General features: G+C 47.0%; 4 protein-coding genes across 4 annotated transcripts; all 4 read left to right on the top strand.

Annotated features, from left to right (window-relative positions):
- Positions 1–31,598: 31,598 nt before the first annotated feature.
- LOC141476026 (uncharacterized) lies at positions 31,599–33,197 on the top strand. The gene is made up of 2 exons (XM_074164630.1): positions 31,599–31,693; positions 31,769–33,197. Exons 1-2 carry the CDS (start codon positions 31,599–31,601, stop codon positions 33,195–33,197), a joined length of 1,524 nt encoding a protein of 507 aa, XP_074020731.1.
- A 3,383-nt stretch (positions 33,198–36,580) lies between these two features.
- Positions 36,581–37,936, top strand: LOC141476025 (uncharacterized). The gene is made up of 2 exons (XM_074164629.1): positions 36,581–36,860; positions 37,026–37,936. The coding sequence occupies exons 1-2, from the start codon at positions 36,581–36,583 to the stop codon at positions 37,934–37,936; spliced, it is 1,191 nt and encodes a 396-aa protein (XP_074020730.1).
- A 537-nt stretch (positions 37,937–38,473) lies between these two features.
- LOC141475847 (uncharacterized) lies at positions 38,474–41,915 on the top strand. Its single transcript, XM_074164390.1, has 2 exons — positions 38,474–38,485; positions 41,232–41,915. The coding sequence occupies exons 1-2, from the start codon at positions 38,474–38,476 to the stop codon at positions 41,913–41,915; spliced, it is 696 nt and encodes a 231-aa protein (XP_074020491.1).
- A 21,660-nt stretch (positions 41,916–63,575) lies between these two features.
- LOC141475846 (uncharacterized) lies at positions 63,576–65,104 on the top strand. The gene is made up of 3 exons (XM_074164389.1): positions 63,576–63,617; positions 63,845–64,242; positions 64,486–65,104. The coding sequence occupies exons 1-3, from the start codon at positions 63,576–63,578 to the stop codon at positions 65,102–65,104; spliced, it is 1,059 nt and encodes a 352-aa protein (XP_074020490.1).
- The last annotated feature ends 5,920 nt before the right edge of the window (positions 65,105–71,024 follow it).

Here is a 71,024-nt window from a genome sequence, read left to right as displayed (position 1 = left end):
AACCTTCCCAGACCTGTCACCTCCCTCCACCACGCTGCCCCAGAGCCACCTGGGCACCACCTCCCTCCCCTGTTTGCTCTGAAGATGCCACCGCTCTAGTTACAACTCCAGCTCTGTGCAGAGGACTGGGGGTGCCTCAATGCCCCTTGCTGCTGCCTCCCAGCTAAGAAGCCTCAGCCCTCCCTTGGTGTCCCTCCAGCTCCAGGGTTCGAAGTCATGGCTGGGATCTCCTGCCCTGCTGCAGGTCTACCTTAAAGAACAAAGATGATTAAGGGAAATGAAGCATCTCTCTGATAAGGAAAGGCTGAGAGACCTGGGGCTGTTCAGCCTGGAGAAGAGCAGACTGAGAGGGGGGATCTCATCGATGCTGAGCAATAGCTAAAGTGTGGGTGGCAAGAGGATGAGGCCAGGATCTCCTCAGTGGTGCCCGGGGACAGGACAAGGGACAATGGGAACAAACTGGAAAACAGGAAATTCCATCTGAACATGAAAAACTTCTTTCCTGTGAGGGCGGCAGAGCCCTGGAACAGGATGCCCAGAGAGGGTTTGGAGTCTCCTTCTCTGGAGAGATTCCAAACCCACCTGGACACGTTCCTGTCCAGCCTCCTCTGGGTAAGCCTGCTTTGGCAGGGGGGTGGACTGGATGATCTCCACAGGTCCCTTCCAACACCTACAATTTTGTGAAACACTGGAGCCCAACCACCACAGAAGGAGGAAAAATAATTTCCCACCCCAGGTGCCCCTACCACAGGGCTCTCAGCCTTTAGTTACCCAACAGGGACTGGATCATTTTATTTCCTATTCATTTTTTAATCACCCTGGTGTTCTTGAAGTCCCAAATCTGGTCTGGAATTCAGACCACTCCCCGGCCTCCCAAGCATCAGCCAACAGCACCGATGCTCATTTCCCATGGATCCATCCTAACATCTCAGGAAGCTCCGAGTTTCTCCTACACCTGTTCAGTGGTGTGTGAAGAGCATTTTTCCTCTTTCATAGGGTTTTGCACCCTCAGGCTTAAGAAAAGTTGGATGATTAGAGGAACTTTGTGCCTGCCTATGAGATATTATCGTAATAAATGACAGATGGCTAATTTAGCTAACAGAAAACTAACTCCTGTAATTTCATTTAAAGCCCTGGATGCCAGTCTGAAGCAGGATGTATTTACTGCATGCATGTGGGAAATTACCAATTTAAATGCACCTCGTGAACAGCCCACACATGAGGCATGCTGCAGGACATGCCTCCAGCATGAAGATTTACTGCCAAGAGCGGGAATCATTTTTAAAGAGTAAACTTATCCCAAACGAGAAATCGGGCCATTGACTATTGCACAAACTAGACTAGAACATTTTTCAAAATATTTCTTAGAGAGTGCAGTATTATAACAAAACCTTTTAAGAGAAGGAAAAGTGGACAAATAGGAAAAACAACCTTACTGGAAGCAACAAGGGAAACAAGAAACAATTCAAAATTCACCATATTCAGATGAATATTCCTATCCTATAATGCAATAATGAACCCAAGAAACATTAACAATGCTTTTACTATCTTAAAAAGACATCAGTATCTTTTTAGTAAAACACTTGATATCTTTAATCCTCTGAAAGCCTCAGAGCATTTCACAAGTGGTTTTTTATCAGAATGAATATCCCATGAGTAGCTTTTATATTAAAATGAATAAAAAATGAGTAATAAATAGTTCCACAAAAATCCACGGGCAAAATTTCCTAATTTTACCACAAAACACTGAGTGTCAGGAACGGCAAGACTCAACTTATTATATGGGAAGTGCAATTTGAGAGGCCTCAATAAGAAACTTTAGTTCATTTCCAAAGACACCATTAGCATAACAATATAGATTCCTTCAGCTGGCTTTTGAGGTTTAGGGGATTTCTCTTTTGTAGGGAAGAATTTCTGTGGTTGGTGAGGATCTGGTTTAATCACCTTGTCTGAGGCTTACCAACGGTAAATTACACACTATTACAATGCCTGGTCAACTATGTCTTCCTTACACATAAGGATAATAATTCTCCAAAGAGAGGCTGCTATGAAATAATCCAGTGTTCTCATGTCAGCTTGTGATAATGAATTATACTATTTCCATAACAGAGTATTAACACACTACATAACCTTTCAAACACAGAAGCATGGAAAGCTTGTAAAATGTTTATTATCAATATATTCCTGAAGAAATTCAAGATTCCATGAATGAACATCACCATTTTCACATACGTTGTTGTAAAACATTGAGTGGATCAGTATGGCCAGAAATTTAATTTTTACACTCAAAAAAAAAATAGCTGCTCTTGATTAATACCTGGCTTCAGATTCGCCTTAGCAATACCAACTCTTCATGTGTTGTCCCAAACCTAGGTTCTTCACCCGGTGTGCAAAAAAAACAATCGACAGTCAAGATACTTGTTTTATTCCAGTTCTGCTCAGAAAAGGGCAATAGTTCACAAAGCTAACACACCTTTTGAGAAATAAGTAGGGTCTTACATACCAAATAACAATAAAGAAGAAACTACAGTAAAGAATTGGTCATTCTTCACTCCTAACTTTACATAAAAAAGCAGAAATTTATTATTCTCTTATCTCTGGGCTCCTGCTGTCCTTGAGATAATTTTGGCATCACTAAGGGCCACCCTGGGGCCATGTCTTTTTCTACCCCCATTCACCAACTACACAAACCCACCTGGTTGCAAAACCTGGGATTTTAGTGACTGTTAGCCCTTTTCTTTCAATAAGAAACACACCTTTGCTCTGATGCACTGTGTCACCGTCTGGATGGGGAGGTCAGGCCTGAGGACACCGGGTGACACACCCTGTGCCAGAAAAAGCCAATATTGAGGAAAATGCTCCACAGACTTGAGACCAGGAACAATTAAAGCTGAGATGTGAGCAGCAGTTTGATGAAGGGAGCAGCTACAGCGTAGAGTTTGCTGCAGAAAGGAGATGTACACACAACGCACCACCAAATCTCTCGAGAAGATCATTGTCCTGAAGCAGAGTGATAGGATCAGCTCTGTGCAGCAGGACAAAGGTACCTGGATTAGGAGGAGCGGAGGGGAATAGATGTGCACACACGCTTAGAGGCCAATAACATGTTGCAATGTCATGTTTAATGAGAAAGAAGCAGATTATACAGAGGCAGGATTATATACTACAGATTACAAATTGCCCACAACCTGTGGTTTGATGCAAGATGATTCATGTAATAGCTGATGTTGCTTTCCTGTTACAGCTCTGGGTTGACGCTCAGCCCTGATCACAGCAAGGTGCACAGAGCACAGGAACAAAGCACAGGCTGGTTGACTCCAGGGTCCTTTTTTAATACATCAGTAGCCACAGAAAGAGCCTACAAAGGGATCCAAAATGGATATCATACCAGATCCCTTCACATCACCACAGTGATACCCACAAAACCCCAAGGAATTAGCAATATAGTCCATAGCATCAAGATAGGAGCACTTAGAAAGACATTAGAAAAAGAAAATCAGGAAGAAAAAGGATGTAATTGGATTTTTCAGAAGATCTGAGCATCTACAGATGCATTTAATGGCAGCCCCAGATGCTCAGCCCTTCCTAAACACTGTGCGGCTCAGCCACATATCTACATCCTGCTTGTCATCTCCTGGACATTCCTCTTTCAGCAGCAGCTCTCATTAGGTTTAGCATGGTCTGCAGCTTCCAACTGGGTACCCCTGTCTCCATCTGGCCCCACCATAGATGTGTGAGCCCCCAGGAACACTGGCAGCACTAAAGCCAGTTCCAACTTCAGGGGCTCCTGCAGATCCCACGACGCTCTGCTGGGGGAAGGTGCTGAGGATGGGGCCAGGGAAGGTCACAACCACCGGCGGAGGGTAGATGACCACTGTGGAGTCGGGACACTGCTGAACACAGGGCTCGTTGCAGCTGTCAGCGATGGGCTGTGGCACAGCCACCCCACACGGGGAGGCGCTGCCATCAGTGCATGGGCTTAGAGAGTGCACCATTTTTCAGGGATTGTTGATCTGAAGTGCAAGGAAATAGCATAAAAATCAGGCACAAATTCTTTTAAGTTTCACAATCAAACATTAAAATAAAAGAGTACCAACAGGCTGGAGGGAAAAGCAGAATTTTCATAGCTCAGTTCCTAGAAGATACCTATAAATCTCATATTGAGCACAACCTCTGGAAATGAGTTTTCATAAGAAATTGGAGTTCATCATCCAGATCTGCTTTTACCAAAGCCAATAGCTGAACAGCCACAAATGTATTAATTTACATCCAGAAAACTTCAGATTGATATCAGACTATTTGCACATGATTCACCCTGACTTAAAACTACAAACAAAGGCTTCGTTACAAAGAAGAATTCAGATAGAACTTACCTACTTCACAAGAGAAGTAAGACAAGAGAAATAGTCCTATGAAATCTGATGTCGAGCCCTTTTATACTCGCCCTTAGACTGCCCACAGCATGAATCACCGACGTGTGTAACACCCTAATCGATTACTAAACACATTTCTTTCAAGACTTAACTTTGTTAATGAGTGTCAATTGTTTTAAATAAATCGCTTTTGGTAATTATTAGTTTGTCCTTCTGCTCCCGATGACCTGTACTTCACTGCCTTCCAGCCTCTGCTATTTCAAAACTTTATATAGAGGGGATACTCTGCCTTGGCATGTTGGGGAAAGACAAAAATGTTTATATGGTTCATCTTGACGTTCTCTATGAATAGACTTGTTCCTGGGCAGGTGATAAACAGCCATTTGCTTGGAAGAAAATGTACTTGACTCAACCCAGGAAAAGTTGCAAAAGTGAGGGATAGCTTGTGTTCTTGGCCTAAGGGTAGCCAAGTTCATGGTTTTGTGGTGAAATTAGACTAAGTCAAAGTCTGTTCAAAGCTCTGGCACACTGCAGAAATCCTGAATTTTATAGAGTTGTATATCCAAATAAGCCATTGCAGGTCTTCCAATTAGACACCAAGCGCATGTTCTTTAAACATACAAGCTTTAACAATAAAAAAAGGCTAAGGCCATGTTTTATATGAAATTAAATGTCCCATAATGTGAGGCTATAAATCATGACCTGATTTGGGTAATGGCAAAAAGGCAATAAATAGGGTGGAGCTTAGGCAAGACCTTGTCAGGCATTTTTTCCAGTGAGTCGCTTCTTCAGTAAATGGACACCTCAAGCTATTATAATAACACGTGTTGCACATATAGAAAGACAAAAGGAAGGTGCATTTTGGAAGCCAAATCACTGATGAATTGCAGCTGCCAGGGCAGGGTTATCATCCACAGTAAAGAGCAGCATGAGGTGGTGGCTTTCTGACACTTGGCAGTAAAGTCAGCAAGAGATGCCAAGGGTGACAAGGGCATGTGCCACACAGACACTCCCACCGGGCCACAGCAGAACAGAAACTTGTCCATTCCTCTTTACACTTAATTTTACTTAAAAATAAAGATATTTACTACTTCTGTAGTAATAGAGAGGATTTGTTTGGCCTGTCTGTTATAGTAAACCTCACCTCAAAGGCTTCTCCCTCTCTCCCAGCAGCAGAATGTTCTTGCAAGGAGAAGCCTTCCTTTGGTGGAGTTAGAGGTTGATGTGTTAACACTGCAGAATAAAGTTTACCCCGTCCAAGGAATCCCAGGATAAATATCTTATATATTATCAGATTGGCAGAAAAATGACATTGAAGGTCAGGACTAGACCTCAGTGCATTATATGCTACTGTGGAGTAAAAATCTCAATCAAGATTTCCACAGCAATGGGAAATGTTTGGAATGCTTTCCTGCTTTAATTGCATACTGACATTTATCTTCATAGTGTCATAATGTTTGAGGATGACACAAGAGATTTGCAATTCCTTTAGAAAATTGGCTGTGCCTTTTCTATAATTGCAGATAACCATGCAAATTGCAACATATGCCTTTATCTCAGCTTAGGCTGGGTAGCAATTTATCCCTACAGTAATTCCTCAAAAACATTGGAATTAAATATCTAATTACTATTTTCAAGTCAGCTAACTGAAGATGCAACTAAATGTTAAGTCTTATTTTAGAAATGTATTCATAATCCTGTCTTGAAAAGTCAAGATCCTCAATCCAATGTGAGAGGAACCCACAGTGATGGGACTTGTTCTCTTCTCTTCTCTGCTGCAGCCTATTTGGGGTTAATGTCACTGCAGGGTCCCTTTATCTGAACATAGAGGTTACAACACCTACAGAAGGCACACCAGTGCTTTCCAAAAGCATTTTCAAAGCACATTGTAAAAGCTAATTAGTGTTCTACACAACTGATGTTGTCATATTTTTTTTAACAAGAGTATTACAACCGCCAGCTCAAGTGCTGCTGGAGAAGACAAGGAAATAAAAGCGATGAGTCAACCAGGGAACCACAGCCAAAACTCGATACCTAAAGAGTGTATCCATAAGGAAGTAATGCAACAAAACAGGGTACATGTCAGCTCAATTTACCAGTTAAAACAAGCTTAAGAACCAAATTCCAGCACCTTAAACATGAAAGATACTAAACACAATGATCATCGTCTTTGTATCCATCAGGAGACAGGATGAACACCTGAGCTGCAGCCATCAACACCTTCAAGCACTCAAAGTGCTGACAGGACACGTCTATTCTGTACTTAACTGAAATGTTAAGATTCTTCAAAAGACTTTAATAGTCCTCTATCTGTAAGGATATGTGTGTGAATATATATATATATATGCAGGAAAGATGTATAAAACCTTAAAGAACCAAGCTAGAGCTCAGCACAAGAGTAGGGAGCTCTCTGAAGACATCCATTTGATTACACTGTTTCAAAAGAACCAAATCCATCCCCGAGACCAGTGAAACACCCCAGCAAATAGATTTATGAAAGTTAAAACTCAAAAAAATTGCTGTGGTTTGGTGTGCACACCACAGCAGGTGAGGCAGGAACCTTAGAAATAATTACATCAATTACCTGGTGGCTTTGGCTAATAAGGACTTGGTGCCCAAAACAGTGTCCTTCTCCACCAAGCTGACTAGGAAAGTGTATAAAAGTAATTTGAGGCTCAGAGAAGAAATACGCATTTTTTTCAACTACCAAGGGTTATTGCCCAGCAGTTGAGGGTCTTCATGCTGTGTTATGAGCTCTGCAATGGGAAGGTGAAGAGCAATGACCTGCTACACATCCATATTGCAGAGGTAAACAGAGATGGAATTGCTCCCACTACTGAGAATTACCTCTAAGATAACCTTAGCTAATTGAGCACTGCTTTATCTGCATGCCTACTGGGAAAAATATTTTCCCCTGAAGACAACGGCATTGGCTAATGCTTCACAACCATTATCAATATGTAGCACTGGCCTTGCTGCCTGTACCCATCATTTTGTCCCAAAACAAGGGGTTGCAACACGAGTCGGTGTTCAGGGTTATAACTATACTCCCCTTTACAATATACACGCTTGTATTATATTTACTAGGTATGTAAAATGAGGGAGCTCAACCACTCAAATCAGCTGGCCTCTTTCTAAAGAGATGTTCTGAGCTGGGAAAAGGGAAAAAACAACAAGAACATTGAACTTTATTGAACCATTGAACTTCGCATCATGCCCACCTTAGAGCCTACTCTCATACCACACCTCAGCTTTGCTTTACTGATAAATTGAGATGGTCCTTCCAGGTACCATGCTTCTGCAGACCTGTGTTTATCCACACATAAAACAAGAATAGCACTGACAGAGGCTATTAAATGGCATCCTTGTAACAGGACCTCTTAAAACTCCTTACAAATGCTCATTAATATTTCACATGAGCAAAGCTCTTCAAGCTGGACTCCATTATAATGAATGCCAGCACATCCCCAATTTAAAGGATGTGTCTCAAGATGTCAAAGGCTACTAATTACATCATGTGTAGGGAGCAGTTTACATCCTGATGGACATGCACAAGGACAGGCAGCATCTCCACAGGCACAGCTGAGGTCTAGGTGCAAACCAGCAGTTTTTGGGATGGTCCCAGAGTAAGATAATGGAGGTCATTAGAAAAGCACTCCCCCCTTTGCTGTCACTAGGATGCCATAATCTAGTCCAGCCTGGTAATTCCTTGTTTTTCACCCAAGGAAGCCAGCCAGATGTCACAAGCACAATTAACTAATCAAGTCTGATCAAATCAGGGTGCCCATAGGACCACAGCTGCCTGTATAAAGCACTGCCCCCATAACCAGCTTCTATATCCTTGGCAAAGACATGATTCCTTGCAAGTTCAGCTGTGCCAGTCTCCAAGAAGATTTCCATTTGTCCCAGGACAAGCCCTGGACACAGCCCTGAATTTTACACCCCACCAAAAGGCGATATGGCCTTGACTGCACATCTTCCCCTGATCTTGTTCCCAGCCATAAAAAACCCCCAACCAAATACAAAGCCTAATAAAATCAGGGAGTGACTCTTAGTAAGTCTGAAGAGCACTAGATCCGCCATACAATGAGTGACCAGCTTTGGGTACATCTCTCCCAGCCTTGCAAACCCAGATTCCTAGCTGAATTTAAATGACAAAAGGGAAAAATGAGTAAGGATTATCATTTCTCACTCCTCCCTGCTGCTTCTTCATTGTCCATCTGCTAAAAGCAGCTTTAAGAGGAGAGGGATAGATTTCTTTATGTAACTAATTAGGTCAATGGAATAAAAGGTAGCTTTTACTCTTCCCATAAGGATTTAAAATGGAAAGAACCCACAGGGTGTGAGGAGCATTTCGTAGCATTTAGGGATAACAATATACTCATAGTCACATGGGAGTAAAGTAAGTACAGCCAATGAAAAAGTTGCGTATGAACTAATCCTCTCCTGTATTAACTGGGATTTGATACACAGTGGCTCAGGTTTTCCATGCAGTCTAGAAGACCATATAAAACCACACATTTCCAAGCGTTCAATCCATTTCTTACCCTCTGCTGGGAGCTCGGTAAGTTATTTGCTTATTTCTATTTCTAACTAGCAAAATAACCTTTCGTTGGTGTTTTGAACTTGAATCTAGATCCTGCAGAAATTCTCTGACACTGCGAATTAAGGGTGGTGTTTCTTTTAAAAGATCTTTCTTGGGTATTATTTTTTCTGACATGCAGAGACAGACACAGGTTTTTAAAGCTGAGCCTGAGATTTACAGAACCTCATCCAATTTGGAGTGTGAAATTTCCACTTTGATCTGGCCATTTCCATACCCTTATCTTTAATTTGCTTTGAAAAAACCTGAATTCTAGATTTCTCCTATATTAATAGCCACTTATTTTAGTAGTTCAAGTAACTATCTCTATTGGCAGCTGACCTTTAGCATCCTAATCAGACTGATGTAGATGACTTCTGTAATACAGAGGTTAATTTTCATCTAGAATAACTGAAGGGAAGTTTGGTTTCTGTGTATTTGAGACTTTTATACACATTTTTATACACATCGGGGCGGGGGGGGGGGGTGTTCTTTCTTTATAAGAACTGATATTACCTTCCCACTTTCAAAACATGGCAAGAAAACCCTGATCCAGTCCAACCTGGCATTTCTCCTGTGTCTGCAGTTAATTGTCAGCTGAAATCTTTGTAGCCCAACATGATTTGTTTACAGTAGCTGGGACCTGACCCTTGAGAGCTTGTTCTTAGAGTAGCCCAGTACACCTGCAAGAGTAACTGCCACCAAATTGCAAAGTACAGAAGCCCAAGTGCCATTTGCTAACGCTGAGCAAAGCTGATTTGCAGTCAGATTTTGAATTTTAATTAGGAAATCCAAGGTCTCAGCACTCCTCCCTGCTCAATCACATCTTCGGAATGGACACCTCATGTTATGGCAGAGGCAGCTCTGACATCCCACAGCTCAGCAGTGCCTCTTCCCAACACCTGGGATGGACCCTGTACCCTCCTGCCTTCAAGGAGCATCATTTCCATGCCAGAGTGGGCCATCCCTGGCTCCACAGGGTGCTCCACGGGCTAATTCTGGGGTCCAGATGTGAGCAGACACCTCCTGGGATTCTCAGAGCCCTTTAGTCCCCAGCTTCTCCTGGAGAAAACTCAGGAGCGAAAGAGCAAGAGACAGGAGAGCACAGAGCAGCCAGTAAAGCAACTGCACAGGTGTATCCTGAGATGCAGAGTGTTACATTTGACTTTTTCTATTCATATGGGACACTGGCAGCTTGAGCCAGACTTTCAAAAGTCCCTCTCTCCCTAATGAGCATCAGGCTTTTAAAAATAGAGACCTGCCACATCACCCTGCCAATTACAAAGATAGTAATCCTCTGTTCTGCAATTCAAATTAGCATAAAGAAGGGCAATACTTTCTTTTGCTTTACCTAGTGCCAGCAAAAAGTAATTCCAGTTTCAACTGAAGCGTCTGGAAAGCAAATAAATGATAGCCCTCACCACAAAAAGATGAGAACCTCAGCACTAATCCCAGATATGCCATTGCCTCACTCACTGAAGCACACAGGTCACTTCGCAGCTACACCTGGAACTCCCCCTTTTTCCCCGGGATAATAGCTACCTGCCTCACACGGCATCCGAGGCTCTCAAAGAGCTCATTAGTTAAATGCAACGCTGCACAGTTTCTGCGAGGGAGAGGAGGGCTGCGAGTCAGAGCAACAAGCTCCAGCAGCAGAAAGGCAACTTGTCCCATCCAAGCAGTGATCTGCAGGGAATTACCCATCTTTCCTCCCCGTCTTGTTTTTTAGGTTCCTCTCCATCCCAGCGCAATGGCTTATTACGGGTACCAGTACAAGCAGCAGTGCTATGTTCCAGGTGGGGTGAAGCACAACGCACCGGTCTTCACGCAGTGCCACAACCCCAGTGTGGTGAAATGCACATCATGCACACCATGTGATCCCAAAGGCGCCAAGCTGTGCACCGTAAGGAAGACCATCCAGACAAGCCCCAAGTGCTCCATGCCATGTCCATCAGGGTGTGTCGAGACACACCTTGTGGAAGGCCCGTCTTCCTTCTGTTGTCCCAGGTCTCCTGATCCATGCACCATGGTGTTCCCTCAGCCCCACCTGCAGGGCGGGGAACATCTCTGCGTGCCACACTGTGGACAGCCAGGCCTTATGAGAGGCCCTCAGATCTGCGCTCCAGCTCAGGTGTCCCAACAGAGCTCATATCCTTATTCATACCAGTGGTCCAAAAGCTACCAGTACAACTGTGGGCCACAATAAGCTCCATAGAGGTGCCCACAAAACAACCAGGTGATGAAGAGCAAGATGCACACCCACAGCCAAGTTCACAGGAAGCACAACTCTTTTCCTGCTGCAATCACTGGGGCTTGTGGACAACTCACAACTCTTCAGCCCTTATTTAATCCTCTCCATGTTATATTCTGCATTAGATTTAGAGGTCTCTCAGCTTCATTCCTACAGTCTCCTGTCATCTATAGCAGGCTCAGATCTCAACTGCATGAAGACAGTTTTTCCATGACTTCCAGTGTAAAGGATATGTGAGTTCTACCATTGGCATTATCACTCACATGGATGACATTGCACCAAAGCTGCCTCAGCTAGACCAGTGCCAACAAAAACTAGATTCTTCCATGCTAATACCACTAAGAATACACATTTCTTTCTGCTTTCAATTTTGTTCCAGAGGAGATTTTGTAAAGAAACCAGTTTTAAATTCTGTGCTTTGTTCTATATGCAACCAACAGAAATGACAAGTAAATGTAAAATGATGGAAAACAGGACTTGACTTTCAAGTCAAGGGGGTCCACTGTGTGAAGCAAGTCACTCTGGAAGCTCTTATTACTTAAATATCCACCTCTGATGTACCAGCTGGAAGCCAGAGTGTACTTGCAATATAGTCTGCATTATTTTATTTAGTATATAACCAACATCTCGCATAATAAAGCTTCTACTGCATCAAACTACCCACTTTTTATTTTGTTTTAGTTTTTTTGTCCCCTCCATCCCTATTCACACTTGAGTCAGAGCTGAAAATCCCTAATTGTGCAGCAGCCATGGGAAAATAACCAATGCTTCCTCCTGGGCTGGTAACAAATACTCAGCTCCCCACAGTGGATCTCAAAACAACTTGCAGAAGAGCTGAGCCAGCTGTAAATGTGACTAACACGGTGAATCAGTGAGCTGCCAGCAAACACTGGAATTCTCAGGGCAGAGCTCTAACCCCTAGACCACACTGCTGCATGTGGTAGGACATTAAGCTATTCCCAATTTGAGGTGTTATGACCCCATCCACCAATAAATCCCAATTAAATTTACCCCAAATCATTCCCATTTGTAGGCTGGATGCCAGCAATCCCTTGTGCTCCCTCATGTGGCCAATGGATTCAGGGAGCATGAGGGAGCTCCAGCAAAATGAACCCCAGAAAGGCACAGGAGCCAAGGGCTCAGCACAAAACTCCCAGGCTAGAAAGGACCCACAGTGCCACAAACACCCAGCTATTCAGAGTAACACACCAGTATCAGACCAAGGCATAGCAGAAATTGTTAAATTTGCAGTGATTTTTTTTTTCTATCAACCATGATGTGCATTGAAATTGATAGTCCCAAATATGTCACCAGTGACAAGGTTAGACAGGTTACAGGACTCCAAAGTCAGTTTGATTTGCAGAGTAACGCACCATTTAAAAGAACAAAAGATTTGAAGCTAAAAAAAAAGTAGACTGTTTTGAAGCCAAAAAAAAAAAAAAAAAAAAAAAAATCAGAGACAGCAGTTCTGAAGTGGCACAACTTCTCTGGAGTCAGCAGAGGTGAGGATGACTTACTCCTGCTCCAGATCTGCCTACTCGGAGAGGAGTAATAAAGCTGTGTTCCCCACCAAGTAGCCAAAGGGCTCGTCTCTCATGTGGTCGCATTCAAAGGAGGGCAAAGCTGTTTGGCGATACCCAGCCAGGGGAGTGCACTCCCATTCCCTCTCCCGGCTGCTCCACCACAGCCGGTGACTGCGGCACAGCAGAAGACAGAGGTTACAGCAGCAACATGAACAAAGGAGCCTTTCTGCATCTCCCTTCATGGTTTTTCACCCACCCCTTTGTGCTACACCCAGGCTTGGAGAGGTCCTACATAGTCAGAGGTTTCAGCACTGCATATTCCTCTGCAGAACTTCCCTATTTAAGAGCTCATTGCCTCAGTTCGTCATGTTCCCTGCATCACCTGCCCGCAACCACTTCCCATTTGCCCAGCTCTGCTGAGCTCCACCACTTCTGGCCGATAGTATTGCAATGAAAATGCATGTGATTTATATTTAAATGTGTCTGTGCAATACAGCTGTCTGCTCTTTCAACAAGCTGGGTGGCAACTGCCACATTTCTATTCTTCCTAATTAAAAACAAAAAGGGGGAGAAATGAGAAAGGCATTTAAAGTGTCTCTGCCATTCAGAAACCTCTATCACACTTTCAGCACTGTCTGCAGTGGCAGACAGATGCATCCACATGGTTAAATTCAAAATGCCATGCACTCAAGTCAGTCCTGCCCAGGGAGACAGGGAACATTAGGGCAGAGCAACATGGTGGTGCTGGTCTGCACCAGCCACCCAACCCTGCCCTTGAATGTTTGTTGGCTGAAAGCAAACAGCACCTCAGTCAAAATTTGCCCTTGACTATGATACATTAGGTCCTCTATATCCAAAGACTTCAGAATTAAAATATTTCAAAATGAGAGTGCTTTCCTCAGCAGCTCATAACCAGTAGTTCTAACTCAACAGGATCACAAAGAAAAATTCAAATGAGAACTCCAATAAAAATATTGTCAAAGTAATTAAGAACAAGATTCTTTTTGGTTTCAGGTAGGAGAACTTAGGAACATATTAGAAACCTTTGTCCCATTCCAGATTTGAGTCTCACTCAGTGCGGTTGTCCCCAGCCACTGTCCCACAGGGGGAGGGAGCCACCTGACAACTCTGAGGCTTCACAGAGAACACATCAAGTTCTCACCAAGAGTCAGCAAGACCTCAACCATTCACAGGCTGAAGCTGACTTCACAGGGTGAATTTTGTTTTCTCCTGGTCAGCTTTGGCTTACAACATTCCTACAGCTCAAAACCAGACAGGAAGAGCAAGAGAAGAGCAACAAAGGGAAGAACAGAAGTGGGATTTAGTGGTGTCATCTCTACCAAGTAAGAGCTGAAGCCACCAGGAGCATTTCATAGCTAGGGATTTGCTCTTTACTCCCTATTTCTGGTGCAATTCAAAAGCATAGTAGTTGGTGGGTTTACCCCATACAATAAAAAACTTCCTGCCTCCAACATCACCAGTAAAGCATCCAAAACCCCTCCTAGCACACAGAAGCCAATAATCCACGGGAGAGCAGACCCACAGGCTTCTCTTCCAGCCCTGGTGGGGTGTAAAGCGCTTTCCACGCACCACTCAAACCACCCATTGCATCAGAAGAGACCAGAGGAGACACCCTCCAGGAAGGCAATTTTCTATGTGTCCCCCAGAGCTGCATTCTCTGACCCCCAGCCCAGCTCCAGCTCCACAGCTGCAGCCCATCTACTCTCATCACTGACCTGGCAAAGTCAACCAGCACCTGCTGCTCACACCCTTTCATTTACTACCATTTCATATGTGGCATTCAGAGTTTATTACTACTTTTAAAACTTTTTTTTTATATTATACTTGGAACCAACTTTGTGTTAGCTGACCTTACAAAGCACAGTATCTGTGTTTATGTCAATTCATTATTCATTATTTTAAAGGCCTATCTTGTTGCAGACACTCATTTACACTGGAGAACCTCACAGCTGCCACCTGGTGTATGCCCATCTGTACTTCAGCCACTTACACTGGAAATAAGGCTCAGGATCTCCAACCACCCAGAGAGCATCCCAATTATCCCACACACATCCACAATCACACCCTGGTGAATGCAGCTGGACACCACCAGCTTACACAGCTCCTGGTTTTTACAGGTTCTTCAGCAGCAATTAAGCCATCAACAATTAGCCAAGCTGCATTGGCTTCTGAAGCACAGGTTGGTGAGAGGGAAGAGCAAGCCAAAGGTCAAGATGTTGATCTCCAAAGTTATAGAGAGGTGCTTTGGTGCCATAGAGGATTTAAAAAGCTGGTAGAAACCTCTTAGACTTTCTTTTTGCCATCTGTAGCCCATTTATCAGACAGGGTCCTACAAACCAAGGCTTTAACTCCTTGAGAAACTACAGAAACAGCCAATAGAAAAACAAAAAAAAAAAAAAAAAAAAAACCAAAACAAACACACAAGAGCTAGAGCAGCCCCAAGACTATTCCAGCCAGAGGCAGCAGCAATGAAGCACAGTCTCCCATAGAAGCACACCAGCTAAAAGCATTTAAAAGCATTTTTTGCTCCAGTCCTTGATATGGGAACAAAGTACCTGTGGTGGTCTTGGCAGAGCTGGCCAGACTCATAGGGTCTTCTTCATTTGTAAGTGTTTTTCCTTGGAGGATACATCTCCTCAATAAGAGAGGCAGCACTGGTTAGATTTCAGTAGAGAAGCAGCTTACAGACAAATAAACTGATATAAATACAGAGACCTTTCTGGAAGAGGAATTAAAGCAGAGTTTTCTCCTCTGTTCAGCCAGCCCAATTGCCAGCTCTCTCTCAATCCATTACAGAGAAGAACTGAGAAGCAGAAAAAGAGCTTTTTGCTGCATTCAGAGCTGCTTTTCCTGTTCTGAAGCTTCAAATACCTCTGCCAGCTTCATAACACTAACTCAAATTCAGCACCTTACTAGTAACTAACCCCTACACCAGTAGCTCCCTCAAAAGACCTCTAGCATCAGAAAAAAGCAAAGATTTAAGGGTGGAGAGTTATATTTGGTGGGTTTTGGGTCATTAGCTAACAAGTGTGGGGCAGCTGAGGGCAATCTGTCTCCAAGCAGACATAAAGGGGGCAAGTAGTAGGGCAACAACTAGGTTCTCTATGTCAGTTTATGGGTGAGGAGTGTTAGGGCAATGGTTTTTTTTGTTGTTGTTGGATTGATTTCTTGAAGGACTTCTTTTTTCATGGGCGGATTCTGCAGGTAGGTCTTCCTTGTAGTTGTTGAAGTGATAATTTTGGTCTGGCTTTAGTAGCTTACTGAGCACATTAGATAGTATTGAAATAAGTCTTGTCTAACTGTTGATGTACTGGGTTTGGGGAGAGTTCTGTTGCTACCTTCTCTCTAGTATAGAAACCAGTTTACAAACCAGTTTATAACGCCCAGTGCTGCAGAAGTTGTTTGCAAATCTAACGCCACATCTTCATATGGGGCTCTCCTCTATTTTTGAAAAATCAGATTATTGTAGAAGCTAGGTTAGCTGTAAGCTTTGGGTTTTTTCCTGGTGTGATGTGTAGGCTAAAAAAGGTGGATGTTTTTGAACGGGGCTATTGTGTCTATAGCTGTAGACCTTATTGTGGCTTTTTGGTACTTAAAGGGGGCTTGTAAGAAAGATGGGGACATGCTTTTTAGCAGGGCGTGTAGCGATTGGATGAGGAGTACTGATTTTAATCTGAAAGAGGGAAGATTTAGGCTACATATAAGGAAAATATTTGGTATGCTGAGGGTGTGAAACACTGGCCTAAGTTGCCTAGAGGGGTGGGGAGGTGCCCCATCCCTCGAAGCATTCCAGGTCAGGTTGGATGGGGCTCTGAGCAACATGGTCTGGTTGAAGATGTCCCTGCTCGTGGCAAGGGAGTTGGATTAGATGGCCTTTAAAGGTCCCTTCCAACCCAAACCATTCTATAGTTTTGATAGGCTTGGGAGAAATAGTAAAAGCTGGCTGAGAACAGCTTTTAGGGAAAGTCTTTTCATGTATTCATGTAATTATTTTAAATTTCTAATGACTCTAGCAGGTCTGGGAACCTCTTAATTCCATGGGATTGGACAGGTCCTGCTTTTTGAGGAAAGTCACATAAAGTCTTTCTCAAAGCAAAAAGAATGAGCTACATGGTCCTAGAGCACCATCCTGTGGCAGTGCAGGTGCTGAGCAGGAGGAATGTGTTCCCTCCTGACTCATTGCTCTTGGTAGAGCTGCAGGTAATTAGCTGCTATTGTAATTAGCTGATGCATAACCAGAGCTCAGTTGATCCCCAGCCCAGATACTGCTGTGGCTGCAAACCAGTGAGGGGTGAGACAGGCATGTGAGCTATTTGCACACCTCTTGTGGAAGGTCTGGTGTCCTCCAGGGGACTCTGTAGAGCTCAGCCCTGACTTGTATCAGTAAAAGAGGCAATGTTTCACCTGTAGTTTTTTTCTTAGTTTTGAAGGGAGAATCTGAGGTGTTGCATAAGGGCGTTTTGGCAGTTAAAGGATGGATGTGGGTGTGGGAAGGCAAAGCCATGCAGGAATGGCTGAAATTGCTGTTGAAATTGCAAGTTTCTGCACTGATGACAAACGTCTGGCTGTGAAGTCAGTGATAAAGTGACGCAACACCAGTGGTGGAGATGTAGAAAAGCAGGTATGTGATGTTAGGGACTCTTATGTGGTGGTACTGGCTTGCCCATGACTAAGTGATGTGGTGGAGAAAAGGGCTGGCATTAAAAGGAAAGAAGTGGTAAAGCTGGTAAATGTTAATATCAAATTACTGTGAGAAACAAAGGGTTTCAGCTGAGGCCAAATTCTAAATCTTCCTCAGCTGTGGAGGTCACAGACCTCACAAGATCCAAATGTGCCAATTCTTTCCCACTCCTGAGGGACCTACTATTTGACTTGAGCTTCTTTGAATTTATACATGGCTGTCCAAACCATCAGGTTGTGTATGTGCCTGTCTTATTATTGCCTGGCTTATATCCCATGAGGACATTACCAGCTCTAAAAGGAGAAAATCCGGTTCCATTGCTGCTCTCAGTTGTGTATCTCGAGTCTTTTCACTGCAGGAAGAAACAAGGTTTATCGCAGTCTGAAGAGACTGCATTTCTCTCTCTGCACCCCAATTCCCTTTAGCTTTCTCTGGGTGGTGCTAATAGGATGAGGCTGAGAAGAGTGAAGAGGGTTGACCTGTGTTGCCATATAGCTGTGCCCTATGTATAATTATAGGAGGAAAATCCTGGGGGGGACTGTCCCCCTGAAATGTGAACCACAAGAAAACCTTCTTCAGGTGTCCCTACCCATGTAAGACACGTCAGAAACATGGCACAGGCCATGGTTTGGTTGTCCTCTACTGATGTCCTCACGTAAGTAACTAAGAATCAACCGTTGGTGAAGGGGAATTTCTCCATAATCCTTAAAAATCATGATTCCCTGGAGCCATGAGCCTTCTCCCACTCCAAAGTTGTCGACTTAAAATTGGTATTGGTTCTGATGGACCCTGTGTCCCAATTCAGGGTAGCTGCATGGTCAGTAAATGTTCAAATGGTACCATGAGCGGGGGACGTTGGAAGGGGTCCCCTGTGCTGGTGACATTCCTTACTCCAACTGTCCTCACCTTACTGCCAGACCAGCTAGTCTTGATTTAGCCTAAAAGCTCTCTTGTAAATCCTGTGGGGAGTTCCCAGGCAAAGAAATTAGCTGTCAGATATGACCACTGATGATAATGAATGGAACAATTAAGACTTTCCATTTGATGACTGTAATTTTAATGGGCTGGTGCAAACCAGCTGAATAACATGGGAAGGAAGCTGCATCAGTGTCACAGGTAAAAACTGGGCAGATGACCCACTAAACAGCTGGGTGGATCATAAAAATAGGAAGCTATGCAGTTAAACTTGCCAGGTGATGAGCAGCTCCAGCTGTGTTCCCAAGGAGCTTGTTCTGCTCGTAGCCCTTGTCACCATGGATCCACGCTGGACACTAAAATGAGGTTGGCCATGACGCATTTTGAGTGGTGCTGGTGCCTAGGTGACAAATGACATGTTCTTCAAGCAAGCTCTCTTGGCATCTCAGCAATGCTCCTCCTGCTCCCTGTTGGAGAGGACAGAAGGAGAAAAATGCCCACTGCTGAAGAGGTTCTACTGCAGAATGAGGTGCTGAGGCTGTGGTCATCACCTCATCACCACCCCAGTCTCCTCTGTAACCCAGTCCCATGGGGTGCTGTGCATGGGCTCTGTGGAACTCCTGCATCTGAAGATAAAAGCTTTGGTGCAAAGTAGGATAAAATAAAGACTTGCTCCAATATTTAATGCTGGCGATGGTGAAACACGACAAAAACACATGGGCTTCTTGCCTCGCTTTACAGTGGATGGTGTTCCCTTTTGGAAGATCTTGAAATGCTGAGTTAATGAGGGGATGATCTGCCTGTTTGGGCTTACCAGGAGACAGCAGAATTACCTTCTACAAGGAGATCCTGCTGTGTAAATAAGCTGTGAACAAATGAAAGGCCTGGTTTTTCTCACACTGCTGCAACCTTGGAATAGCTTCATTAACGTCAAAGGACTTTAAAATATTGCTTGCACCCAATGCCAGTGGGTTGGACAGTGGCCAGATGCTTCCCATGAATGTCCTGTCACATGTCCTGTTTCCAAAAATGTGGATGTCTCTGAGCCACAGCCCTGAGCCGGATGAATTAGTCATCTCCAGCCTCAATGTCCCCTAATTGCCTGGCAAACCACATTTTTCCTTATCAGGGCAGGAAGTGTCTGGTTGGGGAAGTGATGTCTCTGGGTTCAGCCGCCCCACAGGACTCTGGGGTGGGTGCAGGCTGGTGGTCCCTTCTGTATCTCATCCCCCATCTGTAAACAGCAGGAAATGGTCTTCTCCCACCTAACCAGGTGGGGATGGTCTTGGGGGCTCTCTCTCTGGTCACCATCTAACATGTGGGAAGTCCGGTACCAGAGATAATGGGCTCATTGGACTGGAACTGGAATTATACAAACAATATGGGCCAAAGATTGACGTTTGAATGAAGGTAGTGGCTTTTTACTGTGGGATTTGGGTTTCTTTATGCCCAGGCTCTGCCAGGTGCTGTACGTGTGCAAGAAAACCAAGAACAAGCTTTCAGAAACCAGGTGCTTCCCGTGACGTAGACTCTCACACAGGATGTGTCGCTGCTTTCCTGGTGCTCTCCACCATGAAGCTCATGCCTGGGTTGATCTCACCCCATGGCTGCTGGGACCAGAGCTGTGGAGGCGGCGGGCAACCCTGGTGTCAGTGGGCACCGTGACCACAGCACCACGATGCTTTTCATCGCGTTCCCCTTCGTGCTCCAATCTTTGCTGTTGTTACAAAATTTCCCAGTGATGAGACTGTGGGTGTGATAAGAGATCTGCGTGTCTAATGCAGCAGGGCTGTTGCTCAATTTTGACTTATCCTCCTTTTTGCTTTATCCGCCTGTCGCTATATTACTCGGTAAGACTTGTCTCTAGGTTGAGGTATGCCAGAGAAAACAGTAAAGACCCATGTATCATTTCTTTTCCAAAATATTCTTCCACTTTTTCAGAAATGGTAGATATTTTGATTATTTAAAAGTAATCATTTCTCTCTGCCCACACTCCCATTTCTTATCACATTCAGTAAACATCGGTTGAAAAAAAGTGAAATAACCAAAAAAAGTGTTTTCCCTCTTTTGTTTGGTAGAGCATTTATCCTTTATTCTAAGTCTGATATTGGTATGAGGCAAAGTATTCCACTTTCATACATAACCTAGAGATGTAAAAACCATTTGAGGTGAGCAGCTTTTTGGCATCCAGCAGATTCCAGGTGCAATGTAGCATCCAAGCCTGCCCACCACCAGATTTTGTTAGGTGTTATACAGACCAGTTGGAAACATTTTGACCTCAGGGATGTTCCTTTGATGTAGCCTCTGTGATATGCTGTGATTTAAAGCCAGACACGGTTGTGTTTGCGTATGCATCAGCAAGCTGTGGTCCTGGGCAGGCGTTGCTGCTACTGGTAGGGCAGGCCCGAGTCATCCTATTTCATATCTCCCCAGTTCCCATTGTAGCACTGACAATTTCCCAATGAGCTTTGGAAGAATGAGGAACCAAGATGGGGGAAAGAAGGAAATCGAAAACAGGGTGTGCCCATGCTTTAATGCATGTGGCAAACAGCAGGGACCAGATAAAAGTGAAACCAGGAAAGGAAGCCACAGCTGGACAACTGACTGTTCAATTGCCGGAGCTGCTGTATATTAATTATTGGGGAAAGTTGTTCTTGTTGGGGTACACAGACCTCATCATCGCTGTGTCCACATTCCTTGGCAGAGAGATACAAGTCATTAGGAGAAACGCTCTCAGAAAGAGCCCTAGCCAAAACCATAGATGGTTGAGTACTGTAATAAGGGCAAAAGGGCAATTTCTCAGTGGACCTGGGGCAAGAGCTAGTGCTGAGGAAAGAGTTGAAAGCTTAAATCCCTAAAATAGAGGCAGAACATGAGGGGTGGAGGCAGAAATGTTTCCAGATTAAAAATAATCCTTCCTTTCCAGTTCCTGCACCCATCTGACACCAAGGATTAAGTGGGTAGGTAGGGAGGGATGCTGTGCCTTGTCTGCAGAGATGGGGAGTGAGGAAACAGGCAGGAAAGAAAGCAATACTGTGGGAAGGAGAAACGCAATTTCTGCTCAGTCGAGGTGGATCTGTGTCCTCAGGACGAGGGTGGTGGTTGCACCAGAGCAGAGGCCACCACCATGAACAGAGCATGGCATCAGTCCTGGCCACCACCGGGGACTGTCAACCATTGAAGACGCACATTGTACCTGCGTCTGGGTGTCTGTGGTACCCGGCAGCAAGTCTTGTGTCACCAGATCATCTGGCAGCGAGGGCAGCTGTCTGTTGGGGGAGAGTGGGGAGGTCTTGCTTTGGTGGCAGTGGGATGATGAAGAGATAAAGCTGTTATGAATATTCTTCATGGACCACTGCGCCCCATCCCTAAAGGTTCAGAGTAGATGGGGAACAAGGGGGATGTCATGCTCCTGTAGCCCTGAGAGTTGCCCAGTTCTGTGCTCGCCTCACTGACACAAGTGTCCCACAGTGCCTTGATGTATGTCATATGGGGATGCCAGACATCACAGGCGTTCTGTGCATGAGACCATTTTATTAAATGTTTTGCCTTATTAAACCTAGTGAGAGAGAAATTAAAGTCTTAGGGAGAGATGGCTCACATCAAGGAATGGAAGACGATCCTCCATCCCACCAGCCACATTGCCTTTACCTCCCCATCCTTACCCACTGGCCTGTGATGTGCAAAAAGCACGGCTGGAATAGAGAATTAAACAGGAAATAATCTGAGGGCTTCCGAAACTGGTTGGATCTCCAGTGTGCCTTGGTTGCACCGACACCCAGCCCGTCTGCTCTCTGTCATCCAGCAGGAGCGTGGCCCTCTCCTACACTCAGGATGGATGGGAGGATCACACCTCTCTCACAACCCACACAGAGGATATAATCAGGAGATACCGAGCATACACATCATGAGAGCACATATGCCTCTGTGGCAATTATACTCCACCCTCCTGATACAGCTTTGGTAGCTACAAACTGTGCTATTCAGTGCACAAAAATATTCAGCGCACACACCGTTTTCTTGGGTTCTCTGCATTAAATAGCTAAAAAAAAAAAAAAAAAAAGAGAGCTCTGACCCCCAAATTCAGGGGACCTCTGCGTCTGCAATAAGATTTCCCTTCATTAAGGAGGGCTTTATCTGGGGATGAGACTTTCCCAAACCACTCTTCCCCTGTGTATAAAATGAGGATGTAATTCTGCTTTCTGTGATTTCCGGTCTTTGGTACTGAAACTGCCATTTATAGGCCTGGGAAAAGGGACCTTCAGTAGTTGGAAGGAACAGTTGGTTGGAAGCGAAACAATTCTATAATTAACAGATGAAAGACCTCAGTTAGCTCAGCCAGGACTGAGACAAGCGGCAGAGCTAATTTCAGTTAACGCAAGCATTTAACTTTGCTATTGAAATGCAGGAATATGGTGTCAAATTCTGATTTTCTTGCTCTCTCCCAACAGTTTGCAAACTCTACTGTTTTGCTGCTTGCAAAAAGTGCTTTAACAAAGTGCCAGCACCTCCATGTTCCTCTGACCTCTCCAGCCCAGCCTCATTTAGAGCAACCAAATCAAGCTTTGTGATGCCTCACTCCCCAGCACACGCACCTAAAATCCCAGGACTCATCTTTTATGTGCCAGAACATGCTAAACCTCTTACTCCTGCATCCTGACTGCCCTTGATCTTAATAGCAGAGATAAACAAGCTGTTCTAGATATGCTAAGTATACGCTGCAACCACAGCCCTTAATTTGGTTTTCAGACAAACAGTGAATCCCTTGACATCTGTCTTCCCTGCCCTACTTACTTCCCCAGCCCAGGCACACCACAGAGGGGTCTTCATCACGTTAGGAGTTGCATGGTCTCAGCTGGGTGTTTCTAGATGTAAATATAACAGTCGTGTTGTAGGAAATACTGCACCAAAACTCAGTGAAAGACCAGGCGGTAAAGGGAATTCATTTTTCTTTTATTTAACTTTATTTAGCTCTACCCACTCATCCACTCTCAAGCAACCAGGTGTGTGTGACTACTCTATGCAAGACCACTTGGGAACAACACAAAGGTACCGAGGTATCTGCTGGGCTCTTCTTGACTGGCAGCAATGAGCTGTGTTTTCGGCAAGCCTTTTATAAAAATCAATAATTATAGGAGGATATTTTGCCCCTGTCACCCTCCTTGGTTCCTGGACGAGGTTGCAGCCTGCTGACCCATTCCCTTATTTTACACATCATACAGTTTCTCTCTGCTTGTTGGGATAAAAGAAAGAGCAAACACACTAGTGATATGAATAGTTAAGAGTTCTTGGGTTTTACCCGGAATATGGTTTTGCAAATTGCATGCTTTTACAACTGTTTGAAAGCTCAAGATGGATGATGAAAAGTTTTTTCTAAGAGACAGTGGAAATTGCTTTTTTGGGCCTCTTACAGATGAAACCCTGAAGCTGTACCATGAAATCATAGAGTGGTTTGAGTTGGAAGTGACCTTAAAGACCACCCAGTCCCCACCCACCCACCATGGGCAAGTACATCTCCCACCAGACCAGGTTGCTCCAAACTCCGTCCAACCTGGCCTTGAACCCCTCCAGGGATGGGGCAGCCATATCTTCTCTGGGCAACCTGGGCCAGGGTCTCACCACCCTCACAAGAAAGAATTTCTTCCCGAGATCTCATCTCAATCTCCCCTCTTTCAGGTTAAAACCCTTCCCCCTCGTCCCATCGCTCCCCTCCCTGATCAAGAGTCCCTCCCCAGCTTTCCTGTAGGTACTGGAAATCCCTTTCAGATGAGACCCTTTGACACTACAAGGGAGAGGGTCCTTTGTCCCCTGCCACCAATGATCATGCCTCCTACCTCCCAGGAGGGTGGCCGTGCGGTGGGGGGTTTGGTGAGGTCAACGGGCACCGACTGATGGAGAATCGTCTGAGAGACAGGAATGCAAAGATCAGATAAGGCTGAGCAGGTCTCATGCTCCGGGGCAGGAAAGGCACATGGGCAACGCAAGGAAGGAAGCACTTAGCAGAGACTACGGGTGGCACAGCCTACGGCTCTCTGTCATGAAGCGTGGCTCTGAAATAATAAAGCAAGCTACGGTTGCCTCAATCAGCTCTATCTGAGTGAAAGATCCTTCGAGGCTGCCACTTAAAAGCTTGCCTGGAGCTGGAGGGTTTTATTGGAGGAACTTGCTGCTGCTGTTTGTAATAATTCCAGCTTGACAGAAGAAAGGCATGAAAAGTGTGAGCGAACTGTGTATCTGGAGTGAATTCCCCTGCGGCCTTTACAGTTAAGGGATGAGGTGCTACAAGAGGGCAATGGCAAAGATGACCCCTTTTATCTCTTAACCCATGAGTAAATGTAGCAAAATACTGTGTGTCTGCAATAAATGATACTCTGTCATCCAGAGGGACTTTCCCTATTCTTATGTGCTCCTGAGGGGTTTATACAGAGCCTGTTGCATGTTTATCTGCCCGCAGGATATAAAACTCCTGATATTGTCTTGATTGTTTTTTCAAAACTGGTCCTTTTTGGTGGTGTTCTCTCTGCCGGTGACGATGCAGTCAGTGCCCAGAGCATCCCAGCCTCTCTCACTGCTACTGTCTATATAACTACCAGTGAATATAGCAATGAAGTAGCTTTTGGACTTTCTTTAAAGCTAAAATCATATAAGCTGGCCATGTCCCCTGGCTGTGTCAGGCACAGCCTAAGCAAAAACACCGGGAAGTACCAATGAAATTACAACAGTCCACCCCACCACGGGCAAAGACAGCTCTTTCAGTGCCTGCACGGCTGTGGATGACTCCCATGACATGAGGGGATGTGGTGGCTGCACTCTCACAGTGCTGCCAGGTCACTGCCATAACTGTCAGGGAGGACAACCAGCCCCTCTGCTCTTGTGTTGAGGTCTCTGCAGGCCAGAGGGGTTAAAATTAAAAACAGTCCTAACCCAGGGGCTCCTACATGACTGCAAGTCTACATGAAGACCCCTTCACTTCTTCTTTGGTTGTTTGGGTTTCTTGCCTCCGTTTCTCTGTAGGTCAAATCGTACAAGGCCGTAAATCACCTGGACCCTCCCAGATTTGCATCACTTCAGCCTCTGCCTCTATAGGCACATGTTGTCTTTTGGGGAGTCTGAACTCATTGGGCCAGAGTCCAATGTGTGTCCCTACAGCCCCTGGCAATAACGTGGGTGTCATTAGACACATAATATACCTCCTACCAATCTTCCAGTTACAACACAGTATAATGACATGCCAGAGCCACGTCCGGGTGTTCAGAACCATTTTCTAGAATGAGACGTAAATTACCTTTGTCTATAAAGATAAAAGTCCCTCTCTCCTCCCTCACATTTCCTTTCTGGACTGTTGGACCCCCCTGTAGGGGGGATGTGAAAGTAAATCACTTGTTTTTTCCTGAAAATCCAAGAATATGTCTGCCTTTCCCTATTTCTTCACTCTACTTGTAGTAGGTGGAGCCATCCAATGACTTTAATGTAGCCGAAAACAAAAGAGGTGGTGGAAGGGAGATATCAATCAGAAATGACGAGCCCAAGATTATGGCAAGTAGGTGGGTAGTTGTGGTTGGGTTTGGCTGATAAATAAATCAATCATTGTTTCTTTCCAAGAGGAGGACTAGATACTATATAAAAGTTCTCACACACCAGGTTTCCTCACTCCGTTTGACTTCTTTCCACTGGTTCGTGCCGTGGGACACGGTAAGTTATTTAATGCTACTGATGAAAACTAACTTGGCTGATTAGCTTTGGAATGCTAAACTGGAAAAGGTGGGAGGAAATATGGCTTTTGGGTCTCATAGTCCAAAAATTTCTCCTTATTTATAGTCAATTATTTTTTTTTCCTAATGATTCAGGCTGTGGCATCACTTAATCACACAGAAAAGGGGGAGAGCTGGGACATAGAAAACATGGTCTTTGGGACCCCTTTGATTTCTCTTGGCCCAACACCATGTGGTACCACTGTCTAATAAATACTCTTGGAATATAAATCTTAAGAAAAAGGACAGGTAAAAGAGTTTTTGCAGGTACTTAGCAGATGGAAACAAAGGAACTGAAATACAAAATGGGTGCCTATTCTCATTTTCCAGCTTTTTTATCTAAATTGGAAAGGTTTCTCTTTTCCACCTTTTTTTTTTGGAGGAACCATTTTCTCCTCTGGCATGTTTGGACACCTCAACTGACCTGCAGATCCTTTTCACTGGTAGAGCTGTCACTTGCCTGTCAGAGGAATAATAAATTCCGGCTGCCAGCAGACAAGGATGTGGGCTGTGGTGGGGGTTAAGTGCCAAAGAAGCACTCAAACTTCACAGCATCCCCATAGGTTTCAGCCTCGGGTACAGGCACCCATCAAACCCTTGTAAGTGGTGACCTAGAGCTGCTTCATGCACCTGCTTTTCATTTTCCTTCATTGCTCACATCTTTTCCACTGGCTGTTGCTCTTTCTTCTAATTTTTAAGAAGAAATCAAACAGTCTCTGTGGTCTTTTGAAGCTGAGATTGAAGAATTTCAAAGTGCAATGAAATTATTGTCATGCAAATGATGACCCGTGTTCTTTGTTTCTTGTATGACACGGAATACTAATACCTGTCCCTGAGCATTACAGCCCTTTCAAAATTCCCAAACCACGTTTGGATAAGGGTAATTCTGGTGTACCACGGCCTTGTGTACCTCTCACTGTGGCATGCCACCCAGCCAACTTGCTGCAAGAAGGAATGATTAAGGAACAATTACAGTTGCACCTGCCCTAGAAATAAAAATCCAGTTATATATGGACAGAGGACATCCTGTGGAAGACCTGATCAAGGGCTATGGAATGAGCTGAAAACTTCCCAGGGCCTTCCTGGTAATCATTTTAATTTATGAATTCCTGAGGTTGACAATACCCTTTTGCATTATCTATCAGAGGTGGATGGAGTGGGGGCAAAAAGGGAACAGAAGGTATTTTCTCACATCAGCCTGCCTTTGGAAAGGGTCGAGGAGGCACCGTAACAAAAGCTTTCCTCCCCCTGGTTTTTCTAAGGCCTGTTTTTTCTTTCTCTTGGAGGACTCTCTGACGCCAGGACGATGGGTTCCCATCAGCAAAAGGGCGACGGCCAAGGCATGTCTGAGCAGTCTGGTGGATGCCATGGCGGTGGTGGCGGAGGAGGTTCATGCCATGGTGGTGGTGGCGGAGGAGGTTCGTGCCATGGCGGTGGTGGAGGAGGATGCTGCCACAGTAGCGGTGAAGGAGGATCTATAGTATACCAGAGCCAAGGATCATCCTGCCATGGAGGAGGCGGCGGTGGCGGCGGCGGCAGCGGTGGGGCTATTTACCAGACCCACATGTCATCATCCTCCTTTGGAGGTGGAGGAGGAGGCCACCAGAGCATCAGTGGCGGCGGAGGTGGTGGTGGCTCAGGCCACCAGGGACAAGGACCCATCTGCATTATTGGAGGAGGAGAAGGTGGTGGGGGGGGGGGGGGAGGAGGAGGTGGTTCAGGCTACCAGGGCCAAGGCCCCATCTGCATTGGAGGCGGTAGCATGGGAGGGGGAAGTGGGGGAGGTCATCAAAGCCAAGGCTCCATCTGCATTATTGGAGGAGGCAGTGGTGGTGGAGGAGGAGGTGGTGGTGGCTCAGGTCATCAAAGCCAAGGTCCCATCTGCATTGGTGGAGGAAGCGGTGGTGGTGGAGGTGGTTCAGGCCATCAGGGCCAAGGACCCATCTGCATTATTGGAGGAGGGGGAGGAGGTAGCGGTGGTGGAGGAGGAGGAGGTGGTTCCGGCCACCAGAGTAAAATGCCCATCTGCATTGGAGGTGGCAGCATAGGAGGGGGAAGTGGGGGAGGTGGTGGCTCAGGTCATCAAAGCCAAGGCTCCGTCTGCATTATTGGTGGAGGCGGTGGTGGTGGTGGAGGCGGTGGTGGTGGCTCAGGTCATCAAAGCCAAGGTCCCATCTGCATTATTGGTGGAGGCGGTGGTGGTGGTGGAGGCGGTGGTGGTGGCTCAGGTCATCAAAGCCAAGGTCCCATCTGCATTGGTGGAGGAAGCGGTGGTGGTGGAGGTGGTTCAGGCCATCAGGGCCAAGGACCCATCTGCATTGGTGGTGGTGGAGGGGGAGGTGGTAGTTCAGGCTACCAGGGACAAGGACCTATCTGCATTGGTGGCGGTGGAGGGGGAGGTGGTGGTTCTGGTCATCAAGGCCAAGGTCCCATCTGCATTGGTGGAGGTGGTGGTGGTGGAGGAGGTGGTGGTTCAGGCCACCAGGGCCAAGGTCCCATCTGCATTGGTGGAGGTGGTGGTGGTGGAGGAGGTGGTGGTTCAGGCCACCAGGGCCAAGGTCCCATCTGCATTGGTGGAGGTGGTGGTGGTGGAGGAGGTGGTGGTTCAGGCCACCAGGGCCAAGGTCCCATCTGCATTGGTGGAGGTGGTGGTGGTGGAGGAGGTGGTGGTTCAGGCCACCAGGGTCAAGGTCCAATCTGCATCAGTGGAGGTGGTGGAGGAGGAGGTGGTTCAGGCCACCAGGGCCAAGGCCCCATTTGCATAGGAGGAGGAGGAGGAGGTGGTGGTGGTTCAGGCCACCAGGGCCAAGGATCCATCTGCATCATTGGGGGAGGTGGTGGTGGAGGTGGAGGTGGTTCATCCAGTTCTGGGATGCCCATTCAACAGCAGACCCAGACAATCTCCTGGCCACCGCAGACCAAACACAAGTAGTGTCTGCAGAAGGGACTCTCAGATCAAGAAAGCCCAAGATACAAACATGCCTCACATTTCTTTCTCTATTAAATTTAAGAATATTTGCATTATTCTTTTCTCCTCTTCCTGAGGATTTTTCTGCTTAGCTTCTCCAGCTGACCAGAACCTCTGGTGTTACGTATCCATAACTTCCAGCCAGGGTTGTTTCACATGTCTGTCATCTGCCTCAGTTTTCTAGTGCTTGCACAAGACAATAAAACTTGCAGTTCTAGAGAGCTTCCGTGTCTGAGTGGTTGGATTTTGCTTTATAACACGACATTTGCATTATTTCCATTATTGTGGTTTTATTTTGAGCTGATGCTGTTTTAATAAAGCTCCACAGCACGAGTGCATTGAAACCCCACCCTGGAAAAGAGATGCTGGATGCACTGAATATTCTTGGGTCATCTTTTAATGTCTGTTGTTACTCATGATCCCGACTTTTGCCCGTTGGATAAAGTACCCCAAAGCTAAACGTTGCATTTTCTCTACCTCATCAAAATGTCATGCAGTGCCCAAGTTTTAAATGGGATGGGAGAAAAAAGGTGCAAAAATTCTGGTGCAAAGAGTTACAAGACACTATTACAGGTGTGAAGATGAGGCCCTTGCACATGCACAGTACAGGAGCTCTTGGTGCTCGCAGCTGCACCAGGCACCTGTGGAAGAGAAATGAGGGGTCTCTCCAATCCTTCCTCCAGCTCTGAACCCCTCATGGAGCCAATGGTAGGGCCAGGACTTCAGAAAGCCCCTTCCAAGCCAAGCCTGGAATAACTAGGGATCTCCTCATTCCCACAGGAATAAAACACGGCTCCAGGTATGAGTCTTCAGAGGGAGTTTCCCTACGGGAAGTGATTTCTTTGATGTGGTATATTGTGGCAATTAGCAGGGAAAGGAAAATAAACCTTCTCTGCCTGAACTGTTCTACGTGAGGCAGATGACAGAAGCCTGGAAGTGTCCCAGAAGAGACAGGAGTGACCTACACGTATAGCAAGTAAAAGAGCTTCACGTTTACATGGGCTTCTACCCTCCCCTTGGGGGCCCCAGGGATACATGCATCCTCAAAACACATCCGGACAAGCTCCTCTAGCCAGTGCTGCCACTGGAACAGCTGAATTGCCTGGAATTTTATTAGGGAAAGTCATAGGGTGCTAAAATACCAGGGACTGGGAACTGTACAAACACCGCCGTCGCCTGCATGGTGATAACAGAAAGCTCAGGGTCCCACTTCAGGGAGGTGGAAGCATCGCTGTTGAACGTTCCTGCACCCAGAAATGGCCCAGGATCAAGAAAGTGGGAACCCAGGTTTCAGAGGCTCCCGGAGTGACAGCAGGAGCACAGAGGCATCCTCAGCTGCTTTTTCAGAAACACGAGAGCCATCTCCCAAACTGGGATGAATTCATCCTTTTGGTTAATATCTATCAAGATGCTGATACGTAGGGTGGATGCTGGATCTGGTACCTGCAGCACTTCCAACTCCTTTCTAAAATCGGCATCACCACTCCTCCTAGAGGCAGTGCAAAGCCTGTCTGGCCTCTGTGCTGTCCATAGCGGTGCACTCCAACAACAATCATGATGTAGTGGGGAAGTCCAGGCACGTGAGATTCTTTTGCCGCCCCAGCAGTTCTACCCAGTGCAGCCCCCTCCATTCCCCTGGATGTCTCCATTCTCTATGACACACCATAAACATGAGTCTCCACAGCCCCTTCCGCTGTCAGTCACCACCCCGGCAGCGTCACCCAGCTCAAGCGGATGGTGCCAACCAGTCCCACAATCCTACCTTGAAAGTCAACCGCGGGAGCTGAGCTCACATGCAGTCCCCGCAGCCAAACTGCAGGTAGCCTAGGAAGTGATGCACGAGGGAGGCATTGATCGGATTGGGTGAGTCAGGACAAGTGGGCTGAAGGACTACAGCTTGTTTAGTAAATAAAGCCATCACCATTCCTTTGGATGCCTCACTTCCCACTCAGGAAAACTAGAAACGGTATAAAAGTTGCTGGATCTCACAGAGCTTCATTCGCTCAGCTTTGCTCTCAGGTACCCGTGGTCAGAACCAAGAAGGGTAAGTCCATTTCTGCCAAAGGGAGCGATTCTTCTTTGATTTTCAGGCTTGCAAGACACAAATGCATTGCTAAAGTACGCCTGGTGGGTGGTGGCTTGAAGGGCAAGAAGGTTGCTTTGATGAATTTAAATCTCCTGTGGATATCAGCAGAAGCAGGATCATCCCGTGCTACTGAAAATCATGTGTTTCATCAGTTTAGAGACTGGGATGGGAAAGCTATGGGATAAAAGACTTTAAATGATGGGTTGATTAACTTTAGCAATATGAGAGTCTCCCCCTAGCAAAAGGCTCTAAGTGTGGCTTGGGTGGTTACATGGGTTACATTGAGCACAAAGTACTCAGAAGAAAGGAAGTTCATTGGTTCTGGAGACCATCTGTCCATGTCGTCAGGCTGTACACAGGTCCTTCTGGCTCGGGGAAACTCTCATGATGAAGGTTTCTGCTCTTGAGTAACACCTATGCTGTTTCTTGCAGGATCACTGCTCAAAGATGTGCTCCAGACAGTCCTCCCAGTCCAGTGGATGTCACAGTGGGGGCTGCTGCTGCTGCCATGGGGGCAGCTCCTCCAGCTACCAGTCTCAGGGCTCCTCCTGCTGTGGGGGCTCAGGCTCAGGCAGCTACAGTGGGGGCAGTGGGGGCAGCTCCGGCAAGATCATTGTCAGCTCTGGTGGTGGAGGAGGTGGATCCTGCTGCGGTGGGGGCTCCTCAGGTTACAGCATGGGAGGAGGATACAGCGGTGGAAGTGGGGGATCTGGCCAGAAGATCATTATTAGCTCTGGTGGTGGAGGAGGTGGCTCATCTGGATGCTGTGGTGGGGGATCCAGTGGTGGGTCTTCAGGAGGGAAGATCATCATTGGAGGTGGAAGTAGTGGGGGATCATCCGGATGCTGTGGTGGAGGATCCAGCTATGGCATGGGAGGAGGATCCAGTGGTGGGTATTCCGGATCAAAGAGCATTATGGGAGGTGGAGGTAGTGGAGGTTCTTCTGGATGCTGTGGTGGAGGATCCAACTATGGCATGGGAGGAGGATCCAGTGGTGGGTCTTCAGGATCAAAGAGCATTATGGGAGGTGGAGGTAGCGGAGGATCATCTGGATGCTGTGGTGGGGGATCCAGTGGTGGCTCTTCAGGAACAAAGATTATAATTGCAGGTGGAGGTAGTGGAGGTTCCTCTGGATGCTGTGGTGGGGGATCCAGTGGTGGGTCTTCAGGATCAAAGAGCATTATGGGAGGTGGAGGTAGCGGAGGATCATCTGGATGCTGTGGTGGGGGATCCAGTGGTGGCTCTTCAGGAACAAAGATCATCATTGGAGGTGGAGGTAGTGGGGGTTCCTCTGGATGCTGTGGTGGAGGATCCAGCTATGGCATGGGAGGAGGCTATGGTGGTGGGTCCTCAGGATCAAAGAGCATTATGGGAGGTGGAGGTAGCGGAGGATCATCTGGATGCTGTGGTGGGGGATCCAGTGGTGGCTCTTCAGGAACAAAGATCATCATTGGAGGTGGAGGTAGTGGGGGTTCCTCTGGATGCTGTGGTGGAGGATCCAGCTATGGCATGGGAGGAGGCTATGGTGGTGGGTCCTCAGGATCAAAGAGCATTATGGGAGGTGGAGGTAGCGGAGGATCATCCGGATGCTGTGGTGGGGGATCCAGTGGTGGCTCTTCAGGATCAAAGATCATCATTGGAGGTGGAAGCAGTGGAGGATCATCTGGATGCTGCGGTGGAGGATCCTCTGGCTACAGCATGGGAGGAGGATACAGCGGTGGAAGTGGGGGATCTGGCCAGAAGATCATTGTGAGCTCAGGTGGTGGAGGAGGTGGTTCATCTGGATGCTGCAGTGGGGGATCCAGTGGTGGGTCTTCAGGAGGCAAGATCATCATTGGAGGTGGAAGTGGCGGGGGATCTTCTGGTTGCTGCAGTGGAGGATCCAGTGGTGGAGGTGGTGGTTCCTCAGGCCACACAATCATCATCAGCTCTGGAGGGGGCAGTGGAGGCCAGTCTATGCAGCAGAAATGCCCCATTGTCATTCCCAGCATTGAGTCCCATCAGACCAAGCAGGGCTGTTACTGGCCCTCCAGCCAGCAGAAGTAACACCCATAGGTGGCCTCAGTTTTAAAGAACAGCCCTGCCTCTTCATTCCAAGTTTGCCTCTTACCTCCCAGCATGTCCTCTTCTCTTCCCTTGATGCTGCATCCCTGTGCTTTGAACTCCCAGATGGTTCTTCTCACCCATCAATATGAAAGGAAATAAAGATTACTCTGTATGGAAAGAACTGGTTTTCGAGGTTGCTTTTATCTTTTTTTCAGTCCCCTGTTTACTTTCAAAAAATGAATAATACATCAAATACATTCAGCCGTGAAACCTTTTTCAGCCTGCAGTGCTGGAGCAGACAGTTAGTAACAGCTCTTGCTTGAGAGAAACCTTGTTGTTTAAGCAGATGATCATTGTCCCTCCTGCAAATAATGTCCACCAAGGCTGCAACTTCTACCTAGGAAATAGCTCCACCTCGATCTCCCCTTCCCAGAGAAGGAAGATCATGAGCTATGGGTTTCACTGCAGGGGTTTCCAGTGCAGACAGCAACATCTTTTGGAAATATAGTTGGGTTTTTACATACTCCATTTCTCTTATCACAAGAAAAAACGTTAATTATGGTAGGAAACACCCTCTAGCATTTGTGCTGAAGTCAGCAGCAAGTCCTCTTTGGGACACATGTGATTACAGACTTGCATTCAGTAAATTTTAAGCTGAGGGCTTTTTTGTCCGTCTCGCACACACAACTGGTAGGCAGGAAGCAAAGTTAGGAATAAAAGGGATCACTGGTCGTGCAAACACTTGAGGGATCATGACTTGCCGTCTTCTGCCTTTTGCAGAAAAATTGGAGAGCTCTTCTTACACCAGCAGCATCTTCACCATGTCCCATGCTCTCGGTGTTAGCATTGCTGGGCATGAAGGAAGCTGCTGGGAAAAAGGGTTGTAGAATCTGGCCAAGGTTTTTCTCTCTCTCATAACAACACACACCCAGGCACCATCCACTGAAGGGTTTGCAGTGATGAGACTGAAAGATAACGGGACCTGCCAGCCCATCCCAAGGGTGACTGGACTCCAGGGCAGAAAAGAGCCCAGAGAGAGCATCAGAAAACAGGCAGCGGGGCCAAATTTGGAGCAGCCTCAACTGGAGACTTTTGCATCCACCCTTGCCTTTACCCGACAGAGGTATTAAAGCTGCTTTTTAATCTGGGGAGTTGTGGCAATGGGAGCCTCTCCAGCATCTGTGGTTCCAGCCACGTTCTTCCTCCACATGTGTCAAGTGCCAAAGGGGCACAAAGTGGCAAGTGCCACACGTGTGCCTGTGCTACAGGGTCAGTGTTTCCAGTCCCTGTAGGGCCCAGCCCTGGGGTGTCCACACACCAGTGTTCGCAGGATCACCTCTCACCACCCCTGCCAAAAGCCTCCACAGCCTTCCCTCATGCCCTGGGTCCTGATGAGCTGCAAATCCTGGGTGTCCCTTTGTGCAAGTACCTACAGGTTCAACGCACAGAAGGGATCAAGGTGTTGCAATGCTTGGTAGCATCGACAACGCCCACACTTCACGGGTGAGAGCCAGAATTGCAGTGAGACCTTAGCTTTCCCTTTGGTGGGGAGCTGAGGCCACTGGAGGGAGTCCAAAGCCCCCTGCACCCACGTTCCTGGTGCTGATGCTCCTGTCCACATACCAATGGAGTTGCGTGCATGCTCAAAATCATGATCATCGTGACAGGGCTGGGCTGCTTGCTGCTGCTGTCATGCATCCTCTCAGCTTAAAACCCCCCAATTATGCTTTCCTCTACTCAATCTCCCGCGAGGGTGGATGGTGTTGTCAGCCTCCAAGCATGTGTGACGCAGTGACAGGATGAAGCTGCTGCAAAACACAGCAGCCAGCACTGCGATAACTGTGCTGACAAACTGTCATTCTCCAGAAAGCAAAATATCCAGATGCCTCCCCAGCCTCAGGTGTGGATGGGCTGGCCTGAGAAGCAGGACCCTCAGAAAACAAGACAGAAGAAATGTTTAATGTCCTAGAGTTCAAGGGTAGGGTCTTGATGGCCTTCAAATGCAGCTTTGCAAATAGAAAGGCTACAAGACTTTCCCCACCACAGCCTGGTGACCAGGACCCCTGGGGAGCTGGAGCTGAGCACAGACCTCTCTGATCGATCCAGCGGCAGCATCCACCTTGGGCTCCCAACAGGGTGAGGGGAAATGTCCCTCGTGTCTCTGCCATCCTTGCAGAGCCCTCTGAAATGGATCCGGGCTGATGTCCGCCAGAGCGGTGCACTGCCCCATCAGAGGTGATACCTCTGGCCTGTCAAGCACATGGTTGCCTTTCCCAGTGGGTTGGATGTACTCCTGCCCCTCCATCCAGCTCCCCATCTCACCAGTCCTTGAGAAAACCCCCTTTCGCCAAAAAACCCTCTGAGACTTGGTCTACCCTTGTCCTTCCATCACTCTCTAGCCCCAACCCACTCCCTTAGCATCTGCTCTGTCTCCGCTCTCTGCTGAGTACCCAAGAAGCTGCATCCTTGCAGAAGTGGGTTGGGGACCACCTAAAATAGACCCCCAGAAGCCATTTGCCCGCTATGTTTTAGAGCAAGACTCCCGGAAAAGAATCATTAGGTAGAATTAGCGACTGCGATGCAGAATGTAATTGATACATCTCCTTCATATCACCTATAGGCTGCTGCAAGTGAGTCAAAGAAGGAGGCAGCTAAAGCCAGGCGCAGTAAATACATCTCAGCATTCCTTCAGGTGTCTCACTTCCCTTCGGAGCACATCGCATACAATATAAAAGCTCACCTATCCCAAGGCTCCTCATTCGTCTGCCGCCAAGCCTTGCAAGCATTTCCAGTTGCAAGGAAGGTAAGCCCGTTGATACGGAAACTCTTTGAACCCTTGTGCAGAGAGGTCGCTCCACCAGTTGGTCTTTGAGAATGATTTGAGTGAGGGAACCACGCCAATCAGGTGTTGGATGGAGTTTTCCAAAATGCAGTGTGGTGTGCTAACAGGACTGCCCTTCTTAGAGAAGGGAGTTGTAGCCAAAATTCTAAGGGGACACAAATCTGGCTGAATTTTCTGCTGCTGTGAGTTTTAGCAGTCTGTATCTCCAGAAGGATCTTCACTGGGACTAAAGCTTTTAGACTCACAGCTCTGAACATGTCAGAGCACGTGTGCAAATCCCCAGAATAACTCTCAGTCTTCCTGCCTGTGGAGTTTTTCTGTAACTGTTGTGATCTGCAGACCAGTCCCTGGGTGCAGGTCTTTCCTGCTAATGAGGGTGAGGGAGTTTATGAAGCTGCCATTCTTATGGGACTGTAGAAGATGGGGCAGAGGGGTTATTTCCTGGGTGCTGCTCCAATTTTGGTTTGTTGTGAACGTGCAGCATCATCTCCAAGTGGCTCCTTTCTAACAGGACTGTTTCTTACAGGGTCATTGCTCAAAGATGTGTTCCAGACAGTCCTCTGGAGGTTGCCATGAAACATCCTCCCAGTCCAGTGGATGCCACAGTGGAGGCTGCTGCTGCTGCCATGGGGGCAGCTCCTCCAGCTACCAGTCTCAGGGCTCCTCCTGCTGTGGGGGCTCAGGCTCAGGCAGTTATGGCGGGGGCAGCTCTGGCAAGATTATCATCAGCTCTGGCGGTGGAGGAGGTGGATCCTGCTGCGGTGGGGGCTCCTCAGGTTACAGCATGGGAGGAGGATACAGTGGTGGCAGTGGGGGATCTGGCCAGAAGATCATTGTGAGCTCAGGTGGTGGAGGAGGTGGCTCATCTGGATGCTGTGGTGGGGGATCCAGTGGTGGGTCTTCAGGAGGGAAGATCATCATTGGAGGTGGAAGTAGTGGGGGATCATCCGGATGCTGTGGTGGGGGATCCAGTGGTGGGTCTTCAGGAGGCAAGATCATCATTGGAGGTGGAAGCAGTGGAGGATCATCTGGATGCTGCGGTGGGGGCTCTTCAGGCTACGGCATGGGAGGAGGATACAGCGGTGGCAGTGGGGGATCTGGCCAGAAGACCATTATTAGCTCAGGTGGTGGAGGAGGTGGCTCGTCTGGATGCTGTGGTGGGGGATCCAGTGGTGGGTCTTCAGGAGGCGTAATCATCATTAGAACTGGAGGTGGTGGGGGTTCCTCTGGATGCTATGGTGGAGGATCCAGCTATGGCATGGGAGGAGGATCCAGTGGTGGGTATTCCGGATCAAAGAGCATTATGGGAGGTGGAGGTAGTGGAGGATCATCCGGGTGCTGTAGTGGGGAATCCAGTGGTGGGTCTTCAGGATCAAAGATCATCATTGGAGGTGGAAGCAGTGGAGGATCATCTGGATGTTGCAGTGGAGGATCCAGCTATGGCATGGGAGGAGGCTACGGTGGTGGGTCTTCAGGATCAAAGATCATCATTGGAGGTGGAAGCAATGGAAGTTCCTCAGAATGCTGCAGTGGAGGATCCTCAGGCTATGGCATGGGAGGAGGATACAGCGGTGGCAGTGGGGGATCTGGCCAGAAGATCATTGTGAGTTCAGGTGGTGGAGGAGGTAGTTCATCTGGATGCTGCGGTGGGGGATCCAGTGGTGGGTCTTCAGGAGGCAAGATCATCATTGGAGGTGGAAGTAGTGGGGGTTCCTCTGGATGCTGCAGTGGAGGATCCAGTGGTGGCAGTGGCAGTTCCACAATCATCATCAGCTCTGGAGTGGGCAGCGGAGGCTCCTCCCAGTCCATGCAGCAGAAATGCCCCATTGTCATTCCCAGCATTGAGTCCCATCAGACCAAGCAGGGCTGTTACTGGCCCTCCAGCCAGCAGAAGTAAAAGCTTCAGGTGGCCTCGGCTCTCATCAAGAACAGCTCTGCCTCTGCTGTGTCACCTTTGTCCCTCCAGACCTGGCTCTGTTAACCTGTTTCTTCCCAGCATGTCCTCTTCTCTTCCCTTGATGCCACATCCCTGTGCTGAGAACTCCAGGATGACCAACCTTGTCCCCTGCTGCTGGTGTTGGGATGCCTTTGATAAGGCTCTGCTGCTTTTCCAAATAGCACTTTTTATATCTAATAAATGTAATAGTATCTCAAAGCTGCTTTTTTGGGGAATTCATTTTTTCTTGTATTCTCACCCAGGATCTAAAAGTCTTGGAAATCTATCTGATGAGACATTTCACGCCTCCTTTCTGTAAAGAAGATGATGTGTTCAATGGTGTAATGCTGAAGATGTAGCTCTAAAGCCATCCAGTTTATAACCCTGGAGAGTTTGCACCTTCATTTTCCTGCTGGGCTCCATGACAAAGTAACAGCACAGCCCAAAACATCAAGCACTCACAGCACCCAACCTGGGCCCAGTGCAGCTATTCCAATCATGTCTTCTGAGGTACCAGCACCCAGTGACCATGTCCGTGGAGCTGGGCAGCACTGCTGGGAGACACGGCCAAGCCCATCAGGCCCAGTCCTGAAGAACAGGGATTGGGGCTGGCCATCAATAGCAGTTGTTGCCTCCCGAGGTGCCCAATAACACCATGTCAATGTCCACATCCCTGCCATCCTCACCCTTCACTCCCAGCTTGGCAAACCTCAGAGAATCTCTACCCAGAGGGTCAGCCTCACACGCTGAGGCAGCCAAATCAGTCCTGGACCAGGCAGAAGGAAGTAAAACCAGCAGCCAGTCCCTCAGGCAGCTCAACACACTCCAAAAAATGTCTCCAGGCCTTAATCCCTCCTTGCCCAACCTTCTGACATCCGCTTTGAAATGCCGAGGGCGGCACCACCACCCCTGTGCGCTGCTTTCTGCCCAGTAGATGTGGCCTTTTGCCAAACCCGGGACTCATCATCCCCACAGAAGAATTTCTCAGAGCTGAACAGACCTGATTCAGCCTGCAAGGGCTGCACTGTAGGGCCGAGCTGGAGCACCACAGGCTGCAGCATGGACATCGTGCTGGGCAGCACTACCAGCATGGCTACAGGACGTACCCCCTGGATCTATATCCCTGGAGTCCCTGGTGCTTGGTACAAGTACAGACTGGGTGGAGAATGGCGTGAGGGCAGCCCTGAGGAGGAGCGCTTGGGGGTGTTGGTGGATGAGAAGCTCAATGTGAGCCGAAAATGTTCACTAACAGCCCAGCAAGCCCCCCACCCCCTGGGCTGCATCCCCAGCAGTGTGGCCAGCAGGGTGAGGAGGGAGGCTCTGCCCCTCTGCTCTGCTCCAGTATCTGGAGCTCTGGGGCATCAGCACAGGAGAGACATGGACCTGTTGGAGCGAAACCTGAGGAGGCCCCGGAGATGCTGGGAGGGCTGGAGCCCCTCTGCTGGGAGGACAGGCTGAGAGAGTTGGGGGGGTTCAGCCTGGAGAAGAGAAGGCTCCGGGGAGACCTTGGAGTCCCTTCCAGTCCCTCAAGGGGCTCCAGGAAAGCTGGGGGGGGGACTCTTGATGAGGGAGGGGAGCGATGGGACGAGGGGGAAGGGTTTTAACTTGAAAGAGGGGAGATTGAGCTGAGATGTGGGGAAGAACTTCTTTGCTGTGAGGGTGGTGAGAGCCTGGCCCAGGTTGCCCAGAGAAGCTGTGGCTGCCCCATCCCTGGAGGGGTTCAAGGCCAGGTTGGAGGGGGCTTGGAGCAACCTGGTCTGGTGGGAGGTGTCCCTGCTCAGGGCAGGGGGGTGGAACCAAATGAGCTTTAAGGTCCCTTCCAACCTAAACCATTCTATGATCCACAGCTCCACAATTCTCTCCAGGGCCCCTAAACTTTCTCAGAGCATCTTGTAACATCCTTGCAAAATACCTGATCTCACTTTTGATGAGGTTCTGGTTCAGATGCAAATGTCTTCCTCAGAAAATCTTCAGCTGGAGCTACCAGTGTGATGCTGGAGGGATCAAGGTGCTATGTGGCCACCAGATGTTTTCTGAGCTTTTTCCTTCCCCTCTCCCAGGTACCTGCTGTTCATACCCACCCTGACAGTGATGCCCCGAGCCATGAGCACTGCCACATTGTTGAACTGCAGCTTCCCTGCCCCTTCCCTGAGCAGGACCCGGTCCCCACCACCCTCTGACCCACAATCACTAATCCTCTTGCTCAGCATTTCCCTACACCTACTCTCCCACCCACCTCTCCCAGTCTCCCTCACCTCACTGGGGGCCGAAGCGGTTCTCCATAGCTCAGGGCAGCAGCACAGGAATAGGATCATTAAGCAGAAGTAGCAATTACTGCCGCATGCCATGCAACAAGCGGCATGAAGAAAAGATATCGATCAGATGTCATGAGTCAAAGCAAACACTGAAATCAGAGTTTGGTAAATAAATCCTTGCCATTCCTTAGGGTGTCTCACTTCCCATATGCTAAACACCATATAAAAGTTCCTGTCCATTAAAGCTCCTCATTCAGTCGACTTTTATCTTCTAAATGTGTTTCCAATGGCTGAGGAGGGTAAGTCTGCTCTTTTCTGAGACTTTATTATTTCATATTCATGGGTGATAGCTTCATTTGAGATCTTGACACGTGCTTGCAGCAGGTACCCACACCTCCTGAGCATCCATAGCAAAGTTCTCAGGATCTGTACGGTTTCTTGCTACCGTACGGGGACAAGGTGAAGTCAGATCACCGGACTGAGAGCCATGGGGCTGAGGAAGCTAAAAACCCAGATGCATCCATAGTGGGACCAGCACATGATGACTGCACAGTCTTTGCAGTTTTAAATGTGTTTGCAACACGTGGGACACATTTTTTGATATTATTTAAGAACAAGCCTATGCTGTACTTCATTCTGGTTATACACCTCCATGGCTGTGCCCATTACCTTGTGTAAAAGACCTTGGGGATGCTACGTAATGATGGCAATAACACAGCCAACAACACCATCCTGCATGGAAATTTTGATCCACTGCTCTTGCAACAGTTTAAAAACAGTAGCAAGGATAATTCTTGCTATTTTTACATCTCTGCGGTTCCGGTCATGAAGATGAGCGGGGAAAACTATGGCAGTGATTAGATGTTGAAAGAATGTATTTCAGATTTTTGTTCTCTGGAAATACACCCTGGAGATAAGAAGGGGAATAGCTATCTCAGAAAGAGTCAAAATAAAGCAAAATGATGCAGGTTTGGGGTTTGGTCTTTTTTCTCCTCTTTCAGATTTATCACTGTCTCCGAGGGAGATGTCACCGTCAGAACAGGGGCTATAGCGGTGAGATCTCCTCACACCACAGAGGTCTCTGCAGTAGCAGTGGGGGCGTCTCGAGCCTCCAGGGACATGGCTCCTTCTTCTGTGGTGGGGAAGGCTCGGTCAGCTACAGCCGGAGACCTTCATTCTGCCAGCCCATGCCAACATCATCCACCTACAGCATTGGAGGGGGGTACAGATGTGGCGGTGAGGGATCTGTTGCAATAACCTGTGGTGACAGTGGGGAGACATCTGGCTGGAGCACTGCAGGGGGCACAGTCGCAGACTATGGCACTGGGGGTGGAATAGGGTGCAGCACTGAGGGCTCAGGCCGGAACATCATTGATAGCTCTGGAGGTGGTGGGTCCAGTTGCCACAGTGGGAGATTGGGTATCATCGAGGGAGGAGGCTCTGGATACAGGTACGATGTGTCACCCAGAGAAAACGCCTTAACAACGTATGGGGGCAGTGGTGGGTCGGGCTACTACAGCGGAGGATCGGGCTATGGCATTGAGGGGTGCTCAGGCCCAGAGCTCAGCTCTGGAGGTGGTGGGTCCTCCCAGGCCATGCAGCAGAAATGCCCCGTGGTGGTCCCCGACATCAAGGCCCACCAGAGCAAGAAGACCAGCCAGTGGCCCCTCAGCCAGAAGAAGTGACTGGCCCAGCAGCCGACCCTGCTCAAGCAAAAGTGCCCTGGATGTGTCATTGTGGTTGGGGACCTTCGCATTCCTCGCATTGGGCTGTGCTAGTAGTGCTTCTGTGAGCACCGCTGGGAAAGAGGATTTGTGCTTTGGTGATGAGAAAAGATTCTTCTCTCCATCTCCTTTTACTTGTGGGTTGGAAAATAAAACTTCGTAGTCCATGGGAAATTCCAGTATCTGAATGATTTCTTTAATTTCTGATTCCTTCACTCAAAACAGATACTCAAGGAGTCTATTTCACCACACAAGATTTATCTTCCAACATTTTTGCTATATATTTTACAACCGTACTCAAATGTAATACTTATTTCAACAGAATTAAAATACGTCATTTTTAACAGCAAGAGAAGGTTCTTAATTTTGCTCTTGCTGAAGTCAGAGCTTCTCCCATGCTGTTCCCATCAAACTGACCTGCCGAGACCCTCTGCATGGAAGGTTAAGGAGATATGCAAAACTCCCAGGTGATTTCCAACTGATTATTATTTACAGCATGACCTTGGGAGTGCACAGTTATTTACTTGGAAACAATTACACGCCAGGCTCCTGCCCCAGAGAGATTGCAGGGGATGTCGTAAGCCAGAGCACGTAACCCTTCTGCTTGCACCAGTGGCATGAGGCAACTCCAACATGCTCGTTTGCTTCTTCGCAGTAACCTGTTTCATGACATTTTTTGATAGGATCAGGCCCTAAATTAGGCACAGGAAGAGGATGTTTCCTCTGTGCTGATGGGACAGTGCGGGGGAGGCTTGAACATCCCGTGCCGGTTGTTCCATGGTATTTGTCAAATATTTAGCATTTTGGGACTGTTCTCTGGGGTTTTTTTAACTCCTCCAAATATTGATAATAAAGGAAAAAAACCACCCATAGATCTATGTTCATTTAAAAGGGAGACAAAAGAGCATAAAATTACATTGTAAAATATTTCTTACCATAAAAACCCAGAAAATTTAGAAAATTTTACCCTGATGTTTGTAAAACACCACAGCTTACAAAAAAAAAAATTTCCTCTGAGCTCTAGCCCTGTATTTGGTGCCACAATGGGTATTTTCACACTGTAAAATGTTGTAAAACTGAAGGGCTGCAGTGCAGGGAACATTGCACCAGGTTCTGTCACCAGCCATATTAAATTCCATTCTAAAATTAGACAGCATTATCATTTATTTGCATCTACTTACCACTTCATTATTGATTTCTGTTATTTTCCCTACTTCATCTGATAGCATCAAAGGTAGCAAAAAAACTCAGAAAGCTCAAACAACTTCCGAGAGACTTCCAAAAAAACAATTAGAGACTGGAGTACTGAAAACTCATCTATTCAACTAACTGAGCAAAAACCGTCCCAAAATTTCAGTCCCCCCAGAAAAAAAGGGAAAATAGAAAACACTTTAAAAATGAATTGCTTGTTCACTGTCCCACCTGGCTGGTTCTTTGAGGCTTGTATCAAAAAGCATTCCACAAGCTTAGAAGTGAGCTGGATTAAATAATAGTGTAATAGACCCGGAGGAGGAGGAGGATGGTCTTGCATCCAGAGCTTGAATGTGAGGAGCTGGGGCTGCATCCCACTGCCTTTCCCGACACACTGGAGCATGAGGCTGGATTTTACATACCCAGACGCATTTGCACATGCAGATTTCTGCCCTGCTCGTTGTGCAAGAAGGGGAGGAACGAGTCATCCCTGGTGGCTGAGGAACTGCGATAACTCAGGACTCTGGTCCACCAGCAAGTCAGTGCTTGCAGAAGCCGTGGTCCCTCTGCTCCGGCTGTTTGTAAACAAGCTGAATGGTAAACACAAACCTGGTTTCTTGATGAAAGTCACTAACTGGCGCCTCTGGATAGAAACTAAAGAAATTGTTTTAGAGATAGCGAGCAGGAGCCACCCCTCCGCTTCAGATGTTCAGTCTATCTCTGCCCAACAAAACCTTGTGGCTCTCTTGTTGGCAGAGGGAGTTAAGATGCAAAATGAGTAAAAACACAGAGTGAGCCCTGCTGAAATTGCGCAGCCACGCTGCTAATGGGAAGGAAAAGGAGAAACCGGGGCTGTTGCAAGGCCATGGTTGCACAGTTGATTGCAGCAGGGCCAGGTGAGTGTCCCAGACTTGCACGACTCTGATGATTTGCACCCAGGGTGCACCCGTCCCGCCCCATGGAAGAGCTGGGTGAGCTCGAGGTGCTGGGTGAGCTCAAGGTGTGTGGTGAGCTCGGGTACACGGTCTCTGAAAGAGCACTTTACTCACAGCTTACTCATGAGAGCAAGGTTTGCCCAAGCAGCTTCTTTAGGCACGCATTTCCCACCACAGACAATGGCAGGCAATTAAAAAAAAATTAAAATATTAGAAAAACAGAAATTTTAAAAGAACAAATCTGTTCTGTATTGGCCAGGAAAAATGTCAGCAATCAAAATTTGTGGCAACTATGTCAATATCAGTGAAATAACCATAAAATCAGCCGTGAAGTAGATGGACACAGGTAGAGAAACCACACTACATTTTTGGGGTATTCACAGGTATAAGCCAAGACTTCCAGAAGTGGCCTGTGCCGCTACCTGGCTTTGACAGATCACTTTCCAGTCGTAGCTCCTGGAGCCTGCCACAGTGGCCACAGGCTTCATTATCCTGGTTTTATTGCTCTGGGAAATGATGGAGTCAGAGAGAGGAGGTCGAGAGGGGACCCTCGGCTGCTAAGCTTCTGGTACCTGTCTTACAGAGTGAAAACAACTTTAAAGATGCCCTCAGAGAACATGTGATGAGGACTTTCTAAAAACTTGCCATTTTTTGATGGCGAGGACCTGAAAGTGGTGGCCCTTGTCCACTTGTCCACTGCGCAAGACCCCTGTCCTGCCAAGAGCAGGTAGAGGTGACTGGGCATCATGACCTCTCCTCCCTGCCAGACTTTGGGCGAGAGGTTTCAGGAGGGTAGAAACCTCCAAAAGCGCCACCTTTGCCATCCATTTTGCAATATAGAACTCATCCAGGCATGACGGTGAGACAGTCAAGCCACCCACACGGTTTTCACTCTTCGTGCATTACAACCTGCGTGGGGCAAGGTGGCAATTAAAGCTGTGTAACACAAGGAAGACAATCTACTGTATGACAAGTCAATCAAAGAAACCGGGTTGAATAAGCTTTTGAAGGTGGTGGGTAATTAGAGGTGTGGCTGTTTGGTAAATACCTTGGTCATTTTTCCCCAGGGGTTTATTGCATTTTCAGGAAGAGAGTTCGGAACCGTATAAAAGTTCTCGGACGGGAGAGCAGCTCATTCACTCAGCTCCACTCCTTCTTCAGAGCCTTCACAACCAAGGTGAGTTGCTCCTACCCAGCTAACATTTCATTCCTGTGAAAATTTGCGGAACTGAGCTGAGATATGCTCTTACAAAGACGGGTCTATTGCAGGTGCTGGGATTATTGAGAGCCAAGTTCTTGCCTCAGTGGCTGGGGCGATTTTGCGCTATCAAAATTGGACTCAAGGCTGTCTGTGCTAAGAAGCAAAATTTATTGTTCTTATCACATATAGATTTATATGGATTATTTCAGTGCTCTCAGGATTCCTAGTTTCCAAAGGAAAAACTGGAAATAAGAAAGTGAAGAGTGGGATGAGGGAATGAATGGGAGACAGCAGGCTGATCTTTTATACGTAACCTTTGGTTTAAGATGGGAATTTTAATTGCACTTATAAGCCTGACTCTTTTAGTAATCTCCTTTGGAAACATAAATCTTCAGGAGCTGAAATTATTCAGCTGTCCTTGAAGAAATTTAGGAGAGAACTGAGAAGGCAGATTTAAACTATGAGAGGAAGGAGCAGAATGAAGAGCCTTCAGCTTGGCTGGTCTCATCCTGGATGGTTCCTGCCTCCTTGAAATCTCAGCTCTCCTCAGAAGGGAGTTTAGATGTGCAGAGAGGATTTCCCTCATGCCTCGAGAAATGGGGCACTGGTGCACCAATGGTCCGCGGGGCACGGAGGGAGCAGAGGGCACAAGGAGGGAGGAAGGCACAGGAGTCTCTTCATTTTGAGCATGTGGCTCTGAAAGTGTATTTTGCCAAGGTTCTAATACCACCAGTCCTGGCTGTAAATTCACCAGCTGTGCCAGCACCCCTGGAGGCTGCAAGTTCTTCAGACCCTTGCCAAGATGCCTCTTGCCAGAGCAGCATAAACTGGCAGCCCATGGCGCATCTCCTCCTCCGTTACACGGCCCTGAGATAATCCCAGGGTGTCTTCCAGCAGTGCCCATGGGATGCCGCAAGGGAAACACTCACGGAACCCAGCAGAGATGAAGATCGGGGCTGCTGGGGGGGCTCATGAGGGTGTTCAGATGGTGGGGGCTGTCACTGAGGGAATGAAGCCTCAAGCAGGGGAAATGGAACAGAGAGACAGGCAAATCCTGCCAAGCCCTGAGAGGCTTGCAAATACATCAAGGAAATCTGAACCCAAAGTAGAGCAGGGAAAGGACGCTGACCTTCATGCATCTAACCACAAAGGTTTTTCCTTCCCCAGGGTTCGCCGCACCAGCCGAAAAATGTGCTCCCGTGCAGACAGAGGCTGCCACAGCTCCGAGGGCTCCTCCTGCCACAGCGGAGGCTCCTCCTGCCACGACAAAGAGAGGTCCTGCCATGGCTCTGAGGAGGTTGTTTGCCACGAAGTGAGCGCCGTGCAGGATGTGACGCCGGTGGTGGTCCTCCCTCCCCAGTGCCCCGGGCAGGTGCCGGTGGCCCCAGTTCCCTGCCAGCAGCAGCAGCAGATCAAGCAGCCGGTGCAGTGGCCCCCCCAACAGCAGAAGTAAAGGGGCAAGGATGAGCCGACGGTCAGCGCACACCCCGGGGCTGCACCTCTCCCTTCTCCTCTGCAAGACGCAGCCCTGAGCTTGGGCAGGTCCTGCTCCTTCCCTCCAGCACGTATGACCTCTCCCCGCTCCCAATAATGCAAAGTGGCATTAGCATGGCAGAATCGTGATTTGCCCTCGCGTGCGCGAGAATTTGAATCTATTATTAATTTCCCGCTTCTGTCTCCAGTAGCAAAGATGTGATATTAAAACCTAAAGCTCAAAAAACTTGCTGGTGTTCTAGTGTTTTTCCACCATTAGTCTCCTTCTTGTCTTCAGCATCATTCCTGAGCCCACTTTTATCAACGAGAGCTGCTTTTCACAGCCTCCTCCCCTTCCCGTTGCACTTTGATGGTAGCAACGTGTCAACGCCCGGCTCTCCAGACCCCACACCTTGTGCATCTGCCAGACAAACCCAGAGGCCAGGTTTGGAAAAGCTGTCTGGGGTTGGAGGTGGAGATCAGCATCTCTCATTAATCCCAGCCCTTGGCTCTGTGACAGCTGGCCCCGAGCCTCAGACCCTCACAGGCCCATTTTGAAGGAGCTAAAACTAAAGCTTCATCTTTGTAAGATGTACACGGCTGGTGAGCACAAAAGCAGACTCCATCTAGGAAGTCTGAAAATCACTGATCACCATAAACAGGAAACTATAGGCAGAGGAAGGACTACATCATACTTAATCTTCCTTCTGACCCATTCTGAATGGAGAATATGGGGTTAGATTGATATTTTGTGCAAGGTAACTCTACAATCTCTGAAAATCCCAGCAAGAGCCCATATTGCCTAGATTAAATACTAGCTAATGTAAAATATATATATATATTGAGGCACTGGCCCAGGTCGCCCAGAGAAGCTGTGACTGCCCCATCCCTGGAGGGGTTCAAGGCCAGGTTGGATGGGAGTTTGAGCAACCTGGTCTGGTGGGAGGTGTCCCTGCCCAGGGCAGGGGGTGGAACTAGATGGCCTTTAAGATCCCTTCCAACTCAAACCATTCCATGATTCTATAATTCTATGATAACCGGGTTTAAGACAGTCCATGCACTGCAACATTGACTTCCACTGCGAACTCTAGTCCTGTAAACACAGCTTGTGTCTGGAAAACAAGAGAAAGACTGCGAAAGAAAAAAATGTTCCAGTTCCTGCCAAGGTTTCAGTTGACTTTTCTCAGCAGAAACCATAAAATTCCTGTGAAAAAAGGGAACATCAAATGGACAGAGGGCCATAAAAATTGGCAGTTGTATTTCCAATTGCACCAGGTCCACCCCCAGGTTCTCCTCCAGTGTCCACCAGCATGAAGGCAGATTGCTGCGGGAATATGTGCCTCTGTGGGATGAGAGCAGTATTGTGTGTAATGCGCTAGATATTTAATTAGCAAAGGGTTTGCACTCAATCTTTGAAAGGAACAAGAAACTTATTATTAGCACTTGTTTTATTATTACTGTTAATTAAAATAACGAGGAGCATCATTCCCATATGCAAGGTACGTGATTGCAGGTGCAAGGAATGAACGTCGGGGTCAGAGATGGGCAGCTCTGACTGAGCATGAAGGCATTGCATGGTGCCACCTTCCTGTCCCCCCAGTCACCCAGGTACCCCTCTGCCAGGGCCAAACCCATCCTGTGCCAAACAGGAGGTTGAAACCAAGCCAGACTGGAGGCTCTGGGCTGGGTTTAAGTCTGGCTGAAAGCGTTTGCGGGAAGGGGAGATAAAATCTCCCATCTTAGTTCTTTCTAGGCAGTCCAAATTTTCACCTACGCTCTCGCTCTCAGCCAAGCTGAAGAGCTGCAGGTTGTGTCATTCGTTTAAGGAGAGACTTAGGAAGAGCCTGAGGAACAGAAGAGCAAATCTCTCCTGAGCTGGAGTTTTGTTATCTCAGCACACACCCCTGGGAAGGGAAGCAGGAAAGGGCATTGCATAAATTCAGCAGGAAATTGTCCCCACCTTGCCTCTGCCACGAAGGCCACAGCAAGAGGGCAACCTCTGCAGAGGACATTTTTTGGACAGTGCCCCAATCAAGCCAGCAGGAGAAGAGTGGGCGAAAAAAAGACCGCAAAAAGCATGGTAACCCCAAGGCAAATATTAGAAAAGCAAGAGAACAGGGAGCCCTGCATGCAGAGCACGTTTCTCACCACTAAATAAGCGTTGGGTAAGTGTTGGGCTCCTACACGACGTTTCTGGCTGTGCCATCGTGGCTCCATACAGTGATGCTGCAACGTGAGGGTCCTGGACCACACCAGGGTGAGGGTCCCATACAACCTGGTACCCCATTAATTGTAACACCCCCCATAACACCCTTCTGAGCATACCCCATAGCCATGGTATGCCCCACACACCTCGTAGCTGTCCCCCAGCTGCCTGGCTCAGAGAGAAGATCCACTTCCCTGGCACCATTCTGCCTCAGAGCAGACCGAGCACCAGTAGCCGTAGTGCCAACAGTTGTGGCCACCCCAGCAAGAGTCCCTCCCACGGGCACAGCCAGGGTCGTAGGCACAAAGGAGGGATGTCCAGCTAGGAACCTGCGGGGTCATACCAGCTTGAGTTCATGTTGAAGAAGGATTGCCTCCCAGAAGAACATGCCATTTCGGGAAATGGAGTCCAGCTAAAGGATAGGTAGCTCAGTGACAGAAGAAAGACAATAGCTTTTTATGCAATTTTTTATCTACTGCACTTCAAGATAAGCAGAATTGTGTAGCAAATTTGGACTTTTTTTCCCCATTTTATATAAGAAATATTCTGGATGACTTACTAGATACTGTAATATTATTCCTGCAAGTGAGATATTTTGTCCAGAAACCTAATTTTTATTGTTATTTTTAGCAATTATATATTATTTATCAATGAACTACAAGAAATATTCCATAGAACTCATCTCTGTCTACCACTATTTGGAATAAACAACAAGTTTGGCTTCAGGCAGAGCGAAGTCAACTGTGTAAACACAGAGCCAGAGTCTACAAATAAGTTTCCATAAATGTTCCAGATCAAGAGTCAAATCACGTACCTTAGTCAACAGCAGGAGAAGTAAAGTCAAACTGAGGGAAATGGCTTGAAACAGGGGAACTTTATAGAGCTGGAGGCTTCAGTCATGAGGCACTCCTGGAGAATGAGGCTTTGCTCTCCCCTGACCACAGCCGCTTCTGTTTGATGCCTTTGGTTCCAAATTTTTACATCTGATGCACTTTTTTGAATTTTTACCATCCTCTCTCTTTTACACGACAGCAAGTTTACATCTGTACATGATCAAAGATTTTCTGCCTTACTACAGCCTAAATAAAACTTTGTGTTTATAGGTTACTTCCCTACATTGTGATACTGAAGCACAGATGTGAATGGGCCTGTTTGAGGGATCCCGGTGAGTCAGCAGAGCATCACCCAAAATCAATTGTGCCTGACGTCTAATCCACGATGCCATCCCAGTGTTGACACATTCTTGCCTTTTATGGGACAAGAAAATGTAATTGCCAGGTTAGATGGGCATGACCTGTACTAGACGTGGAAAGGAAGACCGAAGTTCATCCATGATTCACAGGAAAATCCAGGCTCAGAAGCATCTACCTCTACCACACTACGCTGTTTTGTTTATGTTTTCCTAAGCTACAGCCCTGTCTAATGCATGTTTCCATAAGAGCTGCAGAGATGCCATGGCTGAGTACTGAAAGCAGGACAGCAACACTAGCCCTCTGTCCCAGCTAATATTCCAAACATCTTCAATATTACTGTGACATTAAAGATCTTAAAACCTTATTCTGGAGGCAAGCACAGGGCCCACCTTCTCACAACCCCAACTGCTAAACATTTCCAGAAAGTAAACTAAAGACAGGTTCTATTTAAAATGTTGGGGGAGAAAACAGAAGTACGTAAAAGAAGAACACAAGAAAACAGGAACAGAAAATAACTACACCTCTGGGAGTGTGAGCAGGACTTAGGGTGGTGGGTTCACCTCAAACCATTCTGTTCCAGGATTTGGTATCACTTCCATCAACACTGTACTGCAGAATTAGAATAAAACAGCATCTGTAGGAAGAATAAAAGAAATCCTTGACAGGACACATCATAGAGACAGGTTGAAATTACCAATGAAAGACATATTTGGGCTAATCCCGAATGTCTCGTTAATATATCCGGTACCATTGGGCAAGTCAGCCAGAGTATTCCTGCCCTGAACATAATACGCATGAGTTAACATTAGTAACCATTCTTCTTTCACATGAAGGTGTGATCACGTTTAGCTCTTGGTCCATGTGACATCCCGGCACAGCTTGAGGAATTGGTACTTCTGAATTCCAAACATCTCTTCCGCTTGATACATGTCGTCCATGACCAGATCCATGAGTTTCTTCGGCATTGGCGTCACTTTGCGTGAAATACCTTCCAATCTCTTTCATAGGGAGGTGAAGGAATTAGAGTGCTATTAATAACTTATGGGACAATTACAATGCTAAAAGCACAGTGCATCAAAGGGAAAATGTCGGAAGCTGAATACAGCGGATAGAAATGGGCTGGGATGTGTAATTAGGTTACACTTGCCAAGAGATGTCTCATGTCCCAGATAACCCTTTGGAAGAGTATAAAAGGTCTTTCATCCCAATTCCCTTCATTCGCTTCTCAGCTCCTATAACACCTTCATTCCTGTTGCTGAAGAGGTAAGTCCAATTTTTCTGTTTGTCTTGGGTTTCTTTATGAAAGCAACTGCTTTCATACAAGCTTTGGTAGAGTTGGAGTGTGATACTCCTCACCTCTGGACCTCGGTCATGCCAGAGACCAAGTTCTTGTTACCCACAAGAGCTGCTTAATTAATGCAAATGGCAAGTGGAATATAGACTTAGGGGGCAGAGGTTCAAGCTGAACCAAAACAAAAGAAAGGTTGGAAAATAGAGAGAGGACAGTCAGAGGACATTATGAAAAAGAGACTTTGAAGTTTTGGAGTAGAAGGTCTGGGGTTGCATATGGGAAGTGGATGTTTTGAGTCATTTTTCACTGAAAAGCAAATTGCTTCTATAAAAAGTCAGGTTTTTAGTGGGGGATATAAGTCATCCCCCAATAGCTAATCAGAATTGCAATCACTTTCTTATCCCTGAAGAACTAGAAATGAGGAAGAAAATGGGGGATTCCAGGGAAAATTAGAGAATGCATATATGCTCACATACATCTGACCCACTGAACCAGCATTAGCATTGATCTGTTCCTGACAGCTTTGCCAATACTCCAGAAAGATGTGCTCCCGCGGATCCTGCCACGACTATAGCTCCTCCTGCCACGGATCCAGCTCTTCCTGCCATGGATCCCGCTCCTCCTGCCACGACTCGGGACCCTCCTGCCATTACACCATCCAGAGGCAGCCCGTGCAGAAGTACAGCTACGTGACACCCTGCTGCCCCCCCGTGCAGCCCTATTGCCCCCCTGTGCAGCGCTACTGCCCCCCGGTGCAGCCCTGCTGCCCCCAGGTCCCCTATTGCCCCCAGTACACCAAGAACATTTGCAAGCTGCCACCGACATACCCCAAGTACTAGAAGCAGGATCCAACCCTGACACCTGGACCCACCGTCTCGCTCCTCCCTTGGATGCTCTCAATGCCTAAATCTTGTCTCTTTGGGTTGTCTTTTCCCATTTTCGGTTTGAGTGAATCGTCTAATACCTCATATGTGATTAGAATCTTCTTTGAAACATAAATCAGATCTGTTTTAATTTATTTAGCATGCAAGACCCACCTTATGTTCTTTTCCAAAAAGGCTGGGTGTGATTTCTGCTGGCAGGGGCTTACACACATGTGTTAACCTCCAAACCATTGCACATGAGACAATAAAATTTCATTTCCAAAAATAGAAAAAGTTTATGATTTCTTCATTCTTTGACCTGTTTGCTTGAGAATTAGGTTTACCTCTGACTTCTTAGCCACTGCTTCTCATTGTTTTCTTCTCAGACTTATCACAAAAGGCCCATATTCTAAAGTTTCAAAATGAGTGAGACCCCACCTGGAGTACTGTGTCCAGCTTTGGAGTCCTCAACACAGGAAGGACATGGACCTGTTGGAACGGGTCCAATGGAGGGGCCACAAAAATGGTCAGAGGGCTGGAGCCCCTCTCCTATCAAGACAGGCTGAGAAAGTTGGGGTTGTTCAGCCTGGAGAAGAGAAGGTTCTGGGGAGACCTTGGAGCCCCTTCCAGTTCCTAAAGGGGCTCCAGGAAAGCTGGGGAGCGACTCTTGAACATGGAGGGGAGCGATGACATGAGGGGGAATGGTTTTAACCTGCAAGAGGTGAGAAATGAGATGAGATATAGGGAAGAGCTTTTCTGTGAGGGTGGTGAGACTCTGGCCCAGGTTGCCCAGAGAAGCTGTGGCTGCCCCATCCCTGGAGGGGTTCAAGGCCAGGCTGGACAGGGCTTTGAGCAACCTGGTCTGGTGGGAGGTGTCCCTGCCCAGGGCAGGGCAGTTGGAACTTGATGATCTTTAAGGTCCCTTCCGACTCTAACCATTCTATGATTCCAGATGCATTCTGCGGGAGATTAATGCATTTATGGACAGTATTCAGGGACCTCATCCGTACCCTATTTACCCTAGGACTGTCTTTCCCAGTTCACTACTCCAGCAGCACCTCATACTTCATTTGTCACTCTGACTCAGAATTACAAACATTTTGAGGTGTCTAATAAACGCAAATAGGCACCCAGAGGTCTTCTCTAACCCTCCTTCTTTCCCTGAACTTCATGCGACTATTTTCAATGAAAATTGCTCACACTTAAAAATAAATGCTAAATCTCTCTCTACTTTTTACAACCTAAGACTATCCTTATCTCCCCAGTCACCAGCCCATCTCGCTGAGACATCCGTTCTAGAACAGGATCGCTCGCTTCCTTCTGCCAGTGCCTGTTTCTCTGCATCAGCTTCACAAAGAGCTTGACAACTAACTTCAGCTGAAATGAATCACATCAGGTATCTCGAAAAGGGAGAGATGACCGCACCTTGCTTGATGGAGAACTGACACAAGGGCCTTCCCCAAAAGTACTGCTTTACCAGCCTAGATGAACCACTTCTACATTGCTTATAACTCACAGCAGTTTTCAGAAAACTGCAGGTGAGATTTTCCTAAATAAGGGCTACCTCTAAAAGACTTTAAAAACTTTCTCTTTGCTGAATCATGGCCTTGAAAAACAAATAAAAAGAACCCCACTCAGAACAAGAAACCATGCTCTTGCGGGATGTATTTTCAACTTCAGAATGAACTAGCATCTCACAAAACTTGTCAGAGTAGCAAATTATTCTTTTTTTCCCCAAATTTGACACGAAAATAAACCCTGAAAGATATGAAGACCATCTCAATAGGGATAGCTTCCCCCTTCTGAACTCAGTGAGCAACTTTTAGGACACCCTTGTTCTACTTGCTTCAGAACTGACCCATGAGGTGTTCCTGAGAAGCTCCTTCATCCCCCACCTGGGTAAAAGTCACAGGAAAGAAACAATTACCCATTTCACTGCCCTAAAGTAAAGTCTTGGGCCACTGTGAGAGAAACTCGGTAGTAAATAGTGAAACACTGCAATGAGTGAAAATTACAAAACTGCTTAAGTAAGACGGAAGCCTGGAGCAATTTGGGATGCAAAACCAGGATGCCAATAAGTGATACCTTCCCAGCACAAATCCTTCCTACTTAGGATGTGAAATCCCCTTCTTATATGATAAAGGATAATATCATGGTACAGGGGAAAAACAGCTCATGGCTGGTGGACTCACAATGGAATGAAAAAGATTGGAATAGGGGCTATCCTTGTAGTGTCACTTCCATTGTCGAGGTGCTAAGTGCGTTTGAGCCAGTCAACAGGACTTCCCTCTAAGTAGAGCCCATGTGAGTTGTGGCTGTTAATTACAGTCCCTTGTGTCACGAAAAAAACATATCAATCAAAATGTGTCTGCCATGCAGACCAAGGGGCAGCATGCAAGGTAGGAGTCAACGCTTTTGAATTGTACGTTGATGCAATACTGGTTACCCAACAACAAATCACTTAATAACTCTAGGGTTAGGTTGGCTTTTAACATGTAAATATGCAGCTGCCTTCAAAATTCCCTTATAAAGCAGATTGGGAAATTCATTGCCTATTAACACGTTAAGGAAAAAGTCATAATTGGTTTTCCTGGCTGTGTCAAATCGGAAATGCTAAAAACTAGACACAGAAGATAAATATGAATGTGACTACTTAATTAATTGTCAGCATTACCAAGAGATGCATAATTTCTCGGACAACCCTTTGGAAGGTATAAAAGTCCGCCATCCCGTGCTGTTCCTTCATTCAGCATCAGCTCTCAGTGCTCTTCCTCTCATTTGCTCCAGCAAAGGGTAAGTTGGATTATATTGATTTATCTACTCACATAGGACTTCTAGCTGGCAAGTTCTGCAATTGGACCTTGCTTCTGTCTTAGAAATTTCTTATTTTTGGTGACTGGGTGCCTGAACGTGTAAACTATGCAAAGGGTGCTCATGGTTTCCTCACAGCAGATGGGATGACAGAAAAATAGGAGTAATTGAAGGACTAGATCTGCAAAGACACAGAGTCTTTGGGACCCAGCACAGAATTAATTCCCAAACTAGCTGGTGGTGGAAGGAGAGGTATCTCAGACAAGGCAGTGTGGTTTTAGAAGTAAATTTTACCTTAAAAAGCCAACAGTAGCATCTTGGATGGGAAATTCCCATCAGAACTGGATGATTGTAGAACGTCCTCCAAAAGACAAGGCAGTAGCACTTTGATGGTCAAGATATCCCATATGTTACAAAACAGAGGAAAACAAAATTTCCCAGACCACTACAGAAAAAGAGGCATGGGAAACGCAGAAGGTTACAGCTCTGTCAGCTCGATGGCGTCTCTCTCTTCCTTGCAGCTTTGCCGATACTCCGGAAAGATGTGCTCCCGCGGTTCCTGCCACGACTATAGCTCCTCCTGCCATGGATCCAGCTCTTCCTGCCATGGATCCCGCTCCTCCTGCCACGACTCGGGACCCTCCTGCCATTACACCATCCAGAGGCAGCCCGTGCAGAAGTACAGCTACGTGACACCCTGCTGCCCCCCTGTGCAGCAATATTGCCCCCCTGTGCAGCAATATTGCCCCCCCGTGCAGCAGTATTGCCCCCCTGTGCAGCGCTACTGCCCCCCGGTGCAGCCCTGCTGCCCCCAGGTCCCCTACTGCCCCCAGTACACCAAGAACATCTGCAAGCTGCCACCGAAATGCCCCAAGTACTAGCAGCAGGATCCAACCTCGGCATCTGGACCCACCGGCTCGCTCCTCCCTTGGACGCTGTGTCCATGGATTGTCTCATCCTCCCTGAAATCCCTGTGTCTCTGCCATGTGCCTCACCGCTGGTCTGGGTGAAGCGTTCCCCTAATTATCATTCAAGGTGTCATTCTTTCTAATTATTCAGGAAATGTCCTTTTTAATTATTCAGTGTATAATTACTGTTGGAAATCTTTCTGTGCCATGCACTTCTGTTTCAGAATCATCTGGGTGTGGGAAACAATAAATCTTAAATTTTATCAAACCTGCATTGTATTTCAATTTCGTTATTCACTTTTTCCTTTAGACTTTTTATTTTCTGGATCCTCCAGTCAAATTTCTTGATATTCTCCAAGTGTCCCAATAGTTGGTGGCCAGTAACAACAATTCTCACATTCGCTTGGGAAGAAAATGAACACATTAGTAAAGGAAAAAGTTCTCAACTACCAAAAATCTACATGGACATAAAGGGCTGAGCAGATCAAAGCCTCCTCTGCTTACACCAGACAATGAGCTGCTCTACACAGATTTTTGTCCCATTGTTTTGAAAACAATGAGATCAAAGACAATTGAATGGAAATTCTTTTGTTTTGGAGACAAGCACAGCTCATTAAATGAAAGAGGAGTAAGTAGTTCACAGTTGCTAATATTCTTACTCAATAAATGCAGTAATTTACTCTAAGCTCAACTTCAGAACTTGGACATATAAATATTTTCAAATGTCTTAATACCTCTGGGCCTCTGAAAACAGAAGCCACAAACTTCTTTTTCATATTCCAGTGTTACTTGTCACTGGTATATACTTTGGAGCAGAGAAATGGGTTACTCCAGAGAGGGTCCATCTCATGTAAGACTCCTGTGCACTTGCACAGCATGGATCCGAACACCACAATATGTTATTATGGAGAGCTCGTAAACCCAACACTGTTGAATGTAACTCAGCAATATCAACCCCCAGATTGCTCTAAAAATGACATTTCATCACTGTAGATTGGGCTTGCCTTACATACTCTCCTAAAAGAACTGCAAGCAGTGGATCATAACTCTTTAGAGATCACATTTCCAGTCTGTGAGGGGGGCCTACAGATAGCTGGGGAGGGACTTTTTACAAGGACATGTAGTGATAGGATGAGGGAGAAGGGTTTTAACCTGAAAGAGGGGAGATTGAGATGAGATCTCAGGAAGAACTTCTTTGCTGTGAAGGTGGTGAGAGCCTGGCCCAGGTTGCCCAGAGAAGCTGTGGCTGCCCCATCCCTGGAGGGGTTCAAGGCCAGGTTGGACAGAGTTTGGAGCAACCTGGTCTGGTGGGAGGTGTCCCTGCCCAGGGCAGGGCAGGGAACGGGATGGTCTTCAAGTTCCCTTCCAACACAAACCATTCTATGGTTCTGTTTTTCTTAGCAGGATCTGAATTTGAAAGATTAGGAAACATTTTATCAGTGGGTGTAACCTCAGACACCCCAGTTTTGGAAGGCTGTGGAGGAGGGAGAAAGATTCCAGAGGAACATTGGTGTCATGCTCCAGGCCAAAGTATGGAGGAAAGGAGAACCGTCACAAGCACTGGCTTCGCCGACTGGGCAGCCGCAGCCTCTCTTGGTTTTGGACCCGCAACTGAGTCACAAAATGTCCCTGAGGAATTTCCAATCCTCCCTTGCTGCACAAAACTCACCACAAGCAATTATATCGCCTCTAGCCTGAAGAAAAGCTGTAGGACACCCGTACTTTAGAAAGAGCTTCTCGTTAGCAGTTAGCGAATTACTCTAATGGGTAACATTTTCTAAAGTTGATGAGCTACAGGCTCCATTTTCTTACTCTTCAAAGACTGAGTGGAATGGGATTATAAATCCAGTTTTAATGCCCATAATTTCGCCACTAGTGAGAGAATCCCATATTTGCTCAAACTTCTGCTCAAACTTCAGCTCAAACGCTCCTTTTCTCTGAATTCTTTGCTTCCCAGACATCTCTGCAGGTGAGGTCAGGTGAAAAAAGTATACGAAATCAGTGAAGGGAAAGAGAAACCAAGGAACAGGAAAATTTAATATATTCGTACCACATACAGACCTCATTACCAGACATTTTTCTCTGATCTTAAGTACAAAATAACCATGGAAACATGCAGAACAGTCTGATGGGGTCACTCAAGTCAACTGGCAAGCCAAGGAACTTGTGAAGAATCAGAAATATTTTATTTTTTGCCACACCAGGGAACCAAGGAGATCACGCTGGGCTTCCCAGCATCGTGCCATACCTATGACTTGCAGCTGATAATCCCATTTCCTGTTGGCATTAAACAACAGGCAAATTAAAATCCTGAGCTGCCACCTGCGCAAGACGGTAGGGCCTACCCCAGGAGTCAGCATTTCTGAGACTTAAAGACCTTTCTGTCCCTGATGTAATCCCAGTTGCCAATTGGCAAGCTAATTAACACCTATGAGATTAGTGTCACTCTTCAGGAAATGGGAGAGAAATGCCCTCCAAGATCCTTATGGGAAATGCATTAGGAATTACATATGGGATGAAATACAGTGCGTCAAAGAGGAAACGCTAAAAATAGGATAGTGCAAACATCTGCAGGATTGAGTGCGGAAATAATTAAATTGTCATTGTGAAGAGGTGTCTCATATCTGAGATAACCTTTTGGAGCTGTATAAAAGACCGCTCAGCCCAGTCCTCTTCAGTCGCTCGCCTTTGCTTCCAGACACTTCTCCCTGTAGCTGAAGAGGGTAAGACAAATTTTACTATTTCTGTTCATGCTGAGAGAGAAAAAACCTCTACTAGAGGTTTTTATGGACCTCCTGGGAGCTGGGACTTACCTAAATGCCTTCTCCTTGCACTCCTGCAGTGTTCGGAGACAGGCACGATGAGCGGTGGCTGGAGGGATGGGGATCACCGGGGAAGGTCCAGCAAGGGCACACAATGGGATCCTTGGGAGACACCAGTTCCATGCTGCTCCCCAAGGGAGATGGGGTTTGGGAGTGCCTCATGGAGCTCATACATCAGCTTGAAGGGATCTAAATTCAGACTGCAGTTGCCAGAGCAAACCCTGCAGATTAGGTAGAATCAAGGGTGCATTCAGTCTGGATTAGGTGGGCATAAAGAAAGAGAGAAGCAGTTCACTGGGGAGCTGAAGAAAAATTTCATTTAAAAAGGGGGAGGAAATATAAGAAGTGAATCTGGGGCTCCTCTCACCACATTGATCTCCTGTTCCTGACAGCTTTGCCAATACTCCAGAAAGATGTGCTCCCGCGGGTCCTGCCACGACTATAGCTCCTCCTGCCACGGATCCAGCTCTTCCTGCCATGGATCCCGCTCCTCCTGCCACGACTCGGGACCCTCCTGCCATTACACCATCCAGAGGCAGCCCGTGCAGAAGTACAGCTACGTGACACCCTGCTGCCCCCCTGTGCAAAGCTACTGCCCCCCGGTGCAGCGCTACTGCCCCCCTGTCCAGCGCTACTGCCCCCAGGTCCCCTATTGCCCCCAGTACACCAAGAACATCTGCAAGCTGCCACCGAAATGCCCCAAGTACTAGCAGCAGGATCCGGCCCTGGCATCTGGACCCACCGGCTTGTTCCTCACCCAAAGCCTCCAGCTCGTCTCCTTGCCCATCGCTTCTCTGCCAGCAAATGGTTTTAATCACATGGTTTTAGGAAGAAGTCTCTCAGTTCGATAAGCTTTGGGCTGTTTATCTTCTTTCTGCCGACGCAAAGGACACTGTCAACTGAGAATGGCTTTTTTCTTGCTCTGCTGCTTTGTTCTCCAGCAAGACAATAAAAATTATATTTCAAGCCTACCTAACAGTTCTGGATGTTTTTAGTCACCGCTGCATCGTATCTGCTGGCCTGGCAGCATCTGTTTTTTTTTCTCGTGGTTTTAGAGCCATGCTTTAATCACTGGTGAAAATAGCTAAAGTAGGAGGACCGCCAAGGAAACATGAAAGGCAAGGAAAATGCCTGTGGCACCCACTAGGGATGCCAGGAGCACAGCAGCTCGCACCGACGGCTGGGAGAAACACTTTGGGTTAATTCCTGGTGAAACTGTTTGCACTGAGCTCAGCAGGTGCAACAGGGGGTTCAGAGTTACAGCCGGGGGGCCTGGCCTGCACATTCATGTTTTTACTGCAGACACGATCTTTAATAGCCGCTGGTATATTTGGAAACAAAACAAAACAAATACTGCAGGGCTTGGAACATCCTCAATTAAACAATTTCTACAGTGTGAAATGAGAGAAGGTTTCCCCAGTGTGATTCACCCATCCCAGGGCAGGCACGGGAAATAGGCTGGATGAGCTGGGTACTGCAAGTACTGAGTAAATGACTGGTTTGGTATATAAGTCATTGGAATTAGCTATTTATAGGTTATGGAGAAAATTGTCATTATAAAGGAATAGCCTGCTAAAAAGGAAAAGTTGCAAACGGGATGCAGAGGGCAATTAATTACTCACCTACATTCAAGTTGCTGCCATCACTACGAGACATCTCATTTTCATGCAACCCTTGGCAGCTACGTTAAAAAATCTTTTCCTTATTGATTCTTCACCTCTCTGAGTTGGGTTCTGAGTCAGTAAAGGCTTTCTGTCCATAGGAATGGTTTTGTCTTCAAGGACATACGTTCACTTTCCCTCGCTGCCCCAGGCCTCCAACTTTCTATTCTGTGACTAATCACAGCCCATTTTATTTCCTCTTCCCTTTCCAAGTCCTATCATAAGCACAAAACCTCTGAACTGGCTACACTTTCTGCTGTGCTCAAGCTTGAAGTTCCCATTAACTTGAGGATGAGAAATGGCAGCAATAATGGGGAAACAAGAATGAAGTTCATTTCTATTTTATTTTACTCTATTCTATTCCATTCTATTCTAAGCTTTTCTCAGCCCTGGAGAGGTTTGACTCCTGGAACCAAAGGCTTTATGAATGCTTTACCTGTTTAGAATATTTTTTTTAAAAAAAATCAGAGACCGTAGACATTAGGCAAGAGAAGTCCTCTACATCTGACACTCTAGATAGCTTAGAGGAACATTTCTGCTCTGTTGAGTCTGTTTTAAATAACGTAACAGTGGTTTTCCTCAACCAGGATAAACCATGAGCAAACCCCTAAGGATTAATGAGGAGGAATTTGCTTTCGCTGTTTCACAGCAAGGATTGCTTCACTGCATCCATCATTCCCAAGTCCAAACAAACAGAGAGGTGTCACTCTGGGCATCTTATGGAGCCTGCTAAGTTCATTCATTCAATGCAAAATTTAATTGGGATCTTTCTTTGGATAATTTGAAACTTTTCTATTGTAAAATCACTTATGGGTCTTCCGGCCACCCATGGATCTATCTCAAGTGGCTTTAGTCATCTCTGATGTTCACATCCAGCTCTAACAGCAACAGTGGGGTTTTTGGCTCAGAGGGACACTGGATGAAGAAAAGCTGTAGAAAATCACACATAAAATTGCCTCATTTTGAACCAATATCTCTTACTTTACCTCACTGCTCAGGATCCTCCATGTTTCTAATGTTGGAGTCTCTTATCATTTCTCTGCAGGCTCAGAAAGCCCCTCCTGGCCATCTCCCAGGTTGCCATGAGCCTCCTTTATTGCTCGTGAGATGCAGGTACTCAGCTGGTGTCAGTCTCTACCACTAATTAGATTATAATGTGTGGCAGTGACCTCATCTAGCCCGGTCATTAGCATGAAGCCAATCTCAATAGGAAATGAAGCCTATGTTTTAGGGGACAGGCACCTTGACCTTGGAAAGACCTTCTCCTTGCCTGGAGAAGTGACTTAATGGTCCTTTGAGTTCTTCAAAGCCGGTCTGGGTAGCTTTCTAAAAACCGGGATGTGGCCAAATAATACCAGTAGCTGCCCAACAGAACCTGAGTGGAAACGGATGCTTTGTGTCACCCAAAGTCAAGCTGAAGGTTCACCATGACCTATCCTCTCCTCAGCATCTCTGATCTGGATCTCACTGTGTTTCTGTATGAACAGAAACAGCCTGAGTCTTCTCTCCTTCACTTCAGGTGAAATTAGGAAGCCGTACGCTGCAGGGGAGGGAGGTCAAGGGTCCTTCGTGCTCTGCTCCCCCAGATGCACAGCCCCACAGCAGCAGGAGCAGGCCTTCTCCTTGGTGTGATCTCAGAAATGAAATATTTAATCACGTCAATCATGGTCCTGGGTCCCGTGAATTCCTTCTGACCGGAGAGAGATAATTTTTTAAAAAGACGCTGTTTAATTTGAAATTCTAAAAATGCACGAGGCATCACGTGAAGCCTTCAGGCTTTCCTGCAAAATAAATATTAACATCATTAATGAATAATTGCAACATGATCATTTACATCAGCATTAATGACTGCCGATGGGTGACTGAGAACTGAGCATAGAGTTATTCCAAAAATACCATCCGTAGGTGGATCTTTCATTACTTGAGGGCATACTAGAACTTAAAAAAGTAGAAGAGGAATTTTGCCGATCAAGCTAAGCAGAAACAGGATGTAAAAATTCCAGAAAATTTTTGCTTTTTGCTTTTATTTAAAGATGTCAAAAAGGAATTGGAAAAATGCGGACTCCGACTTGACCCAAACTCTATTGCAAATTTCCACAATGAATTTGCATAATTCTTTGCACCTAGAATTTCTGACATTGGCAAGGCCAAGGGCATGTGTCTTCCCATGCATGGATGGGACAAGGCAGCAACGGCTGAGACATCAAAAACTTTCTGTTACATTTTTGCCCTTCTGATGACCAAAGACCCCAAATAAAGATGTTAGGATTCACCATTTCTGCATTCAAAACCAAAACACGTGGCCATGGAATTACACTTGCTGGAATTCAATTTAAAAAAAATCCATATCGAGGGGTGATTGACGTCCAGAAGGCCTCTGCATGCCTCTGGAATCCACTGCTCCTCAATCTTAATTATGATTTTTATGTTAATTGAGCACTCACTAGCTGCAAACAAGCCACGTAGCACCTCAATGCAGAAGCGTTACCATATGCAAAATGAGCAGAAACATACCTTTGAAGCAGTTCACGAGCATCACACAAGAATTAACTTGACATTAAAAAATTGTAAAAAATTTACAGAACAAATTGCTAATAACACAAAATTGAGGGGTTGGTCAAATCAATGAGGCAAAGACTAAATGGATGAAGGCACATTCAACAAATAAGTATAGGCTTAGTGCGTAAATCACAAATTGCTGTGGGGTACCTCATTTCCGGCAGGCCAATTTCGGGCTAAATAAAAGGTCTCCCCCGTCCCTTTGCTCCTCACTCAACTGAACCACTCAGTCAAACACGGTAAGTGTGAGCAGTGGTCCTGGGGAGCAAAGGTTCTCAGCTGGTTTTGGTCAAGCAATGAATGGAAATGTATCTTTGTAACTGAACATCGTAGGGTGTTGGACTAGACGACCTTTAAAGGTCCCTTCCAACCCAAACTGGTCTATGATTCTATGGCTCTTTGATCTACAGCTCTCTCTGAAATCCAGATTTTCCAAGCCTGTTGGCCTATTGCTTGTTGCAAAAGACAGTTGGTGGAGAGAGCACAGTGGGAAATGAGCTTCTTGGGATGGAAATTCAGCAAGTGATCTTCATGGATGAGCAGAGGAAAGTTAGTTTCCAGGAACAGTTGAAAAGATGCATAAATATCAGTGGGATAGTGACAGGTGGGTTGGTTTCTGTAAGGATCTTGTTTTGCAACTCAAGATAAGTAAATAGGAAGCGGTGTGTGATGTGGCTGTCACCCACGGGCCTAGACAACACCAGTTGAATGCCAAAGTAAAATTTATCTATATCCTTCGAAAGATGGGTTGTATCTGAACGTACTCTGTGTTTCAGATCCTCACTCCTCCCAGCTTCGGCTACCCTACAAACAGCATGTGCTCTACTGGATGTTGCTCTACCGGATGCTGCTCCGTCGTGAAGAGCAAAACGGTGTGCTGCAGCCCATGCCAGAAGACCGTCTGCTGCGAGCCGTGCCGGAAGACCATCTGCTGCGAACCGTGCCAGAAGACCATCTGCTGCAGCCCATGCCAGAAGACTGTCTGCTGCGACCCATGTCAGCAGTCCTGCTGCTGCGACCCATGCCAGAAGCCTTGCTGTGACCCATGTTGCCAGCAGTCCTGCTGTGACCCATGCCAGAAGCCCTGCTGTGACCCATGCTGCCAGCAGTCCTGCTGTGACCCATGCCAGAAGCCTTGCTGCGACCCATGCTGCCAGCAGTCCTGCTGTGACCCATGCCAGAAGCCTTGCTGTGACCCATGTTGCCAGCAGTCTTGCTGCGACCCATGCCAGAAGCCCTGCTGTGACCCATGCTGTGACCCATGCTGCCAGCAGTCCTGCTGTGACCCATGCCAGAAGCCTTGCTGTGACCCATGCTGCCAGCAGTCCTGCTGCGACCCATGCCAGAAGCCTTGCTGTGACCCATGCTGCCAGCAGTCCTGCTGCGACCCATGCCAGAAGCCTTGCTGTGACCCATGCTGCCAGCAGTCCTGCTGTGACCCATGCCAGAAGCCTTGCTGTGACCCATGTTGCCAGCAGTCCTGCTGTGACCCATGCCAGAAGCCCTGCTGTGACCCATGTTGCCAGCAGTCTTGCTGTGACCCATGCCAGAAGCCTTGCTGCGACCCATGCTGCCAGCAGTCTTGCTGTGACCCATGCCAGAAGCCTTGCTGCGACCCATGCTGCCAGCAGTCTTGCTGTGACCCATGCCAGAAGCCCTGCTGTGACCCATGCCAGCAGTCCTGCTGTGACCCATGCCAGAAGCCCTGCTGTGACCCATGTTGCCAGCAGTCCTGCTGTGACCCATGCCAGAAGCCCTGCTGTGACCCATGTTGCCAGCAGTCCTGCTGTGACCCATGCCAGAAGTCCATCTGCTGTACCAAGGTATGCCAGAAGTCCGTCTGCTGCTCCCCACGTCCCTGCTGCTGCTGTGGCTGCTACCCCTGCTGCTGCTCTGGATGCCTGTCCTGCTGCTCCTATGTGGTGAAGAAGAAGCCTGTTGTGGTGTGTTGCACCCCCGTGCAGTGCTGCTCTCCCATGAGGAAGTACTGCATTCCCATCCAGCAGTGCTGCACCAGCATCAAGAAGTGCTGCTGAGCCAGCTCCGGGTGGCAAAAGCAGCTCTGCCATCTCTGGGGTGCAAGAAGAACAGGCACAAGGAGATGGAAACCTGCTCATTTGCTTCTGGTTCACGGGATGATGGAGTGAACTCCTAGCGATTTTCTTCTCGTTTTCCCACTTAAGCTGTCTTCTTCTTTCTGTCCTTTAATTATGGAACAACTGCAACGCACTTGAATATGTCACCCACTGTATAAGGCAAAGAGCTGTTTGATATTAGTGGGGCTGTTAGTTCTCTTCTTGGTGCATGGGACGTGGGATACCTTTGCTGTTTATGTGATCATTCTTCATTTTCTCTCTTGACTTGTAGACAATAAAATTTAGCATTAAGCAAAACTCAAAATCTTGTCTTTTGGTTGTTCTTATATCGCTTTGTCTGGGATATGTCCTCATTCTGGTGTCAGTTTCTGTGCCTTCAGCCAGGCTCCTGCTGACCACAGATGTGCTCCCGTGGCACAGCAGAACATTTAGAGAACAAAGAGCTGCCCGGCCAGGCTTCCCATTGCCATAAATTAGGTCATGTCTAAAGACAGTGAGCAGAGCAGTACAACCCCTTCTTGAACCCACTGATATCTGCCTTGGTTAGCTCAATTTTTACTATGAAACTAAATGGTTAAGGTAAATAAAGCCCAAAGGACCGAGACCGAATGAAGTGTGCATAACTCCACCATCTGAAAACACATCACACCATAAGATGTACAGGAACCCATTCCTGACACTGGAATGAGTATTTCAATAAGTATCAAGAGGAATTCACTACTCACTGGACAGCAGACACCGTCTTCTTCCACTACCATCTTCCAAAATAAAATTTTGGAAAACACCTTAGATCGGTGAATTATTTCTACTTGAGCAGAGATTTTCATCTGCAGCGTTCCTGGATTACGAGCAGTGGAATGAAACCCAGGCGTTAGCATCCCGTTTAAAAGCTTCATTCCTGAAATAGCACACCCATGAGTCAACAATGCATTTTCTACCTGGCTGGGACTTCCTTTACCATTAAAATTCAGGACTCGGCTCTGAATTGCATGTCTCAGGAAACTGCCTTGAGCACTGTCTTGATTGCTTCCCTCAACCAAATCTTCAGCGCAAACACAGTCTGCATTAGAATAATCTTCGCTACCATGTTAGAGTCTCCTGAAAACATTACTCAGGTCTTCAGGAGTGTTTTATTAATAGTAAATCACTGCACTGGCAGAAGGATATCCTATACCATACCATACTATATCAAAAATGCATTCCGTTAAGGAAATCTTGTGAATATTAATTTCATCATGTGCTGGAAAAGCTGCCATGACGGATTCCTCCCCATTTACGAAGGTACTGCAGGTCTCAAATTCACATAACCACCATGGAAGTTTACAAAGTCATCACAATATGGCATGGCATGTAAAAGGGATTTAGTGTAGAAGATGTTATTTCTCACCCAACTATACATTAAATGCCAGTATATCCTCAATATCTGTACAAGACCCATATTAGCAACAGCCTTGTAGGGTTAACATAGATTTCTAAGAAAGACGTGGACCAAAGGAGGCCCTGGAGATGCTGGGAGGGCTGGAGCCCCTCTGCTGGGAGGACAGGCTGGGAGAGTTGGGGGGGTTCAGCCTGGAGAAGAGAAGGCTCCGGGGAGACCTTCGAGCCTCTTCCAGTCCCTAAAGGGGCTCCAGGAAAGCTTGGGGGGGACCTCTTGATCAGTGAGGGGAGCGATGGGACGAGGGGGAAGGGTTTTAAACTGAAAGAGGGGAGATTGAGCTGAGATGTGGGGAAGAACTTCTTTGCTGTGAGAGTGGTGAGAGCCTGGCCCAGGTTGCCCAGAGAAGCTGTGGCTGCCCCATCCCTAGAGGGGTTCAAGGCCAGGTTGGACGGGGCTTGAAGCAACCTGGTCTAGTTGAAGATGTCCCTGCTCATTGAAGAGGGTTTGGACTAGATGATCTTTAAGGTGTCTTCCAACCAAAACAATTCTATGTTTCTAACATAGGGATCATCTTGGCCAATATGGTGGCAACAAAGCCTGATAAAAAGGCAATGAATTATTTATTCAGTGGACAACATGTTTGAGGGTTTACACAAAGAGGGCATCACTTCCCGCAGGCAGGTATTTGGCTATTACCGCGTGACGAAAATAATGCTCCCCTAGGGACAATTCCAGAAGAGTCACCCAACGTCACAAGGAGGTCATGTTCACATCTTGGGAAGAAACTATGTGTCCCAGCCACCAGGGATCGTCTGCCACCACTCCAGCCTCACACTGAGAGTCTGCTGAATATGATGGCAAACTTTATTTACCATGAAGAGATGCTTTCTCAGCATCTTGGCACTGTCATCTTATACTGGTGTCCCTTCTCATCATATGAAAGCACCATCAACACCTTCTTCTTCCCACGTGAAACTGTCCTGGTGCTTCATGTGGCCACAATTCCTCCATCCCAAGCCTGTTTCATACTATATGCCTTGACTCCAACCATCTTATCCTTTGCCTCTTGACTGTTCAGCCAAGCTTTGCACGCACAGCAGCCTTGGCCGTAGCACACAGCAGCCAAAACAATTATAAGCAGTGGTTGGAGAAGTCTTCTTGGGTGCCTGGACTTAGAGCATCTGTGAGAGATTTGCTGTGCTCCCACGGTATCACATAATCACAGAATCACAGAATGATGTGGGGTTGGAAGGGACCTCTGGAGATCATCTAGTCCAACCCCACTGCCAAAGCAGGCCCAGTTAGAGCAGGTCCCACAGGAACATGTCTAGGTAGGTTTTGAATGTCTCCAGAGGTGGAGACTCCACCACCTCTCTTCCAGGGCTCTGCCACCCTCAAAGTCAAGAAGTTCCTCCTCATGTTTAGATGGAACTTCTTATGTTCAAGTTTTTCCCTGTTACCTCTTGTCCTGTCACTGGGCACCACTGAAAAAAGACTGACCCCATCCTCCTGACACCCACCCTTTAAGTATTTGTAGGTGTTGATCAGATCCTCCCTCAGTCTTCTCTTCTCTGGACCAAAAACACCCAAGTCCCTCAGCCTTTCCTCCTAAGAGAGATGCTCCAGACCCCTCATCATCTTTGTAGCCCTCTGTTGTACCCTCTCCAGCAGTTCCCTGTCCTTCTTGAACTGGGGAGCCCAGAACTGGTCCCAGTGCTCCAAGTGGGGCCTCACTAGGGCAGAGTACAGGGGGAGGATAACCTCCCTCGACCTGCTGGCCACAGTCTTCACCTGCTGGCCACACTCTTCAGGGGAAAGGCATGGAGAAATGCACTCAGGACTGGATTTTCAGTCTTGAACCTCATGCTTGCCTACAGTGACCCAGAAGCAAACTGTTAGTGTGAAACACTCAAATGTGATCATCACGAATACCATTAAATACAAGCTAGTTTTGTCCCACAAACCTTAGAAATAATGTCAAAAAATGGAGTGTATGGAAACAACACACCAAAAAGCTAAATGTGTGCACTGCTGCTTTGAAAGCCACTTAATTTAGGCTTAATCCATCCCTTCCACTGAATGAATATTAAAAAAAAATTCTTAATAGTTTAGCAGATATAAAAAGTAGAGGGCATGAGGACCAAGCACCATGGAGAGAGACCCAAGAACAAGCCTGAGAAAGGAGAAACTCTTCAGCCTTAACTTTGACCAATTATCCACCTCTCAGAGGCAGGAAAAAGGATTCATGGTGACCAATAGTTTCCACTGGTCCCCCAAAATCCCAGCCAGGGGCAGAGGGGACACATGATGGGTGACATTTCCAAGTTCCAGGCATGGTTTTCCCACTGTTTCAGCACCCACCTCCCCCGGGGCACATTGTTAAGTGTCTCTGTGTCTCAAGGTCATTCCTCGGCAATGGGTAGGAACACCTTGCAGCTACCTCTGGTTCCCATTAATGCAAAGTCATTAGAAAATTTGCACCTGTTGTTTATACATACAACTAATTACCACGCAGAATTGAGGTGGTGAGCAAACAGAAAGAGGGAAAGATTAAATACCGGAAGACATGTGAGGAGCACATACGGGGTGATACACAGTGAAGTCAGAATTGCCAAAGAATGTCTCATTTCCAGGGAGGGGGTCCTTGAACCGTATAAAAAGCTCCCCAGCACAGACGTCTTCATTCACTCATCTTGACTTCTCCTCTCTTGTCCTCACTGGTCAACAGGGTAAGTCAAAGCTTGCTTTTCATTTGCACTCTACAGACAATGTAGAGTCTGTACATCTGTCTGCTTCTGCAGAAAACCATCCTGGATTTCCTGCACTTTCTGGTTTGGGACCAGTTTTAGGAGATTGGTTTTGGGAGCCACCTGGATGGCTTCTTTCTGATGGAACCAGTGCTGGACAATATGCCTGGTGTCCAATGCAAAGATGTGGAGATCTCAGGGATAGGTTGTCATGGGGTTCTGGACAGTGAGGATTTCCCCAGCCAGGCTGGGATGGACTTTGGGATAAACATGCTTTAAGCTACCTAAACAACTGGGACATTCAAACAGAGTAAAAGAGACTCTCTTTGTTCCTTCCAGCTTTGCCTACACCACTACCAACAAGATGCCCAACGGTTGCGGATGCTGTGGTGGAAATAACTACTCCATGTGCTGCTACAGCACCAAGAAGTCGTGCTGCAAGACACCGTGCTGCGCACCCATGCAGTGCTGCTGCCCCTCCACTTGCTGCATGCCTATGCAGAGCTGCTGCTGCATGCCCATGACCTGCTGCTACACCATGAGCAACAACGGAGGCTGCTGCGGTGGCAGCGGTGGCTGCTGTGGTGGCAACTAAACCCGCTCAGCAAAGGGCAGGCAGGGCTGCGCTCCCTGCTGCCTCCCTCCTGGCTCATCCAATGATGGATATGGATATGGATATGGATACCGCCCTAAATGCTCTTCCTCCTTTGCTTAGAGACTGTAGATCTTTCCTCTTCTCCTGCCTTTAATCACCAAATGCTTGTAATGTGCTTTGAAGTTGCTACCAGTGTGATTTCCCTTAGTCCTGATGTTAATTTTCCTCTTGGTATGTGGGATGCTTAATTCTTTTCCGCGCTGTTTTGCTTCCATCTGTCTGAAAAACAATAAAATCTGTAGTTCTTGACCCTGCAATATGCCTGGTGGTTATCTGTTTGCTGGCTGGTGCATCCAGAGTGCATCATTGCACTGATCACATTTTCCTTGCGTTTTCTTCCAGTGTTGGGATGCTCCAGTATAAAAGGTGCTAACGGGGCAGGGGGTTGCCTACACAAAGAAAATCAGTGCATCCCTGGTACAGTTCTCAGCTTCTGCCTGGGTCTATTCAAATACAAGCTGAGTTTCTGGCATCTCTGTGAGAAATAGTTCTCCTCTTGCTATAAAACTACAAGGAAATAGGAAGAAAATAATACATAAACTCAAAAAGGATGTGACAAAGGCACATCCCGACTAGGAAAGCTCCATGGATTTCAACCAGCTAGAGGTCTACTTCAGAACCTACAGACAGTCCCTGAAAATAGTCTAACATTTATGAGATGGAGGTCTTGCCTCTGCCCAAATGTCTGAGTTAGCAGATATTGGGTTGAGCTGTTAGGACAAATGGTGAGAAACCTCAAGGAGTGATTGGGCCAGTGAGAGTTGTACCAAAACACAGCATGCAAGAACTGCACCATGGTCCTCATTCTGTGTCTAATGCCCTTTGCTGACCCTGTTTCCACAATGATTCAGTCCCTCTTTGCATTAAAATCCACATCCCGCTCATCAAAGACCATCCAAGTACCCAGGTTACATGAATGGCTGCACCCAACTATCATGGGTGGGAAATGCCTAGATCATCACTACTTGCAGTTGCAGGATTTGCCAATAAGAGTTTTGCCTCCGGAGGCAAAGTGAAGGGAGCCCCTTTGCTTCTGTCCTACTAATTCCTTATAAATTAATCAATTCTCATGGGCGGGCA

The sequence above is a fragment of the Numenius arquata genome, chromosome 27 (assembly GCF_964106895.1).
Source record: "Numenius arquata chromosome 27, bNumArq3.hap1.1, whole genome shotgun sequence".
NCBI lineage: Eukaryota > Metazoa > Chordata > Aves > Charadriiformes > Scolopacidae > Numenius > Numenius arquata.
This window is presented reverse-complemented; position numbering and strand designations above follow the sequence as displayed.

Coding starts and splice junctions, on each gene's coding strand:
- LOC141476026 (XM_074164630.1), top strand. CDS start 31,599: ATGTGCTCCAGACAGTCCTCCCAGTCCAGTGGATGTCACAGTGGGGGC. Junction 31,694..31,768: donor TCCAGCTACCAGTCTCAGGG/CTCCTCCTGCTG, acceptor CAAGATCATTGT/CAGCTCTGGTGGTGGAGGAG.
- LOC141475846 (XM_074164389.1), top strand. CDS start 63,576: ATGGAAATTCAGCAAGTGATCTTCATGGATGAGCAGAGGAAA. Junction 63,618..63,844: donor TCATGGATGAGCAGAGGAAA/GTTAGTTTCCAG, acceptor TCTGTGTTTCAG/ATCCTCACTCCTCCCAGCTT. Junction 64,243..64,485: donor CAGCAGTCCTGCTGTGACCC/ATGCCAGAAGCC, acceptor CTGTGACCCATG/CTGCCAGCAGTCCTGCTGTG.
- LOC141476025 (XM_074164629.1), top strand. CDS start 36,581: ATGTGTTCCAGACAGTCCTCTGGAGGTTGCCATGAAACATCCTCCCAG. Junction 36,861..37,025: donor TGGTGGCAGTGGGGGATCTG/GCCAGAAGATCA, acceptor GTGGGTCTTCAG/GAGGCAAGATCATCATTGGA.